General features: G+C 44.4%; 1 protein-coding gene across 5 annotated transcripts; it reads left to right on the forward strand.

Moving 5' to 3' along the window:
• Nucleotides 1-16,581: 16,581 nt before the first annotated feature.
• Nucleotides 16,582-48,994, forward strand: Saxo6 (stabilizer of axonemal microtubules 6). 5 transcript variants are annotated; one of them, XR_015736790.1, is made up of 16 exons: nt 16,782-16,934; nt 17,791-17,905; nt 21,589-21,962; nt 22,988-23,122; nt 25,869-26,036; nt 27,136-27,230; nt 27,309-27,408; nt 32,526-32,555; nt 32,877-33,052; nt 34,143-34,442; nt 35,311-35,420; nt 35,509-35,618; nt 43,225-43,438; nt 45,014-45,073; nt 45,829-45,997; nt 46,370-48,994. XR_015736790.1 is itself a non-coding variant. In XM_087902186.1 (15 exons), exons 1-15 carry the CDS (start codon nt 16,705-16,707, stop codon nt 45,939-45,941), a joined length of 2,106 nt encoding a protein of 701 aa, XP_087758312.1. In that variant the 5' UTR covers nt 16,582-16,704; the 3' UTR covers nt 45,942-48,994. The 5 variants fall into 5 exon arrangements, 4 of the variants coding, with proteins under 4 accessions (XP_087758312.1, XP_087758311.1, XP_087758313.1 ...); XM_087902186.1 differs by lacking the exon at nt 16,782-16,934 and adding an exon at nt 16,582-16,710 and having other exon boundaries at nt 45,829-48,994; XM_087902185.1 differs by having other exon boundaries at nt 45,829-48,994.
• Nucleotides 48,995-72,089: the final 23,095 nt, after the last annotated feature.

A 72,089-nucleotide genomic window follows, 5' to 3' on the forward strand; every position in this document is an offset into this window, starting at 1 on the left:
GTTCAACAACTACTATTTAACTATTTTACTTACATTAGGTAAATGCATTCTTAGACATCTCACAAGGTAGATCTGTTTATATGTGTCCAATCGTTTATATGTGACCAATTTGGTCCCTCAAATAGACCAAGCTACACAACTGTCGCCCACATGCAGAGGGCCTATTTGGGTCCCATGCAGGCTCCCTAGCTGTAGGTCTAGAGTCTGTAAGTTCCCACAAAACCCATGGGTTCTTTCATGGGTTGGCAGTGGTGAATTTACAGAAATAAGACCGCCTCGTGCCCTTCTTCCCATCTTTTGGTTTGCTGCTCATTGCGAGCTAAGTTTCAGTGAACCAGATGGACTCATTGAGAGAGGTGACAATCACCTATTAGCTCACCCCCTAGGGAACAAGCAGGTGACAGGATTCAGGAAGGAACATGAGCCTGAGAACAAAAGACAGTGTCATTACTTGGAGCCACAGAGCTACTTAGGTTCCAGCAGCTCCATTTCCCAGGCAGGTTGCTCGTGAGGACAATTCTGCCCACTCCATTTCCTTAAGAGGGTCTGCACCTACACTGGAGCTCCTCTAAATGCTGTTGCTTTCTGAGATTTGTTCAGCCTCCTTGAGCTATGCCTGTTCTATAAAATCTGAGAATGCAAGCATGCAGTGCCGTATGGTAATTTAATGAAACGATACTTTCAGCGCAGTCCTCTGGGACCAGTGAGAGTCTTGATTACACCTTGGTTCCTGACTGTCTTGGGGAGCAAACACTTGGGCATTCATGTACCTGGGAGGACTGTAATGATAACATGCCATGATTACAGGCTCCAGGGTTGAAGTTGGGTATTGACTCTTATGAGAGAGAACTCACTGGTGTCAGGCCAGAGGTAGACAGTCTTTTCTATTTTTCCAAAGGAAATAAAAGATACGATTCCACTTTACTGTGTGAAAGTAGTCCCAAAGAAATCAGAGCATAATGGCTATCTTTACAGCAGCTAAATGGCAGTCAGGAAAGAAAATGACAGCAGGAATAACAATGACAATCCAGGACTAAGAGACAGGTGACACCTGGGAGTCTTGGTGTGCTGAACCAGCTGCCCATGCACCACAGCCGTCCAGGCTTATGTTATGACAAAAATGATTGGTAGTAATATTTGACAAGGCTCATTATGCTAAGTGTATAAACCAAGCTTCTGGACTTAAATATCAGTGATGTTTTCTGTTCTGGGAAGCTGCGGAGTCAAAGGTGCTTGATAAAATGTGCTCGAAGGAGTCCATCTGTTAGCTATTATCATGTTTCTTCTGAACATACTGTGCAAGCCCCGCACAGGTAGAGAGAGTCTATCTGGGAGATTAAAAACCATGGTTACGTTAGCACACATCTGTCTCTGGGGAACCTTGCTTTTCTTTTGTAGTGTGCATCTGCTTCCTGTGGCTGCTCTGCTTAGCCTGATGTCTGCCTTCGGAGTGTGTGGTGTCTCGAGTCTCTTCTGGGAGCGCTGGAGGATGTGGACTCTGTGGAGACAGAAGAAATGCTAGAGGCAAGTCTACAATGTCCCTTCTCACAGAAAGTTTGCTGGTGGTAGATAAAATATAGACTTCTGTAAAAATCATCCTATTTGCCTTTTAAAATTAAGTCTGCAGTCTTCTGCCCATATGGAATCCATCTGAACTTACAAAAACGTTCAAATACTAATGACTTGGGAATAATACTTCTTAAAGTAGCAATGTTCTTAATTTCTAATTTCATTTTAAAAGAAACACTACAGCTACCAAAGACAACCCCTTTGAAAACTTTGAAACTAGATTCCTCAAACCTCTATGAAGCTAGAAGGAAACAGAATGGATAACCAGAAGGCAGTGTTTTCTGAGGTAGCAAGTCACTGTTTCCCCTTTTTCTTTAACAAACAGTGAAGAGATTAAAAAAAATCCCTCTTGGGTCACAGGAAAAGGACAGAATTGTTCATTCCTGTGATTTGCTGACACAGCCTGCAACCTCTCTTTCACAGGCAGGGGGTGACGAGGGCGGGAGCCCAGATTTGGGCGGTCACCTTGGACACTCGCTCCCAAAGGGTGAGACCATGGGGTTTAGGTAGGTGCAGACAGGCTGCCACTTGGGGAAACATCTGATTCACTTTATCAAGGACACAGGTTAACACGGAGAATCATTATTTGTACATGTTCAAAACTGGTTCTGATGACTGCAGGGAAGACATGCTTGGGGTCTGCACAGCACACGCCACCTCACATGTGCCTTTCAGGGCAGGATAGCTGCCAATTTAAAGGGTCACTTACTTCATAGTACCCTGAGAGTAATCCCCGTTACTTTATCTTCAGAGCAGGGAGAGCTTACTGGTTATCCCTCCTTGCCCAGTTTTCTTTTGGTTTATTTAGACTCAGAGGTGTAAAGGGAGGACAAATTACATCTTAAAACAATACAATCTCCTTATACCTTTCAGTTTACAGCGGGTCCACGCTGCAGCCTTTCGGAACTCCATCTGGCCTTACCTGCTATAGCTCAGTCTGCAAGGATCAGTTGCGGGTGGTGGTTAATAGTGGACAACTTACATGACCTCTCTGGGCCTTGTCTTCCTTTATCATAAAATGTGGATAGCAGTGTTTTTACTTCATGAAATTATTGTGAGATTAAAGCAGGCTAATATATGTAAAATTCCTTAGAACAGAAGTCAGTATGTGGGGTACTAGAACATTATCATTGGTAGCATCAAAGGATTCTGGGTCTTTCCCAATATTTTTAACTTAAAATTTTATTATTATTTTATGTGTATGGGTGTTTTGCCTGCATGGATGTCTGTCCACCATGCAGGTGGATGGTGCTCAGGAAACCAGAAGAGAGCATCAGATCCTCTGAACTGGAGTTGCAGATGGCTGTGAACTGCTATATGGGTGCTGGGAATTGAATCCAGTCCTCTGGAAGAGCAGCCAGTGCTCTTAACCTCTGAGCTCCCTCTCTAGGTGCAGCAGTGGAGGTTGAAGGGGGGCTGTGAAGTGCAGGATCACAAGGCAGCTACAGTCGTAACCCCATAGCGAAACTCAGGGCGGTGAGGCTGGTTTCAGGTAACACAGTCATAGGAAGAATAAATGGAGTGGACTTCTGTACCTTAGGGGCAACAGAGATGGAGGTGAACCGAAGACCACGTAGGCTGAGATGGAGGAAGACCACGTGAGGGTGACACGTGAAAGAACAGGCAAGTCAGAAAGTGAGACTAGTGGGGGGCAGTAGGGGGCAGTGGGGGCAGGGCAGTGAACTGGGGATATTACTGTTGTTACTACTACTTGTTGTGGGAATTCATTCCGCCAATAGATTTGGGGTACAGGTCTTAGGGCGTGGCTTCTTGTCTGCCTCATAAGGAAAGAGGGGGGCAGTCGCGCTCTCGCATGGTGGCGGAGGTCGGACTGTGGCTTCATTCTCGCATCCCTACAACTGCACCTAAATACTGTGGTTTAAACAGAGGTCTCACATGTGCTCAGCAAGCCCAATACTACTGAGCTATATCTCTAGACCTTTACAAATATTTTACTTTTTATTCTGAGATGGTGTCAAATTAAGTCGACAGGGCAGGCCTCAGATTTGCCCAGGTAAGCCTTGAACTTGAGATACTTCTGCCACAGCCTCTAGAGCATTGGGAACACAGTTTGCCTGGAGGATTCCCCGCCTGAGGGAAGGAAAGGATAGTTATCGGCATCTGAAGGTTTCCTGTGTGTGGGGTGGAGGTCTGAGCCTGGAGCCCGCCTGTCTGCCCGCCTCGGGTCTCTCCCTCCACCAGAGTTGTTCTCGCTATCGCAGGAGATTGGGAAGCTCTCCGCCAAGCAGAGGGATGAAAATGAAATGAAAAACAGTGACAGTTCAAAGGGAAAAAACCCCACAAAACCCAGCAGGAATGATGAAGGCCTATCTGCCAACTGATAGGATAATGGACTTGAATTAGGGGCCAGGTCAAAGGTCACTCCACATGTTTAGTTCTGTGGGTTTGAGAATTAGAGACAATGGGGAATGGGCTGAGAATTGACTCGGGAAGGAAGCAAATGAGACCTCACTCTTGGAGAAACTGAGTCTGTGGCAACAGCATGATCTCTAACGACAGTGAACTGTTAGTATTTACTGTGCCCTTTTCCACAAGTGCTGGTCTTCCTCTTGAACTTGTAGGCGACAGGTCCTGCTGTTGCCTCCACTCTGCAAAGGACAAGAAGCTCAATACAGCTGCAAGATTACACAGACGGCTGACGCAAGCCATCTGAATCCAGACCTTATGCTATCACCCAAGACCACCAGAGAACACAGGTATTTATATTATGATTCATAACAATAGCAAAATTACAGTTATGAACTGGCAACAAAAATAATTTTATGGCTGGGGTCAGCACAACACCAGGCACCGTACTGCAGGGCCGCAGCATCAGGAGGGCGAGCACCAGTGTAGAGAGCTGTCTGACACTTCCTGCTGTTTCTTTTTCTTTTCTCTGCTCCCAACACAAGACAAACTCTGCAGCAGCGAGCTGCTTTTAGTCTCTGCTGTAGTTACAGAATAGGGTATGCACATAGTAGGGGACTTCAAATGCGGAAGGAATGAATTAGAGCATGTATTCAAGTGAACACTTTTGATTTGGAAACTTAGGTCTTTATTCTAGAATGATTACCCATGTTGTATGTTGTTCTTTGGTCATTTCCTTCTTATCCTGTTTTCTTTCCAAACTCCTGTCATGGCCTCAGATTCTGGACATTCTCAAGTGCCTGCTGACTTTTAGTCTTTTAGTAAGCCCACACTTTTTTTTTTTTTTTTAAAATAAACTCTTGCTATCTTTCCGTGGGCTGAACCCAAACTCCTGGACTCAAACAATTTCCCTGCTTCAGTCTCTCAAGAAGTTGAGGCTGCAGGCATATACCAATGCATTGGACATTTAAAAACTTGTACCTGCTGATTGTAAATTCTACTGACATATTTAGTTTCTATGAGTGCCTTTGTGTCCTACCTTATATCAGCACAATCATTTTACAAGCTAGACTGAGTAGGGTAAAACGGACCCAGGGTGTTCTGTTTTCTCCATGCCCCTCTTTCCTTTCCCTGACTCAGTCCTGACAGCTGTGCCCACCCAGGGCTCAGGTTCATGAAGATGGGAGACACATACAGCAGGCCTAGCTTCTCTACACCTTTGCCCCCCCCCCCAAACCAAGGCTTCTCAAACTTTTGCGCTCATGACTTCTTTTTGACTGAGAAATTTTTATATAACCCTGGGTATGGAATTTTTACATAACCTTAGGTATGGGAATGGAAGTATACAAATCAAACAATCCTTTGGTATGCACAAATCTTACTGTTCATGAAAAAGTAAAGTAAGTTTGCATACTAATGAGATACATGTTCTTGTTTATTTCCTTTACACACAGAACTAAATCTTGGCTGAGTACTGGATGCTGCAGGGCATAGAGCATCTTCAGTGTTTGTCCCCAAATCTTTTATTTGTTCTCAAAATTGTTATGATTTTCACCTTTAGTCAGGTGTCCACAGCTTACGAAGCTGGGTTCTAGATGCCAGCTTCCACATTCAGTTAAGTGCTTGACCTAAATTAGAATTTCTATGGCTGAGAAGAAACACCATGACCGAAAGGCAAGTCGGGGAGGAAAGGGTTTATTTGGCTTACCTGTCGGCATTGCTGTTCATCACTGAAGAAAGTCAGGACAGGAACTCAAGCAGGTCAGGATCCCAGAGCCTGGAGCCGGTACAGTGGCCATGGAGGGGTGCTGCTTACTGGCTTCTCAGCTTGCTTTCTAATAAAACCCAGGACCATCAGCCCAGGATGGCACCAGCCACCATGGTCTGGACTCTCTCACACTGATCACTGAAAGAACAAATGCCTTACAGTTGGATCTCATGGAAGCATTTCCTCAGTGGAGGCTCCTTCCTCTGATGACTCTAGCTTGTGTCCGGTACAGTGCCCCTCCTCCTCTACAGTATTTAAGGAGCTGGTAAGATGCATTTCCAGAGCTAGACTCGAGCCAGAGGGGTTACTGAAAAGGAGGCCTTTTGTGGCTCCTCCAGCATGTGCACAATTGCAGACCTTGTCCCTGGAGGGATGCTTTGGAAGTCCGCCCATGGAGGACCTCTGACAAGAGTAGGTGTGGGCGGGGCTGGACCTCAGGATGGCACTGCTCTCACGTCTAGACTGCTGGCAATAGTTCCCCATCCTGCAATATTATTAGCTAGGCTCAAATGCCCTCTTCCCCTGTTCGATTTGGCACACACAGAAACACAGTTTCGCTCTTTTGTGGGGGTAGAGAGTTCCTAACACTCCCCCTCTCTGTAAGCCTTGCTGTTCTGCCTTCCTGCAGAACTAGTTGGTGACTACTCGGTTTCAAAAGTCCAAGGCCACAGTTCAAGCTTTCCTAAGGGTCCCTTGAGGTACTTCTCACCCAGCTTGTGGTAACGGGAAGGGTAGAGGTGGAAGAGCTGCCGTGTAGGACACACCCCTGACAAACCTAGTGTACTGAGAACTGTGGATACTGTTTTCCTCCAGCCAGAGGAAGGTGGGGGATTTGATGGTAGTGGCTCTTTGGGAGCTGTCTCCTTATTCACTTATTATGGAGGGAAGCAGACACGTCCGAGCTAGGCCTAGGTCCCAAAGGAAGCAGGTACCTAATGTGTCATTTCAACCTGAGATCTGTATCTCTTAGAATGCTATGGGAAAGCCAAAATGTATGTCTCTAATGCTCACAGAAACATGGTCAAATGTTGAAAGAAATATGACCCGCAATCAGAATTTGTATCAATTTTGAAGAGTTGTTCAAGGCATGATCTTGAGCATCAGACAGGTTTGGGTTAGATGTTCAGCGCTGCAACAACTAGTATGTAATAATTTGGGGCAACTTATTCCCAGGTTACTGGGAATGCCAACCTTCTATACAGTACAATGGTCTGTGTGGTCTTAGACATCTGTCCTGTCTAAGGCTGGAACTATCTTTCCCAGAATCCCTTTTACATTTGATTCTGGATTTGAGTTTCTTATTTCAACTTGGATTCTGTGACTTGTGCAAGATTTGGAAGGCAGAAGTAAAGGGAGATGCTGTCCTTGGGACACTAGTTTCCGAGGCTCATCAGTTAGGGTTTCCAAGGGCCTAGGAGCTCATAGCCTTCCTGTTTTCTCACTGAATAGCGAGGGCAGGGTCCTCTGACTCCACTCATGAGCTGGTTTTTCCATCCATGGCCCGGGCTTCAGGCTGAAGTCTCCTGTGGCTTTTTCTCTTGTCTTCCATTGTCACCTTCTGGACTTTTCCCTCTTAAAATATCCCCCACATGCCCATGTAAGCTTGCATTTCTGTATGAAGCCACAATTCCTATGTCTCCTTCCCCAATTCTGATACAGCATCAACTGTCTCAAGACTTCACAAATAGCAATAAGCCTAAAAGCAATTCTTCAGAATAAATTTGATGCTAAGATCAAATTGTGAGGTTCAACTCTAGTTTATTTTCTTATTTTTATTTTATTAAAATTTTAAATTTATCTTCCATATCAACCACAGTTTCCCCTCCCTCCTCTTCTCCCATTTCTTCCCTTCACCTCCTTTCTCCACTCCTCAGAAAGGGCGGGGCCTTTCATGGGGACTCAACAAAGCCTGGCACAGTAAGCTGAGGCAGGCCAAATCCATCCCTCCAGCATCGAGGTTGAGCAAAGCATCCCAGCATAGGGAATGGGCTCCGAAGAGCCAAGAACTATCCTGGTCCCACTGCCAGGGGCCCAACACACAGACCAAGCTACACAACTGTTGCCCACAAGCAGAGGGACTAGTTCAGTCCCATGCAGGCTCCCCAACTGTCAGTCTGGAGTTGGTGATCTCCCATGAACTTGGGCTAGCTGTCTCTGTGAGTTTCCCCATCATGATCCACCTCCCGCTCTTCAGCGGGGCTCCTGGAGCGCGGCCCAGTGAACTGAACATACATTTTATATGTACAGAGGTCGGTTATTGGGCTGTGTGATCACTAGGTGAAAGTGGTAGGGACTGCTTTATAAATTACTGCCAGTGGGATTAGCTTTAGGGAACCCATACTATTTTTCTTTGTTCACTAATATCAGCAATTTTCCTTTGTACTGTGTTTTTGTTCACCCCTATGGGGTAGCTCTTCTGATCCAGTTCCTTTCAACTTGTTCCCTTTGGATGTTAACCCCCAGTTTCCACCCTCCTTTTGCCTGCGCCCTGCCGTTGGATCTGCCATTCTTAGTGCCAAGACCTCTCAATTCTCTGGAAGTGCCAGGCTATGGACTAGCTGTCCCAGATCTAAGAGCAGGAAAGAGCCACAGGGTAAATCCAGGAAGGGAAAATACGGGATTCAGAGCTAGTGCTTGGTCCCTGGGGGCTTGACCTCAAGCTAAAGGAACGAAGACAAGGACAGGGACTCTTTCTCAGTCCTGCTGGGTCTGGGAATCAGGACTAGGCAACACTTGATTGACGTTTCTGTACAGGAGCAAAGCCAACCAGTGTTGGTAAGAATCCTCCACTCCTGCATGTATTGGTATGCAGATGGCATTGAGATTAGTTCTCAACAGAAGCAAAGGTTTTTAATTTGGGTTAGTGGCAGTGGTTCTCAGCCTTTGGGGTTGAAGAACCCGTTTGCAGGGTTCGCATATCAGATGTCCTGTATATCACATAGTTAGGTTATAATTCGTAGTAGTAGCAAAATTACGGTTATGAAGTAGCAATGAAAATAATTTTAGGGTTGAGGAGATCCCCACAACATGAAGAATTGTGTTAAAGGCTCTCAGCATCAGGAAGGTTGAGGACCACTGGTCTGTGGCTTCAAATATGTGCTACTTGTTAAGAGTACGGGCTGCTCCACCAGGAGATTGGGGATGACACGCTCTCCACGCCCTGCTTCAAGGAAGGGTGTGCTCTACTACTTCTGTGAGGATTCGCTGCTGTCAGCCCCTGTCAAGGATGACCTCCTCCTAAGAGAGGACAGACACCTGTCCAAAGCTTCCCAAGGAACAAGTCTGTCAAGCCACCTTAGATCAGTGATGGAGGAGGGTTATCTGTCTATTGTGTTATTTTCATTGGTCAATAAAGAGACTGCCTTGGCCCTTTGATAGGACAGAAAATTAGGTAGGCGGAGTAAACAGAATAGAATGCTGGGAAGAGGGCTATGAGGCAGACGCCATGGAGCCAGCCACCAGGTCAGACATGCTGAATCTTTTCCGGTAAGCCATTACCTCGTGGTGCTACCACGAGATTATTAGAAATGGGTTAATATCAAGATATGAGAGTTAGTCAGTAACTAACTCTCTAGAGATAATGGGCCAGGCAGTGTTTAAATGAATATAACTTGTGTGTTATTATTTCTGGGGCTAAGCTAGCTGTGCGGGAGCCGGGCAGGATGAAAAGCAGGCCTGCCCGCAGCGTCTCATTACAGATCAGGGCCCTTCCTCTGGCTGACTGAGGCTGGGATCAGGCCTAGTTTGTAGCTTGCTTTGTCTCCCCCTTTCTCCTCCTTTGCCCTCCCTTCCACAGTATTGATCCCAAGGCTGTAGATGATCAGCATTCAGCTTACCATCTGCTTCTCCGAGAACTCGGACCTCTGCAGACCCTGCTCTCCAGCTCTGACCAATGCCTCTGCTTCTCCAGTGTCTCCGCTTCCAATCGCTTTGACTTTCCTACTTTGCACTCGATTCATTAACTTACCATCATTCTGTGAAGTTTCGAGAGGGAATCGAGAGAAGAAATAACCATTAGGTGGAAAGAATCATTAGGAGAAGTGAAGGACCACGTCACAGAACACTCATGAGAGCTGCACTTGGGATGGTGTAGAACCAGAAAGCTAATTGAGAAGCCATTGCTACAAGCCCTAGCTTCACGACTGTTGCCTGCTCCAGCTCCACTCCGTGGTCACTGCTGATATGGCTTACACCATCAGATGCCCGCGGTCTGCTTTTCTTCATTACTTAGTGTGTGTGAGCCCTTCTGATTAGCAGGCTGTGAGTTATACCTGTGAATCTGCAGCACCGTTGTCTAAGGTCAAAGGTCAAAGGGATGTTTAGTTTCCCAGATACTGCAGGTGTAACGGATTTGGACTTAGTCATTTTCACTGTTTGCCGCTTCTACCGTCAGCAAAGATGAACACGCCTTCTCAAACTTGTTCCATAGCCGGTGCTCAATGACACTGAACGGATTTCTTTGACTTTACAGCTGCAGTGTTTTACAGCTGGGCGGCTTCCCCTCTGTACTGTCACGCACCATTGACTCATATTGAGAGAGTGGAGGCTGAGCAACACAGTACTGAGATTTCCCGAACTCACTGCTCTAAACTCATAAATCTGTTAGGATCACCAACCATGAGAAAACAAAGGAGAAAAAACGGCTTTTATGTCCTGAAAAATTCTTGATCACTTACTGACACTTGCCAGAGCATTACCAATAGGGAGAGACACAGTCTCAGATGGAGCAAGGAAGCAAGCTGGCCTTGAGCCACAGCCACTGAGTGCATACACATTAACAAAGAAATATTTCAAAGTTTATGTTAGCCTAAGGATAGAAATTAAGGGGATTGGTGGATTGCACCCTGTGATAACACCTTAAGAGATAACCTCTGGAGGCTGGAGGGATGGCTTAGTGGCTAAGTGTGTTCACAGCCACTAAGAGGGAGTGGGTTTGGTTCCCAGCACCTACATGGTAACTAGCAGCTGCCTGTAACTCCACATCCAGAGGACCCAGCACCCTCTTCTTTCCTCCTCAGCACTACGTGCACACAGTGCACAGACATACAAGTTACCAAAAACACTTACACCTCTAAATAAAAATAATAAACCGTTAAAAACAGACTAACAGAAGGAATGGCATCTGGACCCTAGACCCACGAGTATGTGGGGAAACCAAAAGAGGGGGTGGGGAGGTGTGAGAGGATCTGGGAGGAGTTGGGAAGAGGAGTGAGATTCAAGTGGTGGATATGCTCAAAATACGTTGTATAAAATTCTCAAATGATTAATAAAAATATCGTGTGCATGCACGCACACACACACACACACACACACACACACACACACACATACACACACAAGTTGGTTTTATGTGGTCAGAGAATGAATGCTTCCAAATCTACGGTTAGCAATTCTGGAAGAAAGTTTATGCTCCGGTGTGTGTTTGTAAAGGGACGGTGACTTAAGGCAATGAGTAATTAGAGAGAAAAAGGAAGCTAATTCTTAGTTAGCAAAATCATCAACAATGTAGGCATTAAAATGAAAGGAATTTGCACCCTCAAGTTTTGTTCCCTGTCTGCTCAGCTGAGGCACATTTTTATTTTATTATGTCTACTCATGGTGGTTTCTGCCCTACTAAGAATTACTTTTCTCAGCCTTGGCCTTGTATGGTAAGGAGTCCCTCAGACTCACCAAAAGGGAAGAGTGCTTGTCCAGAGAGCCTGGAGTTCCAACAAAAGTCCCCCAAAGTTACCCCACTGGTATAAAAGCTACACACACACTCTGTCAACAAAGGCATCCTACAGTTAAAAACCTAGAGGACAAATTAAACTTGACTCATTAGTAAATCCTAATCATAGAGGTGTTTATTCAATTCTGACTAACATTACTGTCAAGTGTCAGCTACTTTGCTTCCAGATGGAGAGTGCTGATTCAATCATGCAGTTTCTTTCCCAGTAATACATTCAGAAGTTCATGGGTGTGAGAAAAGTGAAAACTCTGTTAATACCTACAGAAAAACGCCGAGAAGGGCATGAGTCAGAGCTGTTTCTTTTTGGGAGATGTGGAACTCAAATTTTACTGAGGAAAACCCAAGGATATTGCAGGGCTGAAGAACGGGGAGCCGGAGCACCTGGAGCGCCAGTCGCTTCATAAGGCATTTAAGGAAAGGTTGCATGTTTGCAAACACAGGAGGCTGCTCGCTCTCTCAGTGGATTTCTAAACTGGCTTCACTGGTTTCTGAAGTAGCAAGGAAGGGGGATGGGATATTGAGATACAGACAGCATTTTTCATTTTGGGGCGCAAACGTTAGTTACATCTTCCCCAGGAAGGTCTGGCCCTGATTCGCTACTCAGGGCAGAACAAAGACAAAGTGAAAGGCCCTGGATCAGGTGTCTCTGGGGGTGGCATTTAAAAGCAGCTTCTTTGTCCTGCCTACTCTTTAGTCTCCTCTAGAAGGAACTTTATGGCAGTAGATTTAAAAGCATCCTTCGCAAATCCAGGTGCTCACACACAGCCCCTGCAGCGTTTCATTTTACTCCCTGCACTCTCTGTGTACGCATCCTTCCCTGTGTGAGATCAAAGTTTGGCAGCAGGGCTGTATCTTACCTATCCACCTGGCACCATTTCCCGCCCCTAGCCTTGCGGTATTTTACTTGTGTAGAATTTTGTTTTGTTAAATAAAGCAAATATATTTAGAAGCAAATGCAAATTCCCCAATATTTCTGCTGCTCCCATGAGAGGAAGGGCATTTGTAAGACCGTTGGCGCCTGCATTTAACTGAAAGGCAGACAAGCCATTTCAAGGGCCATTAAAGTTGCCTTAAAAGGATTTTTTTTGTTACTGTATAGAAATTATGTGTAGTGTATGCAAATTAGATGACCCTAGAGAGGGCCTGTTGGAGGAGTTAATTTATATAAGGAAAACAGTCCCAAAGACAACTAATAGTATTACTTCCAGAAGCTTCCCTCTGACCTCTACACATGCCACAGCACACATGTGCTACTCCCTCCATAAAAATAATTTGCATATCCTTATGAGTGGGTTGAACAAAATACTTCTCTCTAGCTGCTGTGAATGGGGTTAGAGTCACCCTGTGAATGTCCCTGTACCATAGCAGATGACACAGCTTCTCTTATCATGATCTTCCTGTGTCCCAACTGTTGGCAGATCATATGCATACCCGGCTTTTTCTTTTATCTTGGAGAGTCTTGCATGTTGATTCATGGAAATGTCTCTCTTTAAGGGTTACATGGTGTGTGTGTGTGTGTGTGTGCTCTTTGGAGGACAGTTAGACCATGCCTTACTGTATGCATCATTTTTCTCAGTGCTGTAAGCCCTCAACTCTCTACTGCCCACACCTCTTTGTTGTTCCTTAAAGGAGGAAGGATTTAATAAGGAATGCTGTAACACGAAGGAGCCTGCTTGTTGGGGTTTATGTCCTGCCCGGTTCCTCACAGCTTGCAAGCCCCAAAGAAAATCACACAGAGATCTCCATAAGTTATAAAACTGATTGGCCCATTAGCTCAGGCTACTTATTAGCTCTTGTAGCTTATATTAACCCATTATTCTCATCTATGTTAACCACTTGGTTCGGTACCTTTTCTCATCAGGGCAGCTCACATCTTGCTTCTTCCGTGATCTGGGCAAGAATGGGAAGAATGGGCTTCCTCCTTCCCAGCATTCTCCTGTTCTCATCACCCTGCCTCTACTTCCTGTCTGATTGACCCACCTATACTTCCTGCCTGGCCAATCAGCGTTTATTTGAAACATGATTGACAGAATACAGACAATTCTCTCGCACCAGGATGCACAGTTTAGTAAGGGATGTAGTCTATCTTGGTGGGAAGACATGGCGGTGGAAACATGAGGCAGCTGCTCACATTTTGTTCACATGCAGGAAGCAAGAGAAATGAATGCTGATGTCCATACCCCTCCCCCACGACTCCTCTCTGCTTTTCTGACATTCCAGTTATGGGATGCTGCTTGCTGCCCTTTCTCTGGAAACACTTTCAGAGATACAGGTGCACTTTCGAGGTGGTTTCCTACCCAGTAGAGCAAACAAAGTAACCATCATACCTATCTTTTATTATCAGCAACAATGCATCAAACAATCTTAAATGAATGTTTTTCATATGTGTATGAGTCTTTCCATAAGATAAATTTGTAGAAGAGGAACTGATTCATCAAAAGGATTGTCAAATTGTTCTCATTTGGGGTTATAGTAATTCTGCTTGTAGGAGAAACAGAGAGTCACATAGGGAAGCAGGAGATAGGTATGGTACCCTGGTCCCATCCATTGTGAGCGGTTGTGAGAGGCCCCTAAGAGAAGAGAGAAGCGTAACATAAATTCTGTTTTAAGAGGAATCACTTTCTGGCTTCATTTACCATCAACTTCATCCTAGACCTTTGGAGATAAGAAAGATCAAAACAAAGCAACAGTTGTTTAACATGTTTCACCATTCTCTTACTGGGGGAAAGAAAGGAAAGAGGGGTCGTTTATCTATAGCCAGACTGGGTAGCTTAAACAGTAGCTTTGTCTAGTGAAGACTTAGTACCCAGCTAATGTAGTTGTAGCCAGCAGTAACAGTATAGTACTTCTACAGACCTGTGACTATTAGAGAGGCTGTGCTGCTGGGTGTAAGTCCCTGTGGGGCAGTACCTGTCCTGAAAAACAGGCGTGGAATTTTGGAAGCCACCACACTCGTGTGTGTGTGTGTGTGTGTGTGTGTGTGTGTGTGTGTGTTTGTTTGTTTTTTTTTGTTTTTGTTTTTTTTGTAGTGGCAAAGATGGCAAGAGTTGGTAACACGGACTGCACAATTCATTTGCAGAGTTCACACTTCTATTTCACATCTTTGATTCATTTCTGGGGCGTTGATTTTTTCTTAACAGTAGTACAATAAAAAATTCTTCTTGAGTCCTTGTAATACATCTCTAGCAAACTTGGCCTCAAGTCATTTTTCCCACCCGCCATTTGGTTTTCCTGCCTTTTGTTCCCTGCCCGGCAGAGCTTTATCACGATCGTTGTTGTCCTTGTTTAAGCAGACAGGCTGTGTTCTTTCAGTCCTGCATGCTGACTTCCGCCTGGCATTGTGCGGTGACAAAGCTTTGTGTGCTATCAGAATGGGGTCTTCCCTACTCTGTAGTCTGGGCTGCTTTCCTGCCGGGGAGTTTTGTTTCATGTTCCACTGGGCCTCGCTTGTGTCGTTCTTAATTCACACGGCTGAGCTTCTGTCATCACCAATTAGCATTAATGAAAGGCCTCCTGGATGTGTGGCTGCTTGGGGACTTATTTAATATTCTCTTTGTTTTGTACATCAGGTGGCTTTTTCAAATGAATTTTTAAGTATCTCAGGGATGATGAAGATGAACGAAGACATCAATTAGGGATCAGAAAGGCAAGTCCACAGGAAATGCTTAAAGGAGAGCATGTAGGTTTCATGTGATCATCCCAACATTTAAAAGAGGTGTTTTTTTTCTTTCAGTCAACAAATGACAAAAGTAACAGGTACATTCCTCATTCCTGGAAGAACCCTGGCAGCCTTCTAGCCAGACTTCTGCCTCGATCATCTGTTTTCCTTGAAGTTTTCAAGGTCAAGTCTGAAATGCCCTCTCCTCCTGTCTTTTCTAATTGTTCCAACCCCAGGAAATGACTTCTCTGCTTCAAACTTTTTATTCATGCTTGCTAGTTGGAAAGTGAACATGGGACATATTATACTATTATTGAATAAATCTATCGGTGAATCAATCCCACACCAGTTATGTTTTAAGGGGTTATTTATTTTGGGGGGTAAAACTTACATACACCATAAATCGTCAGGAAGGGAGCCTAGTCGCTGGAGCAGGAGCCGGGAGCGGGAGCCAGGAGCAGGAGCCGGGAGCAGGAGCCGGGACCAAGCACCGGAACCAAGAGCCGGAACCAAGAGGGCCTGATCCGGATCTGCTTCTCTTTTTAAAAGAGAAATATACCACGCCCCAGTGGGCTGGTATTTCAGCAGCTATTGGCTGACGGAGCGGAAGTCGCTCCCCGCTGCACTGTGGGCTCCTGCTTCAGCGATTATTGGTTGAGGCAGCGGAAGTTACTCCCACAACATAAATCTATGTGTGTCTTTCCCTGACATGCCTGGACAATTTCTTTCTTGACTTTTAGAGTTAGCAATTTTAAGACTATTTAGGATGATAGACAAAAAAACCTATTTAAATCAGAAGGACATTTATTTATCATTCATTCATTCATTCATTCATTCATTCATTCATTCATTCATTCATATTCAGGGTTTCTCTGTATAGTCTTGACCGTACTGGAAACGTAGACCAACCAGGCCGGCCCTGTACTCAGAGTTCAGCCTGTCACAGCTTTAATTACAGTACTCCCAAGGCAGAGGCAGGAGGATCTCTGTGAGTTTGAAGCCAGCCTGGTTCATAGATAGAATTTTAGTTTTAAAAATGGATGAGAGAAGAAACAAGGCTGAAGGACTGGTAGTTGCGATTCACAATCATAATGTGTCCCCACCACCCTCGTTAAGGCCTGATATGAATCCTTTTTTCCCCTGGAAGAACACCATTGAAAGACGACAGTAGCTGGTTTCGTGGTCTTAATAAAATTTATTTGAATCTGCCTACGTCGTGTGCAGTTTTGGACCTATGCTTTTGGTCCTGGCTGTCGCTAGGAACTGGTTTTCAGCCAGATCCTCCTGGACAATTTCCTTTCAGAAAAAAGAAACTCTGGGTTCTGTCGTGCATTCTAGAACGCCAGGCGCGCGTTCACGGTCTGTGATGCCAGACGCCTGGAACCAGCGAGGTGGCGGAATTCGGCCGGCACACGGCAGGCAGGCAGGCAATCCGGTCTTCGAGCTGGGCGAGCTCACGGCCCGCAGCCTCCTCTCCGGGACCCAGCTCCCGCGGGCCCCGCCCACCGCAGTTCCCGCATCCTCATTGGCTGGTTCTCCGCCCGCCATTCCTTTTTTTGCAGCAGGCCGGGGTGCGGAGCGGCACCCTTGTGAGCGTTGGTTGGTCTAATCGTAATGACGGTAAGGGCTGCCATTGGTCTGCAGGCTGCCAAACGGGCCGAGCAAACCCGAGCGGGGGGAACGGGAGGGCGGCGAGGAGTGCGCCGGCGCGTCGTCGGGGACGCCGGGTCCGGGATCTTGCTAGGGAACCGGTGTTGTCGCCCCGCCCCTCGTGGCTTTAGGTCCCGTTAACTGTCGGCGGGACTGGCGCCGCAGCGCAGGGCGACATGCCGGTGCGCTTCAAGGTGAGCTCGGGGGGCTCGGCGTCTGGTGGCGGGGTGCGCACTTCGGCCTCACGGAGGCTCCTGGCTTGGAGTCTGTGCCGGGGCCGAGGATGCTCCGACCCGTGGTCCAGCGCGGAGGTGCTGGTGTGGGAGAGTTCTACGGGGTCCTCATGGGGTCATTCTGGGAGCTCCAGGAGCGGAGACGGAAGGAGGGCACTTGACAGTGGGACGAAAGGCTGCTTTCACTGTAGGACACCTGTGGTCCCTCTGATGTTTGCATTCAGCACCCCTTTTCCAGCAAACCTTAAAGTGTGTGCCTTCTAATTGGAAACGGGCCCTCAGTGAGAGGAGAGCGTGGGTGGGTATGTTTTAGGGGTTGCTAACATTTCCAGGTAGCTGTCTGTGTCTGGCACCCTTCCACGCAACAGGTGGCCATAGTCTTCTAGAAATCCCCACTAATTCTTCAGGGCTTGTGGGCCGAGTGGGAGGGGAGACTTGTTTTTCTGCAGCTGTCTTTTATTGAAAGGAATTGGGTGGAATCCATAATATTATGCACTTGGTGGGAACTTAGACTAAATCTCTAGTGATGGTGATCTCACACTTTGGAATTAGAGAACCAGCTACAGGGCAGCCTCTCTGAGCATGACTCCTGCTCCCATCTGCCCCAGAGTGGCTGTGAGGATTAAAGGGCTCCTTAACCGTGGCTGGGTAAATATTAGCCATTGCTAAGGAGCTTGTCTGAGTCTAATGATCATTCTTAGGCGGTTCAACACTCTTTGGAGGTTGAGATTTTCTTTGTTTTTCCTTTTTGATGCTGGCTTTTAAAACACTGTTCATTACACGGTGCTCAAATTGTACTTTGCACTTTGCGTTGCAGGGGCTGAGTGAATACCAGAGAAGCTTTCTGTGGAAGAAGTCGTATTTGTCAGAGTCCTACAACCCCTCAGTGGGGCGGAAGTACTCATGGGCCGGACTTAGATCGGATCAGTTAGGTAAGTGGAGCCAACTGGTAGCTGTTATAACCTGAATAAACCTTAGGTTTTGTTTACAAAACAATTAAGATACATTTGTCTTGACTGAGTCACATGTGCTTGGCAAATATTTACTGATGCTATACCGTGATCCCAAACTCCTTTATGTACAGATAAAAAGAAACTCAGTAAATAAGGCATTTCAGGTTGTATATAAAATAGCACGATAGCAAACAGGTTGAAGAGTAGAGATGAAGGGAATACGCTTGAGATTTGCCGTTCTTTAAGGGTACTTCTGGGGGTGTTTGGACTTGAACCAGAAAATTGAGAGGGGCGAGCATGGGGAAGAAGACTCCCACAGTTTTGAGGAGCGGAAGCGTAGGTAGAGCAGCTCACCCAGGTTCAGTTAGCATCAGAGCCGTGACTTGTTCTCGTCTGTTCTGGCCAGTGCTCATGAGTTTAGAGCTGTGTTCTCATTTATATGCTTCTTCTCCAGACCTGAGAGAATTTGAGCCCTGGATCAGGGACTCCGAGAGCACAGTGGAAATGGCAGCCTGACCATGGCAGCTGCTGCCTCTCTTGCTGGAGTCCGGCATCTCTGAGCACAGCCCTCTTATCTCCTGTTTGCCAGCAGAAACACGGGGCTTTGGGACACTTGGCTCCCTGTTAGAATACTTTTTATTATGCTTGTATGTGTGCAGGTCCACGTATGTGCATATCCCTGCAGAGGCCAGAGAACCATCCTGAATCTCATTCCTCAGGAAGATCGCCCACTTCATTTGGAGATAGGGTCTCCATTGGCTCACTAATTAGATTAGGTTTACTGGCCCGTGAGCCGCAAGGGTCCACATCTGTCTCCACCTCGCCAGTGCTCACGTAAGAGCCACCACAGTTGGCTGTTTCTACATGGGTCCTGGGGGTCAAGCTCGGGTTCTCATGCTTAGGAGGCAATGTCAGCCCTAAAACTCATTTTCAAATTGATGAATCAATCTGAATTTGAGTATACAATAACTATAACCTGGAGCAAATCAAGCCTTGCCAAATGGGCCTTAGGAAGCCATATTGCACGTGGTTGTTGGGTAGGGCCAAAGGAGGCATTGCTTGGTAAGGGCTTTACGCACATAGATCGATACTTAGTGTCCTATAGGTGGTGTGTGACAGTGACTGATGTGAGGCATCTGGAGCCAGGGGAAGGCATGACTTACAGTGAGGGCTCCAAGCCTTGAAGGCAGTAAAATAAGGGATGTGTTTAAATTAGGTTTGGAGAACAGAAGGAAGTGTGGTTATCTCCTTGGGGCTACCGCAGCGTAGATTTTTAGCCCAGGGTCTGACTTCAGAGGCCTGATTCTCAGGCAGCATATTGGAAAACTTCTCTGCTCCCATGTTCTGTACTTGGCAGGGTTTGTCAGATCAAGAATGCAAACTAAACTGGTCTTCAAGTATAACCATCTTCACTGAAGGCCAGAGGGGTTTGACTGGACACTCGACAATTGGTTAACTTGATTCATTGCCTTTTAGCATTTTAGCCGAGATCAGCAACATTCAGGGACCAGTAATGAGAGGAGACCACACGAGTGAAGCCGCTTCAGAGCGGGGTACATTTTGAAGGAAGTAATGGCTTAGGGGAGGGAGGCTCGTGGGAATTCAGGAAACAAGGATTTCAGGCTACTCAGAAATGGAAGTAGGAGGCTACGAAGGAGCCATGGGATTACCTAGGCCTGTGGTTTGTTCTCTCAATACAGTGCAACCCTCACTACCAGGGGCGTTTGTTTGCTGGAGCTGGGAAGACAGAGGGCAGCTGATGAGAGACTGGTGGTCTTTGCTTGTCACTAAAACCTTCCCTTCTGTTCCAGCAGAAGTCTAAAGCAATGGTCTTCCATTTTTATTTTGATTTAAGAGGGCCTGGGAGAGATGGCTCTGAGGTTAAGAGCACTGCTGCTCCTGCAGAGGACCCAGGTTTAGTCTCTGGCACCCACATGGCAGCTCACAACTGTCTGTAACTCTAGTTCCAGGGGATCCATCCCTTTCTGGCCCCTGAGGGCACCAATCATGCTGTACTATACATACACACAGGCAAAATGCTCAGGTGCATCCAATAAGAATTAAAAAAAGATTTAGAGGGCAGCAGAGTGTGGTTCGGCGGCAGAGCTCATGCCCAACACTGGGATTGGTCCCTATTGGTCCCCCAAACTTAGGAAGGTCTGTTAACCTTCCTCCCATTCTAAAACTGATCTTTACCTTTTTCCTAAGCTCTTCGATTGCTCCCAGGGATGTGTATTTTGGTGGAGTGTGTCTATGCTTCAGAGCTGCCAGCTCAGCTCCTTTCAGTTTATAGAAAATATAATTTGCAAAGCCACCCTCATTGGCGAACCGACTTACCAAATCAAGCCATTTCCTATGCGGAGAGTCTGTGTGCTGTGGTTCAAGGTTACGGTGCAAGCGTGCGTGGCTTCCCACTGTGGGGCAGCCAGGAAAGCATGAACTCAGCTGCAGCTTCTTTGCTTTTCTGTGAGACAGTGTCCCTTAGCAGACGGGCCTCGTGCTCTCTTGTCCCTTTGTCTCCCTAGCCCTGAGTTCCTGGAATATGTTGCCGTGACCACAGGTCATGTCGGGCTGCTGGAGATGTGTTCCTGTCTCCTGTAGAGCAAAAGTGTGACCACGGTAGGCTGCAGTGGATAGAAACACAGATGGCAGATAGAGCAGTATTAAGCTAGAGCACACGCAGAATTCGGGATCTAGAAAATGCCCCTTTCTGATCACCCCACCCCCTCCTGATCACCCCACCCCCTCCTCCAGGTGTTTCTTTGTGTCTGTCCAGTGACATCATCTAGACCAGGGAAGCCCGGAGCGTGGGACCCTTGCTTCAGTGCAGAGCCACTCAGAGACAGGCTTGGGAATGTTGGGTTTACCTCAAGCCAGCTTTCCTGCCGCCTTCCCGCCCTTCTGCTCCAGTCTTACTCTTCCTTAGGCGGAGCAGCCCTCCTTCTATTTAAAGAATGGCCCCGCCCGAACTAGGGCATTAGCTCAGTGCTGCAGACTCCACCTCCCTCAGTAGAGGCTGAGGTTCCGCTTGGTCTGTGTGCCTGCTGGACTGTGATGTGGAGAATTGTGTCTCTTGGTAAAGGGTCACTCTTGAATTCTCAGGACATCACGATAGAGGAGAGCCAGGATCTCGCGTGGTGACATCTCATCTTGTTCATCTTGGTCTGTTGTGCACAGGAGAAACTTTGTGAAAGTTCTGGATCTCACAGACCAGAGCTTATTGTTCTAAGTAGCACAGGAAAGTAACCAGAAACGGAGGCAGCATTCCTGACCTGCCAGATCTTTCACCTTGTGATGCCCGTGGCTTGTGCTTGGAGATTTCGGACATTGTGACCTCAGTGTTCAATTTTAATACTACTTTAAAGCAGAATAAATATTTGATATCGAAAACTATACCTAGTTAGTTTTTTAAAGTCCTGTAATCTGTGTGTGTGTGTGTGTGTGTGTATGTCACAGGGCATGTGTAGAAGTCACACAACAGCTTGTGGGAGTAGGTTGTCCTTTCTACCAGGAGATTGAACTCAGGTTGTCAAGCTTGGTGGCAGGTGCCATCTTGCTCTCTCTCAATTTTCAGCTCTGTCTCTCTCCTCGCAGGTTTTATTAAAAGCTCTTCCCGACTGTGAGCTTTGGTAGTAGCCACTTTTATGTGCTATGTTTTGTAGGGATCACGAAAGAGCCAAGTTTTATTTCAAAAAGGAGGGTTCCTTACCATGACCCTCAGATTTCAAAATCGCTGAAGTGGAATGGAGCCATCACAGAGGACGATACGGTTGTCCCGCCTGAGCCCCAGACCCTGCCAACACAAAGTCTACAGGAGGCAGAGCCAAAGGAAGATGCTAACCAAGAAACAGCTCCCTCGTTAGAGGCTTCCAGGGTTCCCAAGAGAACTCGATCTCATTCTGCAGACTCCAGAGCTGAAGGGGCTTCAGATGCTGTGGAAAAGCACCAGGATGTAACAAGAAACCATGTACTGGATCCCAAAGAAGCGGAGTTGGAAGCTTCTACCAAACCTCTTGCAGAGCGTGTAGACCCCAGGGTAGGAATGTCCATCATACTTCTCTAGAAAAGTGTGGCAGCTTTTATTGGTTTCATCATCATTTTTCACTACTACATTGTGTATTTGAAATTTTTTTCTTGGTATTTTCTTGTGTCTCTGGCCTAGATGCACCAGGCTGCTGAAAGTTACTAAGAATGGCTCTATTCTTAATACTCACTATTTTGTACCGTGTACTGGTTGTACTAAGACATTGCCTTCCTGAGATGAACAGCTGCCTCTGGATTCTTTTCTCCAGAGAGACTGGCACCAGAGTCCTGAGGGATGAGGTCAAGTTGAGGCAGAAGGGGAGCAGGCTGTTTCTTTGGCTGGGGCGCTCAGCTGACTTCTGCCTACCCTCGTTTCTCTTTCTTACTGTGACCAGCAAGGGAACAAACAGCATCTCAGTTGACCCAAGGGAAAGGAAGGAGCCTTCTGGCTGGCTCTCCGAGTCCTCTGATGTCACCGCTGGCCTGTAGCAGGCACATAAGTGGAGGCTGCAGGGGTGTGTGTGGGAATCTCACTGTCTCCCACATTTAGTTCTGTTGCTCTTGCCCTAATTTATTACTTCAGCCACTGACTGGAACCCAGGAGCCATTTAGGAGTGCTGGAGAAGACTCCGTGACTTGTTGAGAAAGCCAGGGGATGTAGGGGGACCGTGGAAGGTGATGTGTGAGCTTGGTGGGCAAAGGGAAGGGTGGCCGCAGAAGTTGGGGATAGGGCAAGGGGCTGTGATTTTTTTGATACTAGATTTAGTTGTGAGTGATTAGATGGAAGGAACTGCGCAATGCTGTTTTTTAGATGCATAATACTTCCTTGACATTATTATTAAGACAGGAGTTTTAAATATTTTGACAGTTAAATGTGATTAGAAGTTAAAAGTTTGCTATACTGTATGCATGTAGTTAGCAATACTATAAGGAACACTTAAAACTTAAGGGGATAAATTTCATGTTACATACTTTATAGCACACTTTACAAAGGAACAGATTTTAATAGCCTTGACTGGGTTTTCTTCTCCCCAACAGTTGGATAGGCGTCTTCGTAAGAAAGCTGGATTGGCTGTTGTTCCATCGTACAATGCCTTGAGACATTCTGAATACCAAAGGCAGTTTGTCTGGAAGACCCGTAAAGAGGCTGCTCCTGTGTCTGCAGCCAGTCAGGTAGGACTGTGATGTTTCTGCACACGCTAGCCTGTTAGTAATGCGGACTCATGCGGAACTAAGAGCTGGGAGAAAGTTGGGACTGACCTAGGCCTGGTTCTAGGTTCTGAAAGACAGAGTGAGGGTTTTGCTGGACTCTTGCTTTCCCTTATGATTTATATAATGTATATAGTAATATACAGGCCTGTGCTACTGACGGTCGCTGTGGCCTGACCCACTAAGCAGGGGTCAGGACAATGAGAATGCCAGGGGTGCCAAGTGTTCCCACACCAAAAGATTTACCTTTAAATCTTTAAATTAGTCATATTCTAAACTGTTGTTTATTTGACTAATGTTTTTGTATGATGTTTAATTTTTAAAAAAGATAGTTGTTTAGGGTAGTGAATGAATGCAAAGCACATTGAAAGTAGTCCTTGATGTCATTGCTCCCTTGAATCAGCTGAGTGATGACAGGAATTGAGTTTAGCTGTATTTGTCATTATATTTAGATTCTTAGACTTCATTTTGTTCTTGTGCAATTTTACTATTTTATTACCTTGCTAATAAACATTCTGTTAGTTGCTGCTGTCTTCTGGAGAGTTCTTAGCCTTTGAATTCTTACTTATGTTCTTCACTTGGAGCCCCCTGACATGACAGCTTCATCTTTTTCCTGATCTTTGTGTTTTCCTTTATAAGTCCGTGCACCCTTCCATGCCCTCCGTTCATTCTGCCTGGATTTCAGTGCTCATTGCCTGCCCTGTAGCGGAGCCCGGAGAGGGCGGTAGATGCAGCAGGGCTCAACCTCTGTGATTTCACACTGGCATCTGCACACCTCTGGCCGTGTAAACTGTGGCAGCTTTGTTTAGTTGTTATATGTTTTAGGATCCTGTGAGGTGTAACACAAAGTGTTGTGTTCTCTTTTTAGGACCCAATAAATAGGACCAGTATTTCTTCTTGTTTGCTTTCAAGTGTTCTTAGATAGTAAGTGTCCCTAAAAAATACCAGTGACTTGAAAACGAAGTTTTGTTTTTGTAGAGCATTTGACCTATAGCTAGAGCTGACTCAAATCCAAGATTTCTTCACAAATTTTATGTGCCACTGAAAGCATCTTGTAGAAATGATTTTTCCATAGGATCAGAAGGGCAACGTGAAACAAACCGTCAGTAGTGTCTCATCAGCGATCTGATTGCTTTCATTAGTGGGGCTTTCAAAGGGTTTCTTTGGGAAGCAAATGCTCTTTGTAAGTTCAAAGCTTTGAGGCCTGGTGGAGCTCGCTGATAGCTTTCAGGGCCCTGCTAAAGGAGCTATCTGCTTTTAATCAGGTGCCTTTTGTTAATAAGGTCATCATATTAATATTGAAGAGAGTTGGAATAGTTTTGGCTGACGAGCCCCGAGATTGTGTTGTACTGATGTGTGTGGATTGGGTCTATGCAAAGACGTGCTCTTCAGTGCTGCAGAGCAGCAGTGGTGTGCGTCCTGCCTGGCCCCTCCTGGGATTTCATTGTCTTTGGTGGTGATATGCTAGCTCATGGAAGCCATATTGAATATTATGGATGAAAGAAAATGTTTAAAGGAGAAATATAGTGATTGTTGGATGTTCTCTCTTGCCTTAATGAAAATGCTAAATCTGAGCACGCAAAGGGCAAGGAAAAAAATATTAGACTGAACAAATCAGGCACCATTTTATGTTGTTTCAGTAAAAGTGAAATTCTTTTTATTTAAATTGATTTTATTGAACTCTACATTTTCTCTGCTCTCGTCCCTGCCTCTCCAGGAGCCTTCCCTTCTACCTTCTCCCATGGTCCTCATGCTCCCAATTTACTCGGGAGATCTTATCTTTTTCTACTTTCTACTTCCCATGTAGATTAGATCCTTGTCTGTCTCTCTTAGGGTCCTCATTGTTTAGGTTCTCTGGGATTGTGAATTGCAGGCTGGTTTTCTTTGCTTTATGTTTAAAAGCCACCTATGAGTGAGTACCTATGTCGTCTCTCTGGGTCTGGCTTATCTCACTCAATATGACATTTTCTAGCTCTATCCATTTGCCTACAAATTTCAAGGTGCCGTTATTTTTTTCTGCTGTGTAGTACTTCATTGTGTGAATGTACCACATTTTTCTTATCCATTTTGTGGTCGAGGGGCATTTAGGTTATTTCCAGGTTCTGGCTATAACAAACAAAGCTGCTATGAACATAGTTGAGCACATGTCCTTGTGGCACGATTGAGCATCCTTTGGGTATATGCCCAAAAGTGGTATTACTGGGTCTTGAGGAAGGTTGTTTCCTAAGTTTTTGAGAAATTGCCACACTGTCATCTAAAGGGGCTGTACCAGCTCGCATTTCCACCAGTGTTAAAAAGGAAATTCTGCCAAGGAGAAACATAATCTGTAGAGCTGACAACAGTTACTTTAATAAAGCTCATGTCTGTTCTTGCTATGAAAATGTGCTTAGTTCATTATCTCACTACTGACTGGTGGGAGGAAGTAGGGAACTCTGGGAAGGGAAAATCAGACAAGGAGTGTGGTTTATTTTTGCTTTAGTAATATTTTGATCACAATTTGACTAATTAAAACATAGTAATAAGTATAGAAATTTGACCTTTGGCTACTAATGACACATGCGAAATGAAACTGCAGTCATATACAATTTTGCCTTTTTGTGTATTATATAAAATTCAACTTTTGTGAGTTTTTAAGAGCAATTAAACACCTAAGTTCTGTGTCACTTAATAACTAACCAAAAACGGAGCTATTCTTTTTGTCTGTTTTAAGGTTTTCCGTAATAGAAGCCAAATTGTTCCACAATTCAAAGGGAATACAATCGTCCATGAGTCTGAATACAAGCGGAATTTCAAGGGTTTGTCTCCAGTGAAGCAACCGAAGCTAAGGGAGGGTTTGAAAGGGAACAGTGGCCTTAAGACATTGTCTCCAGAGAAGAAGGTATCTGCCAGCTCCTAACAGTCTCTTTTGTTCCACCGAGTTCCTGTCGTCTGCTAGCATTAATTCATTTGTTTGTTAAATGCCAGATGTTCATTGACTGCTTACAGACCCAGGTCCTGTGTGTGTGCTGAGATGCAGCTGCAGACTCAGCAAGGCTCAGCAGCACTTAGGCTGCTGGGAGAAAGATACATAGGTAACTAAAACTAATACAGCATAGCCATACTCAGCAGTGCCACAGGTAAGTCTTCCATGTCTGATGTCACATGACTGGCCTTGCAGAGAGCTTCAGGGCAGCCGGAGTGATGGAAAGGTGTATTTCAGAGGAGTGACCATTAACATAGCACACATTTATCTTAAGACAAGCTTTTTATTATGGTAAATTATAGTTAGTATAATTCATATCATTTACTTCAGTGAATATAAACACGGGTTTGTGTGTGAACTTAGAGGTATTCTAAGTTATGGGTGGCATCAGGATAAAATCATTGCAGATTATAGGAAAATGAAATATAGAATATTGTTTTCAATCTCCTATAATAATGTTACCTGATACTTTGTGGTTTTTAAAAACAGAAAGTATACGACTGAAAGAAAAATTATATACCTGTGTATGTGAGCATGGGTGCAAATGCTCACACGTACATGCACACGTGTACTCATCATGCACATGCATGCGTATGCACACAGCACACACATATACTTTCTTTTCATGACATTCTTGGGGATGGAAAATGTTATTCCGTTAAGCACTGTGGTAACTTAATTAGCACAACTTTAATAACTATAACACTTGAATGTAAATTTAAGGATTAATTAAAAATCTCTTTTCAGTATGTAGTAGAATTGTTTGCTTAATATTTATTTGACATTTGTTAGTCTTTAAATTTAAAAAACAAAACAACAAAACCCTAGTCAGGGGTCTAAAGTCATTGTTTTCAAAACTTGTTGATTTTTCTTGTTTTCTTTAGTAGCTAAAACATCTAAAAGCAAAAATGTAATTGGATCTGCAAGCCTCCCTTTATAACATCTGTGTTTTTACTTTAATGTATGACATCTCTAAGCATAAAAGCTGAAATTATTTCCATTTCAATATAACAAGGCAGACGAGCCTTTAGAATTAGAAGTAGAGATGGCATCAGAAGACACAGACCAGCCTAAAAAGAAGCTCGCTCCGTGGAGACACCAAAGGCTTGGGTATGTGTATTGTTAGGCGACAGTCATTTTTGGGTGGTCAACATGCTGAAATACTTACTTCCTTTCTGTCTTTCTTAGCAAGGTGAATTCTGAATATAGAGCCAAGTTTCTGAGCCCAGCCCAGTATTTATATAAAGCTGGAGCTTGGACACGCGTGAAGGAGAACATGCCAGACCAGGTGAGCCTGTGACTTCCGTCCAGCCCAACAGCGTGACGATGAGCGGCTCAGTGCCAGCTCTCCAGACTCCACGGTCCTAGCTGACAGCTAGCAGTGTGGTCACCGTTTTTATACCTTAGATACTGATGATTATTATCAAAGTAATTTTTACCATCAACTGTCTGATAGTTTTCTTCAGTTCAGTTTACATTATTGATTTGTTTCTCATGACATTCAGACCTCCAGTCTCTCAACTGAAGGTCGTTGTCCAATCAATGATGTACATGGTAGGAAGGCTGCTGACAGTTTGTGCCATTGCTGCATGAAGGAAAGGGTGGGTGCAGCCTGAGCTCAGTGTGTCAGGGGGGTGCCCTGACTTAGGGGAGGAACTGGGGATCTAAATACGCCGGAGGAAAGCGCAGTTGTCTCCCAGTACAGAGAGCTGGGGCTTCAAGGACAAATAGCAGCACGTTTAAATAGTTAGTATCTTAAAACTGCATCCTGACAGTTTTTGACCTTTTCCATGTGCACAAGCTAAATTAAAACATTTTTTGGTTAGATTATATAATAACATTCTTCCCCGTCCACCTTTCCAAAGAGGATGCGTTGGATGGAGAATGCGTTTGTTTAGCTCAGTGCTGAAGACCATGGCTGCAATCATGTATCAGCCTCTGAGGGCAGCTGTTGGCCCCGTTGAGCTGCTGCCCTTCCCAGACGAAGGTCCTGCCATTCCTGCCTCAGCATTCTGTTTCAGGAGGTGTCTGGATCTATTGCAGCTACTCTGAGTATTGTCTGCCTGAGCCTAGTTCAGGCCCACGGGACAGAAGAGTCAGGGGCAGCTCTCGTTTCATCTGGGCCATTTGTCTGTTCACTCTGGTGAAACCGAATAAAACAACTGAGCATCAGAAGCAGGAAAGGATGGAAACCCCCAAGCTCTCGGATGGCTTCTTAGTATTCTAGGTCTTAGCACAGAGAATATCTGGGAAAGTGGGCAGGGCAGGAGAAATTGGAGGACAGAGCAGTGTGGCTGCTGAGGGCTTGTGGACGGGCTGAGGCCACGAGAAAGTCTTGTTAGGAAGATTCCTGGCTAGTGTTTGACTCCTTTAAGCTAAGGCGAGTTGGTATTTAGGCCTCAACTCTAAATATGTAGTGGATTGAGAGGGCTGTAGAGATGTTGAAGTCAAGTGAAATTCCTTATATTGCCCTGATGGAGGAGAATGCTGTGTTGTAATTTAAGGTCTCTTTTCTCGGTTTTACCTAATATGATATCTTGATGCTGTAACCTTTTGTGAGTTACTGGAAGTTATAGGTATATAAATTAGGAGTGAAGTTTGTATCAACCTCTTTTATCAAAAAAACCCTAACACTTAGATTGGTGATAGGAAAGAATACCAATTCTCTATGGAATCAGTGATCAGTTTTTATTAACCAACTTCCAGACATTTAATATGGGCTGTATTTTGCTAAAATGCTAGATTTTTTTCTGGACTGTTATTTGTGGTCTGTAGTTGATAATGGAGTACCTGAACACCAAGTGCCCTTTATTCCCCTCCTTCCTGGCATGCTGTGGTGTGTATCCTATGTATGTGTGATGTATGCACTGTGCGTACATGGCTGTGCTGTGAAAGCCGGAGGCTGGTGTCACTCCCCACCTTACCTTTTGAGACATAGTCTCACTGATGGGCTAGACTGGCTGCCACGGAGTCCTGGAGCCTCGTTACTGCCCAGTGCTGGCCTGCTCTCGCACCGCGGAGCCCTCACTCCAGCTTGCGGTCCTTACAGTAGCTCAGCTTCTGTCTCATAATCTTCTAGTTATTTTCAAAGTGCTGATCTTTTGGAATCCATTTTTGCAAAATTACTGGGTGTTCTATCCTAAGTCTCATATGCTTATTCATGGAATGTCTGTGTGTTTGGTTTTGAATGTGGTGGTCTATTCCATACCTGTGTAATTGCATTGATGTTTTATAACGTTCTTAAAAGAACATTATATGTTTTCTTTAATAATGGAATCTGTTTTAAGTTAATTTGTTTTTGGAAAAGAGTATGACCTTGGATTCACAGCAATCCTCCTGCCTCAATGTCTCCCATGTAGGCAGTACAGGCATCTCTCACAATGGCTGGCTGGCAAGTAAGTCTTTTTGACTAGTTATTAATGTGACTTTTGAGGACATTTAGGACTTTGATTTTAGATAAAGATTCACATTTGAGAGCTCCTGTAATTCAACAGATGCTATAAGAACCATTTATAAGATTGATCCTCATTTTGGAGCAAGATTTTTGAGAAAAAAGTTGTTCTTTTCTGAATTTGATTTTTCTGCATGTAAATTTTAAATGATTTACTTCAATTTGGGAAACATAATTTGGTAATGAAAATATTCTACTTACAGTGTTTAGATGGTGTGTGTGTAGGCCAGAAGAGGGCATTGTATACCCTGGAACTGGAGTTTTAAGGGGTTATAGGCCACTTGATGTGGATTCTGTACTGAACTCTAGGACTATGTAAGAGCAGCAAATAACTTGTAACTTCAGAGCCATCTCTCTACCCACTGCTTAAAGTATTTATGTCCTGTCATTGAATAGCATTGCTGTATAGATTGTTTAGTTGGGAATAACTTAGTCCTATCCTTTATAGTGTTCGGTCACTGGTCTTGGGAGTTATTTCTGGAGTCCACATTCAGTGTCCCCTTTATGCCCATAGCACAGCTTATCGTGAGAGATGCTGGCCTCTTCGGTTTTCATCTTAGTTTAGGATTTAGACATTTAATGTGAGACTGAAATGTTGGCACTGACATTATTAGGAAGGATGGCAAATGAAGATTTGTGAAAGCCCTGGATTTTATCTACCTCAGTAAACAGAACTGAATTTCCATGCAGTGTCTGCTCTCCATCCTTCTAAATAATTGGTATCAAAAGTGGCTCACTGTTTGCAGAGGGCTCTTCACCCTCTTAGGCGTGAAGCAGTATGGAGCTTCCGTGTGAGTAGGCTGCAGCCTCCTTGACTGTTCCTTCCCACTGCTCAACTCTCAGGTCTGTGCTGATTGGAGTCCCTGTTGAACCCGCCCTTCAGTGTACACCTCACTTGTTTACTAGGGCTCAGACTGTGCCAGTGTTAGGGTGATTGCGTAGATGCAGGCCTGCTTCCTTGGCCACTGTGAGCCCACTGACCCTGAGAGTTCCATGGCTCTGGTCGCTCTCTCCTTCCACTGCCCAGATCAGCAGCAGAGTTCCTGCTTCAGCACCGCCCCCCCCCCCTCCCTGCTGCAGGTTCACAGGTTCATGGAGAGAGACCCTGAGCACACAGAGGGAGTGATGTGAGGCTTGCGGATGTTACATCCGACACATGGGCACTTCATAGCAGGTTTCCTACTCACTCGGAATGCCCTGTGAGTTGCTCAGCACATTTATACCAGACGACTTAGTTCTGCCGTTGCTGTACACACCGCTAGTGCTGATTCCCCTTGAAGTACAGGAGTTGATAGAACTGATGTATACATAGTTTATTTTTGGTGGTGAAGAAAAGTAGGATTTTTAGCTTGTTCCTCAGGATATTTTCCAGTTCTTCTGCCTAAGAGCGGTCTGCTGGGGTCGCGTGGTCCCTTAGCTGTACAGGCGCTCTCTCTGTGGTGGCTCTTCCCCTGACGTGCTGTGCTCTCCCGTTCTGCTCTCTCTGTGGTGGCTCCTCCCCTGACGTGCTGTGCTCTCCCCGTTACTGGCTGTCTTCTGAGGAGCCCTGGGTAGTTTCCCCAATGGCTTTTGCGTCACGGATTTCATTGTTTGCTTTTCTCTTCTGCATTTAAGTGAAGCAAGCAGTTCCAGCGCCCAGTATAAGAGTCTCAACCTTTATGGGAGAAAATGAACCAATTTTAGGACTGAAGAGAAGGCTCGGCAGGGGAAGTACTTGCTGCCAGCCCTTACAGCCTGAGTTTGGTTCTGGGGTTCCACATGGTAGAGAGAGCTGAGTTCCTAAGGTCAGTTTTCCTCTGACCACACACACACACACACACACACACGCTCACACACATGCACACACGCATGTCTGCATGCACACACTACTACTAATGGCATAATCAGTTTTTCTCTCCATGGAGGTTAAAAGATGGCACTATTCACAGTCATATCTAAAATAGTCAAGGGATAAAGGATTTTACAGAAATATGGGAATTCTATGTTTAAAATTACAGAATTATTAATGCAATAAAAATTGTTAAATGTAATAAACAAGATTTTTAATGCTGAATTTTAATGATTCAGCTTTTTGTGTTGTGGTTTCTACACTGTATATTTGCGTTTAGAGAAACCAGCAGGTGGCAGTATGGAGTGTGAGATAAAGGGCTTTCCAGTGGGTAGTTAGGGTCCTTTGCATAGAGAAAAGTAAGTTATTTGCAGGTTAGGGGAATGCCAAGTATTCATCATAATTAAAAAAAAATCCTGTTACTTGTTGAATATACAACCATTATTTGGTGGGGATTTCTATTCAAATATATATTTAATTAGTGCTTTTTTTTTTTTTTTGAAGTTGAGATTTCGCTGACTCCAAGGAAAACTGAGTGGTTTGGAGAGGGAACCTCAGAACTTTGATTGGATCTTTAGTCACTGGAGCAGCTGTGTAGAAAGCTGGGGGAGTAGCCAGGCTGGGAGTTACTGACATGTCAACTCTCTTCAGAGATGGGGAGCTGGGGATAGCATAGCAATCTGTTACCTGTTACAGCACCATCATAGCCAGAGCTGGGGAGCTGGGGATAGCAATCTGTTACCTGTTACAGCACCATCACAGCCAGAGATGGGGAGCTAGGAATAGCAATCAATTACCCATTACAGCACCATCATAGCCAGAGATGAGGAGCTAGGAATAGCAATCAATTACCCATTCATTACAGCACCATCACAGCCAGAGATGGAGAGCTGGGAATAGTAATCTGTTACCTGTTACAAGCAAGAAATGTGCCTGATCCTTGAGGCAGTATTAAGATGTCTTGGTTACTGAGTTAAATGTTACTAAGAATACAAGAAATAGTGATTGACAAGTTTGTATATATTTAGAAGGAATAATAATAAGGTACAGCATCTCACTGACCCCCATTAATACTTATTTATGGCGTTAACCTGTCATTAAGTGTGTCTCTGTATTCCTCCCCTAGGGTTCTCTAAATGCCATGTGGTATGCAGAGGTTGGTTGCTTTTGAGTTCTTAAAAACTATAATAATGCATAGAATACTTGTATAATTTCATTTGCAATAAAAAGTATGTTTCAGTATTTTTCTTAGCTGCCACAAATGTCTCCTTGCCTGCCAGTCTGAAGTAAAAAACTGCATTGTGCTTTAGCTTAATTGTCTTAATTTCTGCTTCAATGCATAGTCTGAGGAGTTATGTGGCTTTAATTTTGCATTCCTTTCTCGTTGGCTGTTTCAGTGCGTTGGCTTTGCTATGTCCTTGTTGACATTTGTAAGAGCGTTGACAATAACAGGTGGCGTCTGCACTCTTCGGTGTAGGTTAAGGAGCTCCGGGAAAAGGCTGAATCTTACAGGAAGCGAGTTCAGGGAACACATTTTTCTCGAGACCATCTGAACCAGATTCTGTCCGATAGCAACTGCTGTTGGGACGTCTCCTCCACCGCGAGCTCAGAAGGAACCATTAGTAGCAGCATCCGAGCATTGGATCTTGCCGGGTGAGGTGTTCTTTGTGGGTGGTGAGAAGATGTGTTGTAGCTTATGTACGTCATAGGATGACCCAGGGAAAATGACCTGCTACCCACAGTCTGCCTTCCAGTCAAATGCATCTCTTATTGCTTTAAAGTTATTCTCTATTCTACTTGCTCTTTATGTTTCTGTGTAAATAGTACATTGTTATGGAATGCTGAATTTCACAATATTCTGTGCCAACCACAGAACCAGAATGACTATAGGTTAGATGTAAAATGACTTTAAGAAGTTAAAAAAATGTAACCATAAAAAACTCATGAGAATATAAGCTATTTGTATATATCCAATATCATTCACAAATACATATCTCAGACTAATATGTATTATTATTTATACATGGCCTCTATTTGTAGAGAATTCTCTGCTGTTTTGAATTTTAAAGTGAACGTGCTTTAACTGTTTGTAAGAGGAATTATACATTGATTTGTAACAAATAAGATAGTTTTAAGTTAGAGTGTACCAGTGTAGTCCCATATTCTAAATTCATCTATAAATTTTCTTATGTGACCCTGCCTCAAAAGTTCACAAAAGGCCGGGCGGTGGTAGTGCGTGCCTTTAATCCCAGCAATTAGGAGGCAGAGGCAGGTGGATCTCTGTGAGTTCGAGGTCAACCTGGTCTATAGAGTGAGTTTTAGGATAGCCAGGATTACCCAGAGAAACCCTGTCTCAAAAAACAACAAAACAAAAGTTCACAAAAATACTGTCTTTAATAATGTTTTGGAAAAATGAATCTAATATATAAAAATTTGAATCTGTATACTTGTTCACATGTATTTTGTACATGGATATGAATTTACTTACAACAAATTAGCCTAGTTGGGATGTTAGTCTTTTTCATTGTGGGGGTAAATAATGGCTTTTGTCACCAGAAGTGCAAGCACTTATGTGTGAAGGTAGGCAGACATAGCTTTCATTTATCATATTCTACAATAACTTCAATACCTAGACAAGGCCTGGTTGTGGGAAACAAGTGACGGAAGGTTACGAACTCACTCGACCATTATAAACTAAAACACTCGGACACGCACTTACAGTGAAACTTTCTTTGTTGTGCAGCGGTCTCACAGGCCACCAGACTCCCCAGAAACATCCTTCTACCAAACTTGAGGAGAGAAAAGCTGCCGTGGGAGAGCAGTCCCCCAGAGATACCACTGGGAAGCTCGCCCTGCCAGAGGCGGCCACCCTGCCCGTCAGGAGGAAACTGGCGTGGGATACAGAGAGCACCAACGAAGACACGCAGGAGCAGCCCACGGGAGACGGGGAGGAGGGAGAGGGGAAAGACAAGCAGATCTATGTGGACGAGCCTGAGAAACTGGACACACAGGACAAGTCTAAGGCAGACAGAGTGAAAGACAGGTGAGACCCAAACTCCTCGACATAGCGAACATCCTAGCACACGACTAATGTGTGTTTGCTCTCACAAGGCATAGGGGTTTGCACCTGCAGTTGTATGTCTAGTAAAGAGCAGGATTTTGCTTTGGCGCAGTGAAGTGGCCACTGCCATGTGGTATGTGCTGTGTGACGGCTCCGACTGGTGCTCATGGAGCACGGAAGCAGTGGTGCTCCTTCAGGAGGACACAGATGTTCGCAGTGACACCCTGGTGGGGAGGACTTACCAGATCTGTAATGTGTCTGGAAGGATGGCTTCATGGATCAAATTTCTGATGGTTCTGTCAAGAAGGGGAAGCTACTGGTTTGTAGTGTTTTAAAGTGGTTTCTGAAAATCACTAATAGCAGTGGTTGTGTGTGTAGGCAGCTTGGGGCGCTCTTTACTCTTGCTAGTGGTCCATCTTGGCTGTAGTCAAACCCTTTTTCACTCCTGGGTGTTGCAGGAATGTGGAACTTGGTGCTGACTAAATGGAAGATGACTTAGCCATGGCTTGCTGACTTACAGTGATCGCCCCTCCTTTCTAGTACTCGTCCGTTTAACTACAAATGGATTAAGAATTTTTAAAGAGATTGCTTTTAAGGCAGGGGCTTACCTGAATACTTGAGGCTGGCTTGGAGCTCGTGACTCTCCCATGCCCTCCTCCTAAACTCGGGTTCTAGGAAGGTGTCACCACAAGCGCCCTGCATCGGAATCTGATTTTTTTTCCATAGATAGAGATGTCTCTTAGACAGTTTATGCTTTTTTTTTTTTTAACTCTGCTCCGTAACTGATGACATAGTTTTGATTGTAGTTTTCTGTAAGAGAGGCTCCCTAATAGATTGTTCCACCTTTTAGGTCGGAGTCATCTTCTGTCTCCTCAGGAAATGGGGGAAGGCTTCCCACTCCGAAACTGAGAGAACTCGGCATCCAGCGGACCCACCATGACCTCACGACTCCGGCTGTTGGTAATGATCAAACCCTGACATCCATAGTCTGCCTGTTTAGAATGCCTGTTTAGTGTGATTGACACTTGGTTTCTGTGGGATTTTCCAGGTGGGGCGGTCTTAGTGTCACCATCTAAAGCAAAGCCTTCAGCCCCAGAGCAGAGGAAGAGAACGTCCTCCCAGGATGGCTTAGACACTCTGAAGAGGGACCTTCCTAAGGTAGACACTTGTGTTTCAGAGGAAAGCCTCTCTTCTTGGGTTCATGTGGCCCCTTGTAATAGGTGACATGTAGACCAAGACCTCAGGAAATCCCGCCTACTGCATGTAGAAATATTACTGCTAACCTTTTGATAGGGCAAGGCAAAGGCACTGGGATTTATTGACTGATTTATTTGGTCTTGACATTGTATTGCTTTCACATATTCTTAGTAATGACTTATCGGGAAGGAAGGAGAAAAAAGTGATCTGTTGTCTGGCAGTTGTGTTCCGATCATGTTTCAGGCACTGGTGAGCACTGGAGATAGAAACTGCACCAAAGTCCCAGGGCTCATTGGGGTCACTGTCCAGTGGACGGCGGGGCCACGGTCACGAGAGCGCAGAATAGCCTGGGACAGACAGCTGCACCAAGTCGTGTAGGGCTTTGTAGGTCGTAGGAAAGGCATTCGTGCTATTCGACACGCTCTCCCGTGCCAGAGAGGATGGACGCAGGGACTGGGCACGCGACTGGGCACGCGTGAGAAGCAGCCCGTCACCAGACTCAGGAAGACACGATGGTGACTGGAGTGTGGTGAAGACCAGTTCTGGATGTACCTGAAGATGTCTGCCAAGAGTCGCTGAAAGCTGAGATACGGTATGGGAGGAAGAGAAGAATCAAGGATGACCGAGAAATGCTTGGCCTGAGCAAGGGGAGCGGAGTTGCTTTTTAAACTGAGATAGGAAAGATGGATAGGAAAAGATTTGTCAGAAAATAGCAGGAGTTCTCTTTAGGATGTATAAGAGTTGAGAAGCTTATGAGCTGTATGAACAGACATGCTGATGGTAACTGACTATGTTTTTGAAAAGTGGGCTGAGGGGAGATACTGAATGCTCTGTATTTCACACACATACACACGTATATCTACATGCATACCCATATACATGCATATGTATATATACACCTACATATACACATATGTACATTAACACACACATATACATGTACATAAGCATATATACAAACACACATACGTGTACATGCAATATACACATGCATACAACAGATATGCATGTATGTATATAATATGCATGCATATATGTTGTGTATAACACGTATGTTTTTATATGTTATAAATATATATTTTACAGGTATTTAAAGACTTAGGTGGTCGAGGGGACAAGTATCAACAGTGAAGAGTCGGTGTAGACATGTCTGAGCCCCAGGTTTTCGATATTAGGAAGTTGAGAAGTAACCAGGAAAAGCAAACACCCAGTGAGTTAGTGATAGTCGGCAGTGTCCTGGAGGTCACAGGAAAGGAGCGTAAGGAGGGCTGGGCTGTAGCTGAAGGCAGAGGATTTGTCCAGCACACACAGGTCCTGATTCAGTCTCTGGCACTGCTAATGAAGGAGCGTTTATCCTGGCCTGGAGAGACGGCTCAGTGACTAAGCTGCTCGCTGCTCCTCCAGAGCACCTGAATGTGGTTCCTAACACATGCTGGAAGTCCATGCTGGCGTCCAGCTGAGGCAGCTGGGCACAGACCCTGTCTGGCCTCTGTGGGACTGATCTGTAGGTGTATTTGCATGTGTTTTTTCATTGGTTGTGAAATTAGTTTCTTCAGTAACAGAGTAGACTAACACTACATTAACCTTTTAGTGTTGGTCTCCTCCACAGGGCATGCAGTGTGATTCATGTCCGTACCATCAACTGGATAGAAAGCTGCCGTGTGAATTTCCTGCCACCCACATTGCCAGGATTGCCCAGGAAGTGGATTTGGCTCTTTTATTGCCTGGGTAGAGGAATCAGTGTCTTCTTGATTTCTCATCAGACCTACTGTTACATAGGAAATTACAGTCACAGCCTTGAAAACGATTCCATTACTCAGTTATCCTTGAGGAAAACGTGATTTTTACGATCGGGATTAGGAGAACATATTATAGCACAGAGATTGTTCACTGTGGACCTCACATTGTATACCTTACACTGTGGGTGTTAGGGCGGGCAGCAGCCTGAGTACCTTCACTGTGTGAGTGTTAACTGATTGAGTCTTCAGAATGACTTAAAAACAAGGCCATTGTGTGCACTTAGTATAGGAATTAGTGTCATGGCTCCCTCCTGGTTGAGTAGAATTTGGCTTTTGTTGATTTGTCCGTGGTTTTAACTCCTAAACAATGCTGTGTCACAAAATTTGACAGTTTTCATGGTTTTGGTTTGTTCATTAAGAAACATTTTCTTGCTTATTTTATTCCTTTGTTTTTTTGAGGCAAGGTTTTGCTCCATAGACCAGGCTGAACTCACTGTGTATAATGACTCTTACTAGAGTGACAGAAGATCTAATCCATTTCCTCCTGTTTTTAAAAAATTAAGTTTTAAACTTGTATTTTTTCTGTCTATGGCTGTTTTCACTGCATGTGTGTCTGCACGCTATGGGCCTAGTGCCCCTAGGGTCCGGAAGAAAGCATTAGGTCTCCCTCTTAACCGGAGTTACAGGTGGCTGTGAACCTCCATGGGGTGCCTTTAACTGCTGAGCCAACTCTCCAGCCCCCATTTCCTGTTTCTTTAGCACACACCGACAATCCTGCCTCAGCCTCCTGAGGGAGTTGTGGGGATTATAGGTGTGCATCACCTTTGCCGCTGTTCTTATAGATGGCGTTAGGAACCTGGTGTGCAGCAGCTTGGTTTATCTTGTGACTGTACCTTACCCATGTATGCACATGCTAGATGCCGTGGCTCTGACCGGAACAGTAGGCCTTGGAGAACCTACAGCCTTGGGAGGAACGCACATCAATTAGTCAGACAAAGTAAAACTGTAAACTCGAAAACTAGCAAGTCTTTCAAGCTGGAGTACTTAGTGCTTTTCCCTAAGGCATTAGCCCAGTTGAGGATTTTGTGGGGCCGGGGATATAGCTCTGTGGCTGGGCTCTTGCTTAGTACAGGGAAATTTCTCTGAAGTCAAGGGTGTTCTTAGAAGTCATAATTCACCTACAATAGACGCATCGGATCTCTAACCTGGCTAAAAGGACGGAAGAGAGGAGCATGGCACATGTACAAAATTCCCAGTCAGGAAAGAGCACCTTTCTGTTGTGCTTGGGAAGCAGCTCTCCAGCTTCCCTGCCAGCAGCTCCCTCTGCAGTCAGCCTGCCGAAGCACTGCACTCCCCGCACAACCCTCCTCGGAGCACACTTGCAGATAATTCACAGCACTTCTTCCTACTGGTGCAGGGTGTGGCAGGATCATGGCATATCACAAACTGGCAAAGGTAGTAGTGAGACTTTCCCATTATCTCAGAAGCGTGAGGGGCCACTGAACAGTCTAGGCAGGCCTTCTGCCACTGAGGGGCGTACTTTGCCTTGAAATAGTTTCAGTGTGGTTTGTGTGTGTCAACATTGGAAGCCAGAGTAGACTACAAAGGCCAATGTCCAGAAAGGAGACATTGGTGTCAGAGACCAGTGCAGGCAGCACAGGTAGACATGGGGGACACTGGGGCACTGTCAGGGAAGGTGTCATGTCATATCCGAATGGGTCGGATAGTGGGGGAGGAAACTGAGTCGCCTGCGGTTTTCTGTCTGTCCAACAGGACTGAGGGGAAGGTAGATATTGAGTTAAAACTTATAAGCTTATTTTGGAGAGGAAGATAAGGAATTGTATTTTCGTCTACTTCCTTTCATATTTAATGGCTCCTACTGTGTGCCAGGCACTGTCCTAACATCTGGGGACACAACTTCCAGACTTTGTGGGACTTCCCTTTTCACTGAAAGAAATAGACAAAGGATCTTTTTAAGGAAATGGTTTCAGATAGGAAGAGGTGCTGTGAATTAAACTTGGTGACCTCCGAGGATGGGCAAGGCTTTGTGGTTGGGGCGATTGGGTGGGTGTGTGGGGTGGGTACCACTTCAGCTGAGACCTGACTAAGGGGGAGATGCTGGCAGGGATCCTGGTGTGTGTTCCAAAGCAGAACACAAGGTTGGCCTTGTTCTCTCCTGGGGCTGAGTAGTTCAGTTTCTTCTGTTTTTATGCATATTGTTAATTACATGTAAATAGCATATGTGCTCTATTCTGGTATTCTTACACACGTGCCATGCGCTTTTATCATACGTGCTCCTCACTGCCTCCGCTTCTTCACCTCCATTCCCACGAATCCCCTCCTCCCATCTAATCCTCTTTCCTTCTCCCTCCTTTCTTCCCCTTCTCTTACCACCACCCCTGTGTTTTTATTTTTTGGTGTGACCCCCCCACACATACACTAGTTAAGGTTTCTTTTTTTATTTTTTTATTAATTGATTTATTTATTAAAAATTTCCACCTCCTCCCCGCCTCCCTTTTCCCTCCCCCTCCCCACCTCTCCCTCCCTCTCTAGTCCTAAGAGCAGTCAGGGTTCCCTGCCCCATGGGAAGTCCAAGGTCCTCCCCCCTCCATCCAGGTCCATGAAGGTGAGCATCCAAACAAACCAGGCTCCCACAAAGTCAGTCCATGCAGTAGAATCAAAACCCAGTGCCTTTGTCCTTGGCTTCTCAGTCAGCCTTCATTGCCAGCCACATTCAGAGTATCCAGTTTGATCACATGCTCTGTCAGTCCAAGTCCAGCTGGCCTTGGTGAGCTCCCATTAGATCAGTCCCACTGTCTCAGTGGGTGGACACACCCCTCATGGTCCTGACTTCCTTGCTCATGTTCTCCCTCCTTCTGCTCCTCATTTGGACCTAGGGAGCTAAGACCAGTGCTCCAGTGTGGGTCTCTGTCTCTATCTCCAACCATCACCAGATGAAGGTTCTATGGTGATATTCTAGATATTCATCAGTGTGGCTATGGGACAAGGCCAGTTCAGGCACCCTCTCCTCTGCTGCCCAAGGAACAATCTGGGGACCTCTCCTTGGACCTGGGAACCCCTCTAGAATCAAGTTTTTTGCAAACCCTAAAATGGCTCCCTTAATTAAGATATTTACTTCCCTGCTCCCATATCCACTCTTCCTCCATCCCACTCATCCCATTCCCCCAAGCTTTCCCGAATCCTCCCCTTCTCCCTTCTCTCTACCCATCTCCCCTTATATCCACCCCCCCACACCCCCGTGCACCCAAGTTTTGCCTGGCAATCTTGTCTACTTCCAATGTCCAGAAGGATAACTATATGCTTTTCTTTAGGTTCACCTTCTTATTTAGCTTCTCTAGGATCACGGATTATAGGCTCAATGTCCTTTAATTATGGCTAGAATCCACTTATGATATGATAGTGTACCTAAGCGACCCCAAAAGCTCTACCAAAGAACTCCTACAGCTGATAAACACCTTCAGTAATGTGGCAGGATACAAGATCAACTCCAAAAAATCAGTTGCCCTCCTATACACAAAGGATAAAGAAGCAGAGAAGGAAATCAGAGAAGCATCACCTTTCACGATAGCCACAAATAGCATAAAATATCTTGGGGTAACTCTAACCAAGGAAGTGAAAGACCTATTTGATAAGAACTTTAAGTCTTTGAAGAAAGAAATTGAAGAGGATACTAGAAAATGAAAGGTTCTCCCTTGCTCTTGGGTTGGGAGGATCACCATAGTAAAAATGGTAATTCTACCAAAAGCAATCTATAGATTCAATGCAATCCCCATCAAAATCCCATCAAACTTCTTCATAGACCTTGAGAGAACAATAATCAACTTTATATGGAAAATCAACAACCCAGGATAGCCAAAACAATCTTATACAGTAAAGAAACTTCTGGAGGCATTACCATCCATGACTTCAAACTCTATTACAGAGTTACAGTATTGTAAACAGCTTGGTATTGGCGTAAAAACAGAGAAGTCGATTTATGGAATCGAATAGTTAAGGTTTCTAACAGAATCCCAAGTGTGTTGTCATTCACAAGAGCACAGGCAGCCCACCATTAATCACTCTGCTGACGAACAGCCTCTCCCTTCCCAGAGACCATAACGCCTAAAGACACTCCAGGAGCGGGGAGCCCCTCCCCACAGCTGCCATTTTGTACCCTATGAGTTTTAGAGGGGAAGTGGGAGGTGGGCCTAGAGGAAAGAGAGGCAGGAAGTGAGGTGACAGGGTGGGTAGGGGAGGTATTTGGATTTTTATCCTAAAGGCACTGGGGAGCCCCGGAGATCTGTAGTGGATCTCACTCACAGGGTAAATCAAGTCACTGGCTGCTGTGGGGAGAGTGGGAACAGTGGGCCAGTGAGGAGGCTCGAGGCTCACAAACACACCAGTTGGTCTCGTGAAGCCCGTTTTGTAGCTTTCATTCAGCTCTTTTTAGCAGTGGTAACACCAAGGTGACAGAGTGTGAGCCACAGAGGAAGGAAAGACTGCTCCTTAGTGCGACTTGTAACTCCCTAAGTGTACGGAGTAAGGGGAGGCCAGTGGGAGACCTGTTGTCTTCTACTCGGAAGGAAGCCGTCCACTCCGCAGTCATGGAAAATGATACCTTGGGTTGGAACTGCATAAATGTCCCTTCCATGGGCTCAGATGAGGGGATGAGGGGTGCTCAGGGGTTGACTAGGTCTGTGCCTGTGTTTGCAATCCATGGCGCTCAGGGTTAAGCTGCGCTGTCACTGTGGAAATCCGGTCATAGTAAGAAAAGGATTGCTTCCGTGCCCGCTCTCTGTGAGGTCATCAGTGTTGAGCTTTGAGTACTTAGTTATAGTGTATAAATAATTGGTATCCTACAGGCAAGGCTTCATATTTTTTTTTGTTTTTTTTATGTGCTAGTTTTCTTTCAGATTGTATACATCTTTTTCTGATTACTTTTTCTTACTTAGCTATACTGCGAACATATTTTTGCACCATTAAGCATCATTTATTTTAATCTATAATTAAAAGTTCTAGAGCCAGATACTATTATCCAAATATAGTTTTCAGATGTATATCATTTCATTTTTATTTATAATTAATATAAAGAAATCCATCTGTCAGCTACATTTTGGTCTAGATCACTATTACCCTCTCCTGCCATTATTTCCCAAGTATTAATATAGCATTAATGCAGACACAATTGTTTTTGTTTTGTTCTTTGAGACAGGGTTTCTCTGTAGCTTTGGAGACTGTTCTAGAACTTGCTTTGTAGACCAGAGCACACACAATTGTAAAGTTTATATTGTGTCTTTCTGGGCTCTCATAAAGGGTGAGTCCCAGTAATTCTGTAGAAGGTTCCTGTCTTTCTACTTCTGTGTCATTTCTGTAATGTTGTGTTTAATTTAATTAACTCTTACAGTTTGGTAAATGGACAGTTAGTACTTCAGCGCTTTTATTTTGTGATTACAAAATTCTAGTGAGGTAGAATGTTCACTAGTCTTACATCTGTCTGAATTACCAACGAATGCCTTGTTCTGCTTTGTGATGAAGCTTGCCTCTTCCTGCTGCTAAGGAGGGACAACTGGAGTGTGATAATAATTCGCCATTGCTCTGTCTCCCACGTTTGTCTTTTCAGTGCGTTTTTAATGTTCATTTTGTCGTCCCAGCAGCAGGTCTGTTTCTCTGTGCTGGTTGTGCACGTAGCCTTCTCTCCATGGACTCTCTCTCCCGCTCCCCCATCTTCTGTGACTTGTGACCGTTCTGTGTTTGAACACTGGCTCCTATTTTACTTTTGCACATGTGTGTGCACCTTTTTTTAAATTTAATTTCTTTTTGTCATCTAGAAAGGAAACCACCATGCTGTGTCTCTGCTGACGTCTCCTGCTGCTGGCATCAAGACAGTCGATCCCCTGCCTTTGCGGGAGGACAGTGAAGCCAAAGTTCCAGAACATCAGACAGACACGCCTGGACGGCCTTCCACTCCAGGTGTCCTACCTTACTGGCGTCCTTCCAGCAGGATCCAAGGCCGTCTGCGAGACCCTCAATTTCAGCAGAATGGTGAGTATTTTAGTTTTAATTTCTTGTCTTTTTAAAATAAAAGTAAAGTGCTGTAGGAAAACCACATGCCAACAGAATTCTGTTGTTTATTTGGTTTTCATTTCTTTTTTTATAGTTTATAATGGCTCCCCCACTGTCTCTCTCTCTCTCTCTTCCTTCCCCCCCCCCCCCACCTTTCAGCAAGGCCTGAGGAGGTAGCCCAGGCTAGTGATCTAGTGAATGGCAGATCTCCTTCGTTGATGCTAGACTGTGCTGCTGTACCCAGTTCCACATTTCAGTTTTACAAAGTGAGAGGAGTCGCTCATGTTCTTCCCAGGGCACATAGATCTGGTTTTCTCTGGTTTGGTTTGCCGTTGCTCTGCTGTTTGAGCCTCCTTCCCTCACAGTTGGGAATCCTGCAGTCTCCATTATGGAGCTTTTGCGTGTGATGTTTTCTTTCTCCTGGCTTCTGGGATTGTCTGTTCATACCCCATGCTGCTGATACTTTACAGCCAGCACCCCTAAGGGGGTGGCTTCCTTTCATTTCACTGCCCCCTGCAGACCTCTCAGCCTGGTCAGTTCTGCTGCTCCTGTTGTTTGGCTCTAGGGCATCTGGCCACAGCAGCACTGATAACCCTTTAGCCGAATCTTGAGTCCACTCTTGGGAGACGCGGAATCCAGCTGTGCAAGTGTAAAAACATTTGTGATCTAGCTCTTGCATAGCAAGGTTTTCAGAGTCCTGTGTGTCCATCCTCCCACCCCTGCCTGCTTCATCCCCAACCCCACATCACTGGTGAGGGACAGACAAGTGGACAGACACATGGCCGCTGCTTCTTAGTTTCTCTGCTCTGTGCACTTATGACTTTTGCTCTCTTAGTAAATTTTGTGCTGGCCTTCTCTGACTCTTTCCAATCTCTTAATGTGGTTGTTGTTTCCTTGTTTTTCATTTTCTTTTTTCTGTGGGCTCTGCTCTCTCTCTAAATGTGCATATTGAATTTTTCATCTCTTACTGGAGGCCGTCTATGCTTCTTTGAAGTTACACCAATGTTATCATTGCGAAGAAGTTTAGGAGCTTTCACAGTTTATGGACTTGCCAAACACATTAAAATTACCCAGTGGTTTTCAACCTGTGGGTCATGACCCCTGTGGAGTCATATCATATTACCTTTCCACAGGGGTCACATATTAGATATACTGCATATCAGATATTTATATCATAATTCATAACAACAAAATTATAGTTATGAAGTAGCAACAAAATGATTTTATGGTTGGGTCAGCATCACATGAGGAACTGTATTAAGGGTCGCAGTGTTAAGAAGGTTGAGACCCACCACTGAAGAACTGGGAAGTGCATGATAAGAGAGGGGCAACATCTAGTGAAGCATCCATCATCTCCTGGCAGAAAGGTGAGAGACAGAAGGACAGACCCTCCCTGGTACTGCCTTAGGTCACACGCATAAGGTCTCCTAATGCGATCTCAACAGCAATTCAGTTTCACCATGAATTTTGGAGGGGACAAATGTTGAAACAATTGCGTTAGTATGTGATGTCTGGTGGCTAAAGAATAATGTCTTCTGCCTTTTTTTCTTTAAGTGGGAAAGCCAAGGATGAACAATTTGCAGTTACCTCCACATGAAGTCTTTAATGACGAAGGTATTTTAATACTTAAGATCAACACCAGCTCTTTTGTAAGGTGGTTTGTAGTGTATGATCTCATATTTGGCTGGCACTGCACAGACCGCAGAGGTCTCCTGTAGATATTTTTACATTAGGCCCTTGAGACCTTATTTATGATAGGGATGGAATTATTCCCAGCTTACACCGGAGTCGTGTCGGGCTGTGTGCTGAGGAGTCTTTCCCCAGCAAGAGTGTGCCTCCCCTCAGCAGAGGCCACGGCTCTGCTGCTTCCATCTGTCTCAGAAATGTGGCCTGATGTTAATCCATATTTTTTCAAATGCCTACATATTCTTATCATTTTTCATCCCAAAATATGTGTAATTAATAAAAAATAGGCCCCCTTTCCTCCTGTGTACTCCTCCTTTTTCATCCTATCAAATTTTTTGATTTTAATAAAGGAAGGAGGAGTTTGGAATCTTGAGGTGAACGTTCACAATGACTGTTGTACCATCCTGAGCCCTGACTCTAATCTGTAAAGTGCCAATAAGTTCCTGAAGGTATTAACTTTGAGTTGGGAAATCTTGAGGATTTCAAGGATGTAAAAGGTTTATGATCACCGTAGGAAACTGCCGTGAACTATGATGAGTTAAACTCTCCATTTACCAGATCCCTTGTTTTCTGATAGATCCAACGTTGCTATTGATGCGATAGTTTTGATTTTCTGTTACTAGTACATTATTGTTCTGTGGCGATTTCCACCGGGAATGTAATCCTGGACTCTCTCGTTACAGACGCAGACAGACTGTCTGAGATCTCCGCCCGCTCTGCCGCGTCCAGTCTCCAGGCTTTTCAGACTCTAGCGCGAGCCCAGAAAAGAAAGGAGAATTTCTGGGGCAAAGCATAAACCCGCTCTTCTTATCTGGAGATGTACCGGCATCATCTTTCCTTCCTGCTCACTGTGTTAGGATTTTCAGAGTGTTTTATTTCCTTCTGACACTTCCAACTTACATTATTTGATTTTTAAGTAGCTCATCTTACCCAGAAAATTTTAAAGCAGGTGTATCTAAATTTAACTCTTTGAGAATTCTTTCCTGTTTATCTAAATACGAAGACATAGATCATGTAGTTCTTCACACCTTCTGTCTTTTATGTCATGTGTCGGGTGCCTGGTAGAAGTGTGAATATCACTTCTCCAGTGGAATGGAGGCAAATATTCACATGCTTATAGTTCTTTACAGCTTTATAACAACATAAGATCACTGACAATTTAGTGTAAACCACTCCAAGTTTCATCAGACTTTACAACTTTACAACTTGTTTTCTAATCCACAGGCATTGATAATTCTGAATACTTTATCACACTACTCTATTGTCAACTTTGCCACTGTGACAAAAAGGAGAAAACACTGGTTTTTACTCAGTTACAGTTGGTGGTAGGCTGGCTCTTCTGCTTTGGACCCACAGCAAGACAGCATCACGGAAGTGCAGGCGTGATGGAGCCAAGAACTCACCTCACGGCAGCCAGGAAGCACAGACTATGAAAGCCGGCAGCTGCGTATCAGAACATGGTCAAAAGAACACACAATGAACAATGCCCGGGGGCTGAACTGTGGAGAGGCTCCAGAAAGGCAGAAGGTCTTTACCTCAGGCACATCTTGTTGCCAGGTTTGTTCTTGGATGTGATTTCATGCCACCCATGTTAAACATTTACATTTGATTTATAAGACATGTTTATTCTTGTTGGATGTTGAATCATAGCTATGGGACCCAATCTGGTGCAGGGCCCCAGTGTACCCTGGATCTGGGTATGACCTCTGCCTTGCTTCTGTGCTTTCCCAGATACACCTGTAGTGTGTGCCAGGCTATCCTGTTTGAGTTGCTCTATTCTGGGAAAGAGCTTTTCTGTTCACATTTAATGTGTGTTTTCTGGAGTTTATTTACATGTCTTTCTGAACTCAAACAACCTTCCTTGGGCATTGCTTTGTTAGTTACATCCATGTATACAAGAACACGAAGCTGACAATGTTTGCAGTATTAGACTGTAGTCAGCCTCATTCTACAAGGTCTCCAAATCCCAGGTCTCCCACCCAGAACTGCATAGGTCGTCAAAGGTTGATGCCTGGGACAAAATACACCCTTCAAAGACAAATCCCAGTGAGCTGATTCTTCAACTAGGCCCGACCTGCTGGAGTCTCCATCATCTCCCAACAGTGCCATCAAATGGGCTCCGAACTTCCAAACACGTCATTTGGGGGATGTAACTGCAAGATGGCACATGCCTGTAATTCCAACACTGAAGAAGCGTACACAGGAGGATCATAAGTTTGAGGCCAGCCTTATAAACTAGAGAGATCCTCTCTTGATAAGCAAATGAAGAAAACAAAAGACCCAAACTATAACATGTAGCTTACACATACTATTTTAGAGATTTGTATAACATGTTTATAAAGCCCATTCTTATTAGAAACTTAAATCTATACTGACTTGTAAACAGCTGTTAAATGTCCTAGAAGTGAAAAACAGAATCACAAAGTTGATGAGAAATTGTTTTTAATGAATATACTTTTAAAATCCTGTATTTGTGCAAAAAAAAAAAATACTGCAGACTGTCCCACTGCATTTGACAGCTGCAAATATAGTGTAATCTTTAGTTAACCAGTTCTAGGAGAATGCTTTTAGAAGGCATTTATTCCACATGATAACCTTTTGGAGAAGCTAACCACAATTAATTTTCATTTTTAAATGTCTACAAAGTTTTAATTCTCCATTACACAAATAATTCCTCAAAATCTAGTCATTATTCAAATGTATGTCAGTTATTGTACATAAAGAATACACAAAAAGATCAAAAATATACATATTCTCTCAGCAAATTGTTACATAAATAAGAAAATATATACAGCCAGATTTTCAAAGTACAATTCTCCTAACACTGTACAGAAGGTGCTAGTGAAAGTCAAAGGAATGGCAGATTCCTTTCATGACATCTACGGCTATAAAAATGCTAAAACCATTCTGAGAGGGAATATAATTTGGGAGATCTTAATTTTGACTTAATTTTATCCCTTTAGAATATTCTCTGAACTGACTTCTGAAAGAACTGGTCATGAAAATTTCCTGAGCCACTAAATACAGAAGGAATAAAGACGGGGAATCTGGCCCAACCTGGCTTTCAGTGCACAGGGTACATCTGTGCAAGTGGTCTCTGAGGCTTGTGGACTCTTAGTTTGAAACTCACTGTCGCTGGAAGCTCAAAGGTGTTTATTTTCCTCCTCAAAGGTTGCTTCATTTTGTTGGTTAGGAAGGTTCCCAGTGACTGAGAGCGGATGTGTAGCCAGTACAGACTAATATTTGGTTACACCCATTACAGTGAATGAGCTATCAGGTTAGGGACGGTTCTCACAGGCCTAGATCATGACACTGTGATGCTTTGGATCTGCAGTCTATTACTCGCTCCCTTTATCTCAAAAGCCTGACCTGCAGCCCCAGGGAGACAATTTTTGGACATCATTGCTTCAGCACTAGAGTCAGTGCTTGAAGGGCACGCATTTGAATTGACTGTGTAGTCTTAATAAGAGACCATGAAGTTTCCCAGTACTGAGAAGGAGCCATGGCTGGGAATTCATTTTCAATAGATTTTATTTAGGTCTACTTTAATAAACTGATACTGTTATGTCTCGTAGAGTTTGGACAGGTAAACACACCTGAAAACAGTGCAGCCATCAAGATGTATTTCTAACCTGTGTGTCTTGATGTTTCTTTTCTCAAGTCTGTTCATAGCAGAATGGTGGCCATGAATCTTGAGTCCAGAAAAATGTTAGTCTGGTTTTCTCTTGTATTTTTGAGATCATTCATGTTTTGGTGTGCATGTTTTTTCTAATTTATTCACCTTCTGTCAAACTTTGGATTTCTTGCAGTTTGAGGCTAGACTAAATACATTTGCTATTCACATCGTGAGCCCTTGTGTGGAGTTATTCTTTCCACTGTCTTCAGAAACACTCAGTGAATCCTGCCTTTATTTGTTGTTAGTCCAATCTCCCTCCACCCCGAGACAGGGTCTCTCTATGTATTCTTGGCTGGCCTGGAATTCATAGACTCGCACTGGCCTTTGCCTTGGACTAGATACGTGGTGCGATGTCTGGACTGAGTCTGAATTTGTTAGAGTCTGTATGTGTTAGAGGTACAGGTAGCCAAATGGGTATTATACCTTGTGACTTGGCATTTTTGTCTAAATTGGCATTTCCTGAGCCATACTTAGGAGTGGACATTTAACTCACTGTGTAAGGTTTTCCCCCAAAGCTCACATTCCTCCCCCGCCCCACTCCCCGCCCCACATTCACTCCAGGAGCCGACACTCTCCGTGCTTCTCTTGTTGAGAACCCAGTACAAGTACATACATGTGCATCTTACCTCTGATTCCCTATGATCTGAATTCCAAGTTCGGAACATTTGAGGAATGATTAAGAACCTTATAAATATGTTTGGTATGTTGTTAGGAAAGGTTATGTAATTTCAGCGGAATCATGTTCACTTTATAGATAAAACAAGTTCAATGACTTGGTCCAAGAGCCCATTGACTAGTGAGTTATGTCTAGATCTTCTTACTTGAACTCCACCTACACTCCCTTCTCTGAAGCGTTTGTGCTCAAATGTGATACCTACTATGAATCAGCTTCTTCTGGTTGATTCATTTGGGAGTTAACTTTTCTCTTTGTCTTCTTGGAAGGTAAAATATCTTCCTTTTTGAGTCAGGAAAACAAGAGAATGTGGGCAGAGAATTATGAAATTATGAAATCCACTCAACCAGAATGGAAGCAAGTTAACACACAAAGCCAGCCGTCCTATAGGGCAGTGTCGAGGCTGGCCTCCTACTGTGCACCTTTGCTGTGGCTGTGTATAATTGGAGTAGACAGCATAGTTTCAAAAGGTATTGATCTTTCTGAATGTTTACCAAAGGAACAGTCTAATGGTGGCTGATCATAGAAGTGTTCATTTTGGATCTGGGAATATGTTTAGCATGCTTTTACATGTGCTGGGCCACAGTCTGAAGGTATATTTAGGACCTAGTGTTTATCAGGCTGCCGTAATATAACTGTTCTATTTCCCAAAAGTATTTGCAGGGAACAGCACAGTCCCAGCTATTGGACGTTAGGGCTCTGCCCGTGGTGCCTCCTAGCTCACCCCTCCAGTTGACCTTGCGGTGAAAAGCAGGCAGTGGGCGCTTCAGCTTCGCAGTGATGAGCTTTCGTGGTAGCACCGACCTTGACCAAGGCTAGAGACACCTTTTTCCTATGTTGAGCGTATGCACAGAAAGACCCACCCGCCACTCTCACTTCAGAGTCCAGTTTCCTTAGCCCCGTTTCATATTTCTTTCTACTCCGGTGCTCCCAAGCAAGGGGCAGCTCCCCAGTTCCGAGAGCTCGGGCATAGCAGGTGAAAACAGGCAGTTGCCTTCGAGGTGGCATTTCCTTTCTGCCAAGGGCTCATTCCCTAGTCTCATCCATTTTATGATACCCTAGACTCTGTTAGAGCATTTTCTTGGAAACAGTGAGAAATAAGGACTTAGGGGGACACTAAACTACCTTTGAGGTCCTGATTCCAATAGGTATAGTGTTATCGGAGGAATTCATATCAAGTTAAACAATGAAACGCTCAGATTATGCTGTGAAATTTTGCCATATATTCTATGTCTGATAGTAGGCTAGAGCGAGCTACAGACCCATTGTTAAGTCTCCATAAATCTGTGATGGTTGCTAAAGCATCAATAGTTTGAGACTGCCCTCATCAGCAAGCCGTGTAAATCATCCTATCTCCCTCCCAGAGAAGCAGTGTAGGTGCTCCCCACTGTTCTGCCCAGCACTGCCACTCCTTCTGTGTCATTTGCCTGATGGAAAACATCAACTCCAGGAAATAAGCAGCAGCTGTAATGTCTATTACACCACTCACCCCTTGGCATATACAAAGAAATGCTTTAGTTTTCTTCCTTGGGTGAAATCCATCTAGAAAACAAAGCAAGCCACAGGTGGCCGCCAGTGGACTTCCAGAAGGACATTCTTGGTAATCCTACGAACCAGCCCAGAGATGGGCCCAAGATTCTGTATGTATAACCTAGAGATGTGGTTCTCACACTTCCTAAGTCTGTGACCCTTTAATATGGTTTCTCATGTTGTGCTGACTCCCAACTATAAGATTATTTTCATTGCTACTTCATAACTTATTTTGCTAGTTACGAATCATAAACATCTGTGCTTTCTGATGGTCCCCCTATAGTGTAGGTGACCCATGTGAAAGGGTCACTTCTCCCCCCACTTACAGAGGTCACAATTCACAGGTGATTTCGAGGTGACGATCCTTTGGGGATCACTGGCTTTGGGTTTCTAACTCCTCCCTGAATAAGTTTATTCAGCTTTGTGCCTGGTTCTTTCTTCTGCCAATGAGCTCAAGTTTAGTCTTCAGGTCAAACGGTGTTAAAGGAGTTTTACATATGCTGTTCAAATGTTCAGCTCAAAATATTTTATTGGCAAATTTTTGTTAAAAGAGTAGAAGGAAAGGAGCTCATTTCAGAGACTCTCAGGATTTTAATCTAGCAAGCAGGAGACACGGTGCCCTGAAACGAAACTGCGCGTCTCAAGCACAGAGCTGTCTCTCCTGACCTACATTCAGCTCACACGGCAGTTTTAGGTAGAGATGCTGAAATGATTTGTCTATTTCCGTTATGTGGTAAAGAAAAAACGTTTCTGACTGCAGTGTTGTGACTCAGCGATTGTAGAAGGCGGAATCGATTACCTAGTGTGTACAAGCCAGGTTAGTGTAACCATGAATTGGAGATGGTATCAGACCTGACTCAGGAAATGCCGAGATACAGGAGTCCTGCTGATAACTGATAAAAGGGAAGATTGTCAAGCTTGGTACGTGAATGAGTGTGTCCAATATCAAAGGCTTCCTATATGTGCTGCAAGTTACTCCTAAGATGAACACAACAAAAGCTAAGCCCTGTAGTTCCAAGAAGAAAATCAAAACTACCCTCAGTGCCATATGTTATGGAAAACGTTGATGAGCGGCCGCTCTCAGACTGCGGTGAGAGTCTGGGTTCGGGCCCTTTCTACACTCGGGAAAATTGCCCACAATGACTATCTTAGCGTGTGATGTTCCCATTAAAAATGTATTCGGGTCAAAACAGATGACGGGAAAAAACACAAAATTGAAAATAGGTGGTGCAACAATGCTGTCTGGTTCCGTGAAGGACCCATCATCCTAGAGAGTTTGCCTTGTCATTTTGCAAAGATGGAACCACCAACATGTGTTAAGAGTAGAGAGAGAATGTATACTCGGGAGTAACAACATTCATAATCACTTCTGTGACTGTGGTTGAGACTCGACATATACCTTGCTGCATGTTCTAAGAACACGCCAGTTTCTATGATCAGTCACAATCCAAGTATGGAGACCAAGGGAAGTTTTGTTTATATTCATTTTGTAATTTGGAACAGTGGAAGCACAAAGCGGTAGAGAGAATTTCCACTTACATAACTCATAGTAATGAGGGCGCTAAAACAGCAATGGCAGAATTTGATCTAGAAAGCTTTTAGAAAGACTGGATAACATCCTCAGGTGGGTTTAGTGGAGGGTTTTATCCATTCACACACTCAAACCACATGCAAAAATTCCACAGGTTTCCAATGTGCCCAATGGTTAAACCTCAGCTACAAGTGGAAGATCCCCTGTCTGTTCTGTCAGTGGAGAAAGACTACTATCCACTTACCCATCATGGGAATTTGGTGACAGGAAATTTGCATTTACTCCCTGTCCCTGAAGGTCGCCAGAATCAGCAAGCCTTACTTTTTCCTGTGTCACGTTCCCCTTGTTAAATGGCCTGTTACCTGCTATGACAAAAAGTCCATCTAAGCCACGGTCATGTATGCAGTTTGGGTGTGTGAGAATGTGTTTACGTGTGTGTTAGTGACTCACCACACACTCTCCTTTGGTCACCACAATTGTTTGGTCTAAGTTACATGTACAGAAGTAAGATGGAAATACCGTAAACCTTTAGTGCATTTTCCTCCGGCAGTGTACTTGCTTTGAAGAACATGTGACTTGCCTCTGTCCTGCTGCCTTGGTAAGCCAAGGACATGTTTCCTTCTGGGTCTCAAGGTCTCAGTTGTTTTAGGATTCTGGAAATGACCTTTCCTCAGCTTCTGGAGGGACCCCTAAAAGCCAGGAATGGCAACGGCACACAGTCAGATGTATTTGTATTTAGAAATATACTGATTTGTCATCCCCTCTGGGTGAATGATTCATTCTCCACACTATCTACAGCACAACCTTTCTCAACCTGTGGGTCGTGACCCCTTTGCGGGGGGGAATCACACATATCCTGCATATCAGAGATTTACATTACAACTCATAAAAGTGGCAAAATTACAGTTATGAAGTAGCAACAAAATAATTTTATATGGGGGGGGGTGTTCACCACAACATGAGGAACTGTATTAAAGAGTTGCAGCCCTAGGAAGGTTGAGAGCTAATGCTATAGCAGGTGTTTTTCAACTCTCTGAACAGACTACAAGAAAACAACCCGGAAACAATCATAATCAGATAATGGTGTGTGAATCTGAGTTCTTCCACTTGTTAGCTGTGCAATCCTGGCAAAGTTACCTAACTTTTCTGAGCTCTTTAGCTGAGGCTGCTAAATATAGTTTTTGTGCATTTATAGACATACATTTCGCAATGTTTGTGCTTTCTTCAATTTCTTTATCATGTAATAATATCAATTGAGACAATTGCCAGTGGTTTTCATATTTATGATACAGCAAAAAGAAAGTTCCTCAAGAAACATTGCCACCTATTCTAAAATCTATAATGCATTTGTTTGTACATAGAGAGTTATATCATATTGGATAGACATATGACTTGGTTATTGTTTTTATTTAGAAATTAAGCAAGGTATAAGAACATGTGATTGTGAATAAGCTGACAAGGAGTCGACTTCTGATGGCTAATCTTGGCTGTCATTTATCTGGAGACCTGGGTACACCTGTGACAGATTTTCTTGGTTGGATCGCTTGAGATGAAAAACTCATCCTGAACTTGGACCGTGCCTTCTGGTGGCAGCATGCATGTGAAAACTTGGAAGTTTTGTTTGTGCTCACTCTCTGGGAAGTCTGTGTGTCGCGTTCCAGGGTCCTTCCTCCGCTAGTGCTGCAACCTACCTCTTCGGGATTCCAATGTAGGCTGAAAGCCAGGCAGCGCTGTAGGACTTTCCTGGACTCCAGGACCAGACTGGGACTGCTGAGACACCAGTCTCCTGGACTCAACAATTTCCACATCCTTGGCCTTTTAGTCAGGAGAGCCATTATTGGATACTCATACCACAGCCTTTATGTAAGCCAGGATAATGAATGCCCTTTGAACATACTTAAGTAAGTTCTGTTCCCTTAGACGACCATGACTAATATAATTAATCTTAGCTCTGAAGTACTTAGCACTTCAAGTGCACGTATAGGGCCCTCAGTAATTATAAACGATGCTCTTTTCTATCTTATTTCCTGGGGACAGCTCTATTTCACAGAAGCTGAGACACCAGGGGAAATAAAAATTACTTCAATTTTGTATTGAAAAAAATTTAACTAGTGAGAAACACAGGTTGGTGACTGGGGGTGAGGTATTGTAAACCTTAAAGGTATACAAACCAGAGGGCTGGCATCTTTTGTCTGTTCCCTGAGCACACTGTCTCATCCACTGACACACACACACACCACACAGACATCACACACACACACACACACACACACCACACAGACACACACACACACACACCACACAGACACACACTCACACACACACCACACAGACACACACTCACACACAGACACACACACACACCACACAGACATCACACACACACACAGACACACACACACACCACACAGACACACACACACACACTCACAACACACACACAGACATCACACACACACCACACAGACACACACTCACACACACACCACACAGACACACACACTCACACACATACACCACACAGACACACACACCTATGTACAAACCAGAGGGCTGGCATCTTTTGTCTGTTCCCTGAGCACACTGTCTCATCCACTGACACACACACACACCACACAGACACACACACACTCACAACACACACACAGACATCACACACACACCACACAGACACACACTCACACACACACCACACAGACACACACTCACACACACACCACACAGACACACACACCTATGTACAAACCAGAGGGCTGGCATCTTTTGTCTGTTCCCTGAGCACACTGTCTCATCCACTGACACACACACACACCACACACACACACACACACACACTCACAACACACACACAGACATCACACACACACCACACAGACACACACTCACACACACCACACAGACACACACACTCACACACAGACACCACACAGACACACACACATATGTACAAACCAGAGGACTGGCATCTTTTGTCTGTTCCCTGAGCACACTGTCTCATCCACTGAAGCACGTGGAGTCTGTAGTCTGTATCTGACACACACACACACACACACACACACACACACACACATTCAAACACACATGTACACAAAGTTAAAAAGAAAATAAGACAATTAACATGGTTTATTTTCAAAAACATCCCTATGAACAGTGCACTTTTTAGGCTATGGACTTCGATGAACTGGGTCCCTGTCTCTGCTTTGATGTATGACAAAATTTTAGACACGTTACTTTGCATCTCTAAGCCCACAAAGCCCAAAGACTGAATAAGCAGGTGCAGAAAACATCCTTCCGTAGTCAACCATACACAGAAGACACTCCGTAGCTACTGCTCTTAGAAAGTAAGACAAGCCGTGGGCGACTCGGCCTCTTCCTACACCGCTTAGTTCAGTTTTCTGAATGATCCTATAGGTACTCTCCCACTTTTTGCCAGTAAGGAGATCTAGGCTGTGATACCTCAGGTCTTATTAGCTTAAAGCTGTGTAGGCACTTCTTCATTGCCATGGAGACAGGGATGATGGACACCCCCTGAGTCCTCTCAGATAAGCTGCTCACTAAGAGATGCCAGGGGAGCTGCAGACCGTTTTGACCGTAAACTCTGCAGGAACTAGATGCAAAGAATCTCTTTACTACTGTTTGAGGTAGATGTAAAGACTGCAAATATTTTTGTTAGAGAATAACCAAGAAAACAAAGTTTGTTCTTAAGCAAAGTTAGCTACTAGCCAGGAGTGGTAGCATACACCTTTAAATCCAGCACTTAGGAGTCAGTGGTAGGTGAGTCTCTTTGAGTTTGAGTCCAACCTGATCTATAAAACAGGTTCAAGGAGAGCCAAGGCTACACAGGGAAACCCTGTCTCAGAAAACAAAACAAACAAAAACAAAGTTAGCCATTTATTTCCATATAAGATGGAGTTACAATGGCTGCATGCATATCACTCTATATTTTATACTATATTTTTATTATGGAAGAAGTGCTCGGTAGAACAATTACATTATGTATCTAAAACATGCTTATTTTAGCTATTGTCTTTGCTTTCTGTAATACTGACAAAAATACCTGGGAAAATCAAAGGAAGGAACATCCCCACCACCCCAGATCACCAGCTCCGTTGCTTCATGTCTCTGATGAGGCAGTGCTCCAGCTGATACGCACACATCCCACCTTCCCTTCAGATGGAAGGTGACTTTTGATCCATTGCTCTGGTAGAGGACCCACGAAGAGGTAAAACCTGAAGTTAAAGAGCCTTGTCCACTCCTCTTGGGGTCACCCTTCCTTGTGTGGGAAAAGGGACTCAGAATGGTGTCCCCAGGAAAGTCCCATTCTGCCAGGCATGGGCAGAGTGCCTGAGGTTGTGACTTAGATATGTCTCAATAGAGGGAGGTGACAGAAGTGTTGGGTCACACTCAATGCCAACAACTTATTTCTTTATATATTTGAATTAGTTTCTTAAAAACAAGTAACATGTTCATATGGTTCCAAATCAGAGCAATAGAAAGTTCTGAACACACGCATTTCCATCTACTCTGAGTCTAAATAAACCTTTCTGTTTGTGTCTCATGTGATCATTTTCATGCTTCCAAAATGCAAATATAGGCAAATACAAAGATATTTCTGCTCCTTCCCTTATGCTAAGTAGGTACTCTATGCTCGTAAATCCTGGGGTGTTCACGTATCCGCACAGACAACACCTGCTTTCCTCTTCACATCTGCACAGCTCTATGTAGCTACGGCTTCTTTATCCAAGAGACCCCGTCCATAGGCAATTAAATTGCTCTCAATCTTGTAATTGCATAAGCCCTGTAAAGGACATCGGGGAGCTGGAAGGATGGTTCAATGGTTAAGAGCAGTTGCTGTTTTTTGTTTTGGGGGGGGTTATTTTTGGGAGGACCAGAGTTCAGCACCTGTGTCAGCAGGCTCACAATTGCTTGTAACTCCAGATCCACAGGCACATGTACTCATGTGCAAATACCAGCACACAAACAAATACTCATACACATAACTAAAAATAAAATACATCTAGGGAAAAAGGATAAACACATATAAATGAGTGTCTTAGGGTCTCTATTGCTGTGAAGAGATGTCATTACACCATGGCAACTCTTTTTTTTTAAAGATTTATTTGTTTTATGTATGAGTGTGGGTGCTTTATCTGCATGCCCACATTTATGCCAGAATAGGGCATGGAATCCCGCCAGAGATGGTTATCTGGGAATTGATCTCAGGACTTCTAGAAGAGTAGTCAGTACTCTTCACCACTGAGCCATCTCCACCCCACCATGGCAATTCTTATAAGGAAAACATAGTTGAGGGGGCTCGCTTACAGCTCAGTTTATTATCATCATGGTGGGAGCATGGTATCTTGCAGGCAGATGTGCTGGAGTAGTAGCTGAGAGACCTACATGTTGCAGGCAACAGGAAGTCAACCAAGACCCTGGGCAGCATTCTTAGCACAGGAAACGTCAAAGCCCACTCCCCACAGTGACACACTTCTTTCAACAAGGCCATACCCACTCCAGCAAAGCCATACCTCCTAATAGTGCCACTCCCTAAGATTATGGGGGCCAATTACATTCAAACTATCACAATGACTTTTTCCTTCTTAGGTAGATATACTTTTAGATTAAATCTCTAGAAGTGAGATTCTGGATTGGAAGGTGAATGTGCTTTTACCATAGACAGCTATGGTAAAAGGGTTGTGTGTCGGCCTTGACAGGTAGTGCTGGATGCAAGTACCTTCCTCTCCCCTGCCCAGACAGTAGAGTGCTGGAATCTTGCCAATCTGATGGGTAGGAAATTTATCCATGCTCTGATTTACAGTTTTGCTTTGAACTGTGTTTCAGAATTTTCATATGCTTAAGGACAATTTTATTCTTTTCATGAAATAAAAAGTGTTATGGGGAGAGCACCCAAGATGAGGTAGCTGTATTTTTGCAGATAATCCCTTATTTGCTGATTTATGCTTCCTGTGTTGTTTTTGCTATTGCTCTCCACAGAGAGCCTTTTCTTTATGCAGTTGGTGCATAATTTCCTCTATTTGAGCCTCAGTTAGAAAGGCCTCCTCAGCTCTGCTGTGACAAAGGGTTTATATGTGTTCTATCATTATTTTGTAGTTTATTTCCATGCTGAAGCCTATCATTTATTTGGGGTGTCCTGGTATACAGTATTTTAAATATGGATCCTAGTTTGCTTTTTTCCAGGTGATCTCTCAATTACCCCATATAGTTTTATTGAAAAGTCTACCTTGGTACCAACTGATTTAGACACTGTCTATCATATATCAAATCCCTTTGTCTCTAATTCTTTATATTCTTTCCAATTGACCTATTTGTGAACACATCTAGCAGTTTTAAGTATTGAAACAACATATTTTAATAATTTATGAAGGTTTCCATTCGAGACAGCATCTATTTGTATTCTAGACTTGTCTGAAGCTGACTGGAGTCCACATTGGTCAGTAACTTGTACGACACTCATATTTTAGTCTCATGAGTGCTAGAGTTACATATGTGAGCCACCATGATTGTCAAATTTTTATAGTATTCTGTAGGGAAGAGAAAAAGTCCTTCTCTCAGGGTTTCCAATGAGAAAAAGTTTGTCTTGTCAATCTTATGTATAAAACCCATACTTTTCTTTAGGTATCAATATACAGCAGTACCAGGATTTCACTATCGTCAATAACTTTATTAGGGAAATAACCATTAGATGTCTGGAGAGCCTTGTGTGGATGACACTCCTTTACCTAATGAGCTCTGCAAAGCATTTCTACTTGTCCACTAACTTCTCAAGGAATGACCACTGTGTGGGAGGTTTGCTGGCCTCAGCATCATCATCATCATCATCATCATCATCATCATCATCATCATCAGCAGCAGCAGCAGCAGCAGCAGCAGCAGGACACATGCAGAAGCAATGATTCCCATTTTTAGTCAGGGCTATAGAATGAAGCTTACTTAAAAGAAACATACAAAGGGGATGGAGAGATGGGTCAGATGTTAAGAGCACTTGTTCTTGCAGAGGACTGGGGTTCAATTCCCAGTACCCACATGGTGGTTCACAATCACCTACAACTCTGATTCTAGATCTGATACCCTCTTCTGACTTCTCTAGGCACCAGGCACCCAAGTGGCACACATAGGCATGCAAGCAAAAAAACTCATACACATAAAATAAAATGAATAAATCTTTTTAAAAGGAGAAATATACAAGTAGCATAAAATGAGTCTGGGAGCTTCCCTGAGGTGTGTGCAGCCCGAGGTTGCCTTTCCACAGGATTATCGTAGTGACTGCACAAGACTCAGCTTTGTGTCTCACTCCATGGACTCCTCAAATGCACTGAAGAAGTCAGCACAGAGGAGCTTAGTGATTCCCAAACTGGGCACACGCCAGGAGCAAGGCATGGCTCTGTGCGTGCTTGAGGGAGTGTGAGCTGGGCTGGGAGGTGGAGGAGGCAGGAAACCCTCTGTTCTTGATATTACAGACCTCAGAGTCACTTTCTTTCTCGGTAGGGACCTGGCTTGTTAATCGCTGTATTATCTGTGGTTTGTTTTTGGCACCCTTCAGCCCCCCACAGTGGGAATACGCCCCTCTTTTTTCTCACTGTCTTCTGTTTCTCCCACTCAGCTGTGGCAAGCCTCTCTCTTCACCCTCCTGACTGTGTCTGGTGTTTGGAAGTTGACTATTTTTCCACATTAGACATGTCATTCAATTCGCTTCTAACAGTTATGGAATTTTTCCTAAAAATGCTTATTTTCCTCTTCACAAAGGCAATACATACATACAATAAAATGAAATAAAACAAAATAAAATGTGCTGGTGAAGTTAATATCCCCTGAAGAGAAAACTACTTTAACTCTGTAGTGACTCTTAATATTTTCAATTCTGGTTAACTATTTTTACTCTACAAAGTTGGGGTCATGCTCTAGATACTACTTTCGTGTGCTGCTTTCTTCACTTGGGAGCCCACCCAGCCCTTCCTTACAGAGATACCTATTGTAATGAATGGTATGTGAAACATTTTGGCTCTCCATTGCTTCCAATAACACCAAGTTTTGTCCGTGTGGTGAAGAAGGGGTGCCAAAGTAAGAGTGAGGAGTCTGCAGTTTCCAGCGTAATCCTGCTGACCATGTGATTGGGATGCGGCATTCAACCTTTTGGCCTCAAGTTTGCTTTGTCGATTAAAGCATTGGCTCGTGACTCTGAAAGCCCCTCCTAGTTCTCTTAGGCTGATTGAGACCACCGGGTATGGATTAGAATGTTTCAGGTGCTGATCTAGGAACTGGGTAACCAGGACAAGAGAAAAATGCTCTTTCAACTCCCCCAGAGCCTCCATACCAGTGCTGACTGTATTCCACTATGAATAGTACAGTGGACTTTCCTAAAACAACCGTCTTTTCTCCCTCCATTTCTCTGGCTCCTCATCAGCCTCCAGGTACAGCAACCAAGCTCCTGTTCCAGCCATGTCTGTGAATGATACCTAACACATGCTGACAAGGCTTTCGATGGTGCCATCCGATGAATTCTACTGCGTCTTCTTTTTGTTTAGGTGGTCTGTGAAATGTAATATTGTTATTTGTTTTGTCGTTTTTCCTAAGAGTCCCTGGAACTGGTGGGTCCCGAGAATGCCCACTCTTTTCTTTGAGTGTAAGTATGATTCCAGGTACAAACCCATCTCTGCTGACATTTATCTGTAACTCTACCATTAGCCCTGATGGGGCTTTTTGGGTTATTTGCAGAAGTGGGCAGAGCACAGAGAACTGTGCACATTCCCAGCTGTGGTTGTATTTCTCTCTTTCTCTGTTTCCACTGAATACCCTGACAGCAGCAGCTTAAGTGAAGAAGGGCTTGCTCTGGCTCACATTCAAGGCGTCGGGGCAGGAAAGTCAAGGCATCTGGAGCTCGAGGCAGCTGCCCAAGTCACTTCCACAGTCAGCAAGGTGAGAGCAAGGAATGCATTCAGGCTGCTCTGTCCCCATTCTCTACTTACTGGAAGGAGGACCCCAGGCAGGGAGTGGCCCCACCCACAGGCATCCAAGAGGCCCGCGTCCCAGGTCATTGCTAAATTCTGTTAAGTTGACAATACCTGCCATTAATATCTTCTCTGCCTTCTTGTTCCAACTCTCAAGTAATTAAAAAGTCTTTTTTTATTGCACTAAGTTTTATGGAAGTGTTTTATATTCTGATGCTTTTTGGTTGCTGTTTAGGATTTTATTATTTAAAATGGTTCTAGGACAATACCTGGAAAAACTAAGCCTAAGAAGCTGTGCTGTGTCTTATGGAGAAAGTGCATTCTAATTCTCGACCTCAGTCAGGACTTCTGTGCCTTTGGTGTCTTCTACTAATGAGGCCAGAGAAGGCATCCCAGCTACACATTAGGGGACCTGGACTTCACGGCCCAGACCTTGTGTTGAAGATCATTTTGTATCACAGTATGCACAGTTATACCCGCTAGAATGGATGCTCTGAGGAGACCAAGACTCATCCTGGGACAGCAAAGCCTTTGTGATTCAGTCTCTGGCTACCCTGCCAGCTTCCTGTCTCGATTTCCCTTGCGTTTCTGCTCACCTCCACATCTGCTCACCTCCACATCTGCTCACCTCCACATCTGCTCACCTCCACATCTGCCCACCTCCACATCTGCCCACCTCCACATCTGCTCACCTCCACATCTGCCCACCTCCACATCTGCTCACCTCCACATCTGCTCACCTCCACATCTGCCCACCTCCACATCTGCTCACCTCCACATCTGCTCACCTCCACATCTGCTCACCTCCACATCTGCTCACCTCCACATCTGCTCACCTCCACATCTGCTCACCTCCACATCTGCCCACCTCCACATCTGCTCATCTCCACATCTGCCCACCTCCACATCTGCCCACCTCCACATCTGCCCACCTCCACATCTGCTCACCTCCACATCTGCTCACCTCCACATCTGCTCACCTCCACATCTGCTCACCTCCACATCTGCCCACCTCCACATCTGTTCACCTCCACATCTGCCCACCTCCACACCACTGTCTGCTCAGGATCTTCTTTCTTTTGTCTGTGTGGTGAGCACTTACTCAACTGACCACACTTGGCTTGCACATCATCTCCTTGAAGAAAACTCACAGAACTTTCCAAGTAAAGCTGACCACACCCTGTCTATTGTCCCTACTACTCGCTGTAGAAGCTTCCATCAAAGCACCACTTCACCACATTTGTTGTGTAAATGAGCTCATCCTTGCTCAGGACTCTCTGGCCATCTGCATGCCGAGTCCCTGATGCAGTACCCTGGCCCCTGCTTCACCCCTGTTCTTGCCCCTCTTTGTCAGAATGACCTAAGCCACTTAGTAATATCTTTCCTTGCTCTGTTCTTCCACCAGGTGCCCAGTGAAGGGGACCCCACCAGCCTACTGCTCAAGCCAGGGAGTTTGGAGCTGTGGCCTCTCCTGTCCCTCCCCGTACCCCATCCATCTCTCAATCTGTTTAGTTCAGTTGATTCTATTCATTCATCTTTTGTATTCTTTCCATGCCAGTGATCTACCCCAGGTCCCTCTCTCCCCACTATCTCACCAGCCTGCTGCCAGAGGCCTCTTCCTCATTCTCATCAGAACTGTGTCTCAGGTGGACAGACGGGACCTCAGGGGTTCACACCATTGTCCCCCTTTGTTGCCTGACTAGCTCCTGTAGCAGGAAGTGTAAGTTCCGAGAATGACTGAGCCTTCTGTGTTTTTTCTCTCAAATCTCATCTTTTTCTACTTCCCTCTGTGGGGCAGCACAGGCCTTTCAGCCTTGTCTACCTACTCATGGTTCACCAAAGCTGGATTTGTGTCTGATGATTCCTCCAGGGATGAGTGAATTCCATCCCAGCCTCCCCCACCCTCATGGCTTGGCCCAGCAGATCTTTAGCTCTGAGTGTTTCCTCCACCCTCAGAAAACTCCTCTAATCTTCATATCATATACTTCAAATACCGAGAAGGTAGAAGTTGTGTGTCTGCCTAAGAACATAGCCCAGTGGCCAGCATGATTGAGATAAGGTATAGTAATTTGCTGAATAAGGAAATGAACTCAAGCGTATGAAGGTGTTGGTCAGAGGTACTGTTGACACACTACTCATCGGACTGACCAGTAGGCAATGCTACTGAACATTGTAATGACCATGCTAGTAACAAGCCCTTCTGAACACACTGGGGCTGGCTGCAGTTCATGAAAAACACGCTCCTGGAATGTAGATGCTCTTTCTTTTTGGGACCACACTTGTCCCACGCTTCCTTGTGTCCTCTGCGCTTTATTACCATCAACCATGGTTGAAGAAATTCCAGGTAGCAGAAAGCAGGTGATGAATTGCCTTTTGTGTTACTTGAATAATACAAAATATTTCTAAGTCAATGATCTCACTGACTTCCCTGCTTGGACCTTGTTTTGGTTTCTGTCGATTCTTTCCCCTGGAGAAGTTGGGCATAGGGTCAGGAGACCTGGACATATGGTACCATTTGACTAACGAATGAAAACCTGTGGGAGGTTAAAAAATGGTTCTGATTAGGCCTAAGCTTTTTTTTTGCAAAAGTACATACATTGATCTAAACAGGACTTTTAAAAATAAAACAAAAAAGAAATGGTAAGATTATGTGCACAGCATGACCTCATTTTGTAGGCAAGAATAATCTAGTCAGAATATCTTGGAAAACTATTAGGGGTGTGTGGGAGTATAGGGGTCCTTCACATTTAGCAATGCTTATTTCTGGTCTTACTGTGCTAAAAGGAATCTGCAGAAAGTTTTGGAATCATTTTTATTTATAGTTTTGTCTTGGGAACTCTGGTTGTCTTCATCCTCTGAGTAACAGGATGTCTGAAACAACTAATTAACAACTTAACAACTAGGTGAATGACTTTCATTCATAAAATGGGGTCATTGTAATATTTGAGTTTGGCTCAGAAACATTCAACATAGCGTGGATTCCTTCCTTACATAACAAGATCACAGACCACGAGAGCAGCTCACCTGCGCCACCACCACCCCCATTTTATCACTGAGGTAGTTCCTTTACTGGACATAGTTGAAAATCCCTGCCCCACACCAACTACCGGTCTTGGGAACTCCCAGCTAGTTATTTTTCAACAATTTATTCCACTACACTCTAATTCTCAGTGCACAGTAAGTGGTGCTTACAGCTGCCACAGGACAAACCCCAGCATAAACTGAATAGTATTAAAGTTTGAGGGGTGACATTCCTATTTGGAGGCTGAAGTTCGCAGCTCTGAGTACAGATGTTGACATTTACGAAGTGCTTATGTATCACTAATGCAGCATTTAAAATTACCGTCTGCTTATCTTATCACGCTGTCAGTGCATACCAACAGGCTTGCATTTTAAATCTGATGTTAATAATGGCTCTAATGTTGTTTCTGGTTTTGTATTTTTGTTACTATACTTCACCTGACACAATAACCGTTGTGTCAGTGTTGTGAAGAATTATGCTAAGCATTTTGAGACAGAACACTATATTTGTGCATATAATTTTATGGCTTCTTTTCATTTAGAGGATACCTTTCAGTGTGGAAATTTATGAAAATTGCTTTCTGCTCCATAATCTGTCATTTGTTGTAGATCAAATCTTATTTTTCTGTGCATAAGACTTATTCAATAAAGCACTATTCTTTACAAAAAAAAAAAAAGAGACTGTGGACTAGCTTCATATTGGAGCTCAGAGTGCCACTTCAACTTTTGCTTAAATATCTGGGAATAGGAAGTTCTTGAGTAAGATAATAATATAAAAGTTTCAAGCCCTTTGAAATTTAGTCAATAGTGATTTCTTAAAAAAAAATATTTGTCATGTAGTTAAAAAGTGGTTTGCAAGCTGAGAGGCTGCTTCACCTCCGGGATGAGGCTGGGGCTTCTCAGCTATGATATGGGTGGGGTCTCTTGTCGATACGAGTCACACTGGGAGTCAAAAAGAATCCCAGGTGCTCGAATGCCTCAGCTAGTAAGACTCTCCCTGCCAATTCTGTAACATGGCGACATGTCACCCATCTGTTTCCATGCCCTTTGGGCCAAGTCCACGTTCCTGGGCATAGTTCAGGGACCCCGCCCCCCAGTTTGACTGCTCCGGTCTCTCCAGCTTGGTTTCATTTATTCATGAGTCCACCTTCCCATTGTTTTCAATCCATTCACCAAATACCAGACACTGTTTCGTGAGTCAGGACTTTTCAATAGTAAATAAAATTGATTGAATTCTATGGTGCATGGTGCTTGCATCCCAGTGATGAGACACAGACAGTGAACAGATATAAAATTGACTGTGCCGCACAGTCCTGGATGCTGGGGGCCACAACATCACAGAGGAAGAGAAAATGTGGAAAATGTGCGCTTCTCAATGTGTGTAAATTCTTTGGCTGTCTTTTCTCGAAGCGGTTAAGTGTAATTCTTTCTTCGCCTGGCATGTGCTGGCCCTAGTTACTTGTTTCAGGGGTGGTGTGCGGCTTTGGGACAGAGGTCACAAAAAGCTATGCTCTCTTCTCTCTCGCGCTCCTCTCCTTCTGGAAGGGGTTAGCTACTATGTTATGAGCAGCCCTGTAGAGAGTGTTGTCTGGGGAGGACTTGAGGCCCTGAACAGTAGTCCTCTAAGGGAAGCTCCTGCCTGACCCAAACCTTTAGGCAACTGTGGCCATGACCAATATCTTAATTTTAACACCACAAGTAACCTTGAGAAGAAACCTTAGGAATGTAAGAGTGGCCGAGCGTGTACTGTTCTGAGTGACTAGTTCGGGGCCAGTTTGTTGTGCAGAAACATTGCAGTACTGTGCAACTAGTACAAGAGGAAACTAGACGTGATGCCAGGGTCACTAGGGGAAATCTCTCAGGATGGGAGCTTTGGCAGGTATGTCTGGTTGAGGAGACTCCATGCTGTGTTTCCTTTTACACTAGGGTACCCGTTGACCCAGTAATGAGGGTACATCATTTTAGTTCTCAACTCAGGCCTTCCCACGTGTTAATTTCTCTTGCCAAAAGTCATGCTCCTCAGCCTGGTGATGGTGGCACACGCCTTTAATGCCAGAACTTGGGCAGCAGAGGCAAGTGGATCTCTGTAAGTTCAAGGCCAGCCTGGTCTACAGAGCAAGTCCTAGGACAGGCTCCAAAACTACACAGAGAAACCCTATCTTGAAAAACCAAAACCAAATCAAATCAAACCAATCAACCAACCAACCAACCAACCAACCAACCAAACAAACAAACAAACAAAAAAGCCTCGTGTTCCTCACATTTTCACACCACGATACCCTGCTCCCAACAACGCCCACACCATTGGCTCCTTATTTATCTCTCAGGACCTTGCTTAAAACACGTCTTACAGGAAGTCACACTCATCTGCTTGTCAGGGCAGGAACGCCTTCCACGTGTTCCCCTGAGGCTCCATGCCATGACGCCTGACACAATATACACTGCTGGCCTTTGTAAAAATTCTGCAACATGGATCTTTCTGTGAGGACAGGGCCACATGAGGGCCTCCTCAGACCAGGAAGAGCAACTGACACTTGGGAGGGACTTGACGAATGTCTAAATGTGTCAGGCGATTCTGCTTGTGCTTGAACCAAACTCCTTCGGACCGTGTTCCCAGACACCGTGAATCAATACATCAGTCTTCTAAGTCCTGTTTCTCGTCTCGGAAATACCACCCCTGGAGGATTACAATGAGAGTCACAAACGGGCTCTGCAGAGGAAGCTCTGAAGATGCAGCTTCCTTGTAAGGCGGATTGTTCTTTTACATGCGTGAGCAGTTCTGTTCAAGAGAAAATACAAAACTGGGGAGATAAATGCCCTCCGAGGGTGGAACACATTTTAGTTAGTTTTTCAGTCGCAATTAGATGGATATTGTAGGACACAAGAGACAGCACTAGTCAAAGCCTTCATTTCATTAGGTCTATTGAGATAAAATTAACATAAATGGCATCTTTTAACAAACACATGTAGTCTTGTTACTTTTATCAAAAGTTTTAAATTTTCTATGAATTATTTGTTGGCGATAACTCAGAACAGTTCTTACTTTTTTTCCTGAAAAAATGGGAATCTTCAATTTCAAGTGATTTGAACCCAAAGCTTGAACACTCTGGAATTGATCTTTATTGGGTGGGTGAACAGGCATATGCTGGGTCGCTTTTGTGCCAGTTTGAAGATTAATATTCAAATTATCCCAAAGATTAACCAAAGATTAACCAATTTTAGTATTAAAATGCTATTCTATTGATTCTGATTTGAGGAATTTTAAAGAAAAGTTTGAATGTTGGGTTGGGGAGATGTTTCAGGTGATTAAGTGCCTGCCACATAAGCATGAGAGTCTTAATTTAGGTCACCAGCATCCACATGAAAAGCCAGGTAGCATGTACCAATAATCCCAGCATGTGGGAGGTGGAGACAGGCAGACCGCTGGTCAGGCACGCTGGACTCCAGGTTCATTGAGAAACCTTGTCTCAAAAAACATGGAGAAGTGATTGTGGATGAGACCTGACATCAGCCTCTAGCCTGTGCACATATGTGCCCTCCTGCCTGCTTACACACATGCGCACAAACACACCATCCACGTTCACGAATAGAGAGAAACTGGATTTTTCCTACTACAGGATGAGGACTAGATCAGGGCTGGCTCACAGTAGCCATGTAGCAAATGCCCTTTGAGAGACCGGCTGGTGTGGCTTTTGGTACACATGTTAAGGTCTTTTGCAGGTAGATCAGTATTTCTGGGTAGAAGTCCCACTTGGCAGGTCAGAACTTCAACTTTCTTACAATAAGCCACCTTTTGCCAGTCTGTTTTCTCACCACCTCATGAAATAAATGACCCTGCAACACTATCACAATGTAGACCTCTAAAAAGGTGGGTGATCTCCACAAATCAAGGCAGCTTGGGTTCCATCTGTGGGTGCAAAGACTTAAAAGAAGGAAGCATTTGTGGCTCTTGAGGTGAAGTGATGCTAGCTTCCAGTTCTTTCCCACAGCCCTCCTCAGTTTCAAGTCATTGTCGAGAATACTAAACCACCAGGGTGAGGCAGGGGAACCCCACAGGTAATCATGCATTCACTCATGTTCTTGGAGTGGCCCCTGGAAGAGAGTTTCTGAATGTTGTAGAGTAGCTAGTGGTGACCTAGTAGTAAGTATACAACAAGGCCTCAGAAATCAATCTGGTGTCCCCCAAACACAGCTGTTCATTCTAGCATATCAAAAAAAATCTACCTTTTCCAGTGTCAATTAGTGAAATTAACCACAACTATTTCCAAAGCGGTAACAAAATACTATGATAAGGTCAGAGAATTAGGGCTTAATTAGGGCTTAGCCTCAGATGTAGTATAAAAAATACAAAAAGTAGCCATGAGACTCTTAATCTAAGCTTTATCTCAATCTTGTCATTTCCCTCCAAATTTCTGTTCATTGCTTCTTTGAACTGTCATGATAAGGAATCTCGAAAACTACCTGACCTGACTTTTCCTGGCTACTATGACCATGCTTGGGTTAGTTTGCCATGATAGACCTGATGCCATGTATAGTTGTTGACAGATGTAGGGCCTAGATCCTAGAGCACTGGGTGCCCCCTTTGTGATCGTGCCTTTGTTGGGGTAACCTCTGAGTAGCCTTGGGGGGTCAGGCAAAGGCTCCAGAGCTGGTAGAACAGCAGAGGGAGAAGAGGTCCCTTAGCGACGAGGCTGTGTGTGGTTGTCTCTAGAGTTTGCACCTATAGTATTCTGGAGAAAGCCTGTGGTATTCTCAGACAGCGGGACAGCAGTAGGAAACTTGGGTCTCTTTGGGGGCCTGCTTGTCTAATGGAAGAATTAGAAAAGTTTCTTAAGTCTTTCCTGATCCAGGAGTGGGTCTCCCTGGCCCAAAGGGCATGGCACTGGGAGGCTGTCTTGCTCATGTGAGTGCAGGCCTGGTTGCCCACTAACTGGGGAAGTGGGGCGCTGGCTCCTCCTGGTGCCATAGATATCCACACGGAATTCTTTTTATCTTTCTTGACGTCCTTTCCATCTCTGTTTCTAATGCAAGGGGAAAGTTTCCTATTTTTTTTAAAGCATCATTTGAAAAAAAATTATGTAATTTATTAGAAATTTGGCAGAATGGTCACATTATCATTTTATCTTCTCTTTCGTTTTTGTCAAGTCATCCCAGGCAAATCATAAAATATGGGGGAAAGAAAATAAAAGAGGGAGGGAGAAGGAGAAGAGGAGGGAGTAATGATGATGATAACAGCAATAATAATAATAATAATAATAATAATAATAATAATAATAATAATTTCCTGGAATTACCAGAAGAAGCAACTACAGACCAAGCTGTCCATGCCTCCTGCTCTGACAGAGATAGAAGTAGTCAGAATATTTTGATTCCAACTTTTCCATGCTATGATGGGAGTAGACACAAGATGTTGTGCACTTTGGGGGTGGTGGCCTCCTTCACAGACCAAGTATGGCCCTCTCCAAGGGAGAGAGTGCTGAGCTAACCTCCTGAGTGGAAAAAGCCTTTCATTGTTCCCAGAGCTGTCGCTGTAACAATGTGACTTGGAAAAAGTCACGTCGCCTTTCTGAGCCTCGTATTTCTCACATGTAGAAGTGGAGGTACATGGCCTGTCTGGTTATTGTAAAGACCAAATGAGATGAAAGCCAGGGGGTGCTTGAAAATTATGGATCAGATAAATTCTATGGATTTATGACCATCTGAGATGAAATAGAGAAGGCAGAAACTTCGAGGGACAAAGTTAGAAGATTCAGTGAAAGAAGTAGAGAGAGGAAGAGGCCCAAGTTCCCACAGCAGTCCTGTGTTACTGCGGCTTTGCTTCCAGAAGTCTTAATTGAAGGTAATAGTTACTCAGAAATCCAGACAATCGCTTCTAATACTCATGGAGAAATAGGAAGAAAGACTAGAAGGTGTGTGGCCCGGTCAGTGTCATGGCTACTTTTCTTTTCCCAGAGACTACAAGGTGGGACATGTAGGCACTACGGGTACAGCAAACGGCTCAGCCCCAGGGTGGGCGTGGTTTCAGAAGCTCCCCTAAGGAAAGCACGTTCATGAAAGCCAGAGAATTTGACTCAGAGAGCAAAACCATGCCAACTGGAGAGAACTTTTGAGTAGCCCTTAGCGTGCCAGAATATAGACATTTCATCGCACCCAGTGGGCTGGGGATGGGTTGCAGCTCCTGTGTTTATGTAAAACAGAAAAACGGCCGACCAAAGGCTGTCCTTGAGCAGGCCGTCTTTTCTCACTTGCTCAGTGGGTGAGTCCTACCTTAAGGTGAAATGGGCTGCGGATCCCCTCCCCACGTGTCTGTCTCTGTTGGCAGCGTGGGCAGCCGGAGCAACGGGCACCGAAGAGGCAGAAATCAGAGGCTGTGACTCACTTGTCTCTTGTCAGCCCCCAGTGAGAAATAGAGAAACTTTGGTTTTACTCTGCGTGCAACCTTGCTCGGGCTCTGTCAAGAACTTGTTGAGACAGGTTGAAAGCGAAGACTCTGCTAACCAAAGGTCTGGGTTTTGGTTAACAGTTCTCAGGCTTAGATGTGTGGCCCATGTCCATAGCGGGAAATCACGGCTGTGCGTCCATGTCCACAGCGGGAAATCACGGCTGTGCGTCCATGTCCATAGCGGGAAATCACGGCTGTGCGTCCATGTCCATAGCGGGAAATCACGGCTGTGCGCCCATGTCCATAGTGGGAAATCACGGCTGTGCGTCCATGTCCATAGTGGGAAATCACGGCTGTGCGTCCATGTCCATAGCGGGAAATCACGGCTGTGTGGCTCATGTCCATAGCAGGAAATCATGGAGTCATTTACGGTTCTCTGGCTTAGATGTGCGGCCAATTCCATAGGGGAAAATTACAGAGACATGCTTTTTGTTTCCTTTTTTCAAACTCAAACTTAGTTCCACACAACAATGCAGTAAAGTTAGAATTAGCCTGCTTGATAAGATGAGGACAAGCATGAGGAGGGTCATCTAGACCCCTTGTGTACCCTGATTTAGCTGTGACTTAAGAGGAGAATTCTGAACACACAGTGTGGTCAACTTAGGCCACTATCTGGACGGTACAGAAAGGAGGCCCTGGGGTTGTTGCCTAATTTAGAGAAGTCGGGGGACAGGGGGACAGTTGAAAACATTCAACTGGTTCTGAGGAATAATCACCCCAAAGGCATTAAAAAATGAAACCCAGAGTAAAGGAATTGTGAACACATTGTCTGAGAAATTCCTTGCCAGATAAACACACCTATACAATCAGTAGGAAAAAACACCCTCAAAGCCCCTTCTTTCGCTGTTCTCGATAAGCAGTGTCCTAGAGTTAACTTTTTTTTTTTTTTGATCCCAGGGTAATATCAGTTTTGTCTGATTTTTTGAATGTTACATAAACTTTATTACAAGGTTTATATTTTTCTGTTTGACATTTTTGTTCAACATTTATTTAGGAACTCCATCTTTCTAATTACATGTAGAAATAGAATACATTTCATTTTGTATAATATTCTTTTACATATTTTACATATTTGTAATCACATGATTCTTCATCCATTTTAATG

This window comes from Myodes glareolus, chromosome 26 (genome assembly GCF_982192425.1).
Source record: "Myodes glareolus chromosome 26, mMyoGla1.1, whole genome shotgun sequence".
Taxonomy (NCBI): Eukaryota; Metazoa; Chordata; class Mammalia; order Rodentia; family Cricetidae; genus Myodes; species Myodes glareolus.

Coding starts and splice junctions, on each gene's coding strand:
- Saxo6 (XM_087902185.1), top strand. Junction 32,556..32,876: donor ATGCCATGTGGTATGCAGAG/GTTGGTTGCTTT, acceptor TCTTCGGTGTAG/GTTAAGGAGCTCCGGGAAAA. Junction 35,421..35,508: donor CCTCACGACTCCGGCTGTTG/GTAATGATCAAA, acceptor GGGATTTTCCAG/GTGGGGCGGTCTTAGTGTCA.